This window comes from Coenobita brevimanus, chromosome 24 (genome assembly GCF_032717465.1).
Source record: "Coenobita brevimanus isolate Jiangsu-jjx chromosome 24, ASM3271746v2, whole genome shotgun sequence".
Taxonomy (NCBI): Eukaryota; Metazoa; Arthropoda; class Malacostraca; order Decapoda; family Coenobitidae; genus Coenobita; species Coenobita brevimanus.
The window spans coordinates 54,220,523-54,292,611 of NC_136977.1; the positions used below are offsets into that span (position 1 = coordinate 54,220,523).

The following is a 72,089-nucleotide window of genomic DNA, read 5'->3' on the forward strand; positions in this document are numbered from 1 at the left end:
TGTGATGAGTAAAGATGGAAGTTTAGAGGGTGAAGTGCTCGAAATGGTACAACAAGGAAGAAAGGTTGCTGGTTCCTTGAAAGCAGTGATAAGAAACAGAGAAGTGAGCATGGAAGTAAAAGTTACTACATAACAGTATTGTGATACCAACTCTAATGTATGGAAGTGAAGCTTGGACCTTGTTGGAGGGACAAAAGTCAAGAGTGAGAGCAGTGGAAATGAGTCATTTGAGAGGAGCATGTAGAGTCACATGGAGAGACAGACTAACAAATGAGAATGTGAAGGAGCATTGTGGTGTGGATGTGGATGTGATCAGAAACGTTATGAGAAACACACTGAGGTGGTTTGGCCATGTGGAGAGGATAGAGAGTGAGAGACTGACAAGAAGAGTGTATGTGAGTGAGGTGGAGGGGGGGAGAGGGAGAGGGAGGCCAAGGATGAGATGGAGGGATGGAGTGGAGAGGTATATGAGAGAGGGGAGTGAGAGCTGGGAGCAGGGCAGTGAAACGGCAGGGGACAGGGCAACATGGAGGCGATTTGTTTGTGGCCACCCTTTACAGGATTAAGGCATCTGGCAATAGACAGATAGATAAAGATATATAGTATCCGGTCCTGTTACCTTTGTCAGTACCTGGCCTGGTACCTGTTCCTGAAGCAAGTTGGCGATCAAGAAATGCAGTTTTTTCAAGGAGGTGGCGAAGCTGTATTCCCCACTTTGTGGCTGCACAAGGCCTACCTCAATACCTGTACCTGCTATCCCCATCACTGAGGACACAGATTCTGACAACGAGTAAGGTAAGATGTAAGGTTTGAATACTAGGTTACTTCCAGTTTGGGTTAGGCTGGGTTGGGTTGGGTTGGGTTGGGTTATGTTTGGTTAGGTTAGGTTTTAGGTTGGGTTAGGAAAGGTTTCAGCTTTGCATTTTACCCAAGAAACTATTTTTTTCTGATGGTTTTTGGTACAATTCATTCGATCATCAGCTTCATTTCATCTGGAAATAACCATTTTCTGTGTTTCTCCCCTCCCTAAAACCCCTGATTCCCCAAGGATCCCCCATTATTACAGGGGTACATGGGGGGCTTACCTCAAAATCTGGTCATTTCCAATGAATAAGGATAAGGATTAATCCCCGAGCTAGACCTCATCAGATCATATAGCCCTGCTAGGGTTACAGGAGAGCGCTACCCCTCCCAGCACAGCAGCCACCGGGCGGGGCGCGAACTCGCAACCTCACGATTACGAGCCCAACACCCTACCACCGAGCTACCGCGCTCCCCATTTCCAATGGAAATGATGCTCCAAATCGAATGAATCACATCAAAAACTATCAGAGAAGCCTAAGTTTCGTGGGAAAAAGCAGTATGGGCAGACAACCGATATTTACCCCCATATTCTACTTTAAATTTATCAGTTATTTGTATGTCTCAATTTTATCTTTGATCATACCCTTCAGAATTTTGTAGATGTCTATCAGGGTTATTGGTGTCAAGTCCTTAAATTGTGGTTGTGTTGTTTTCTGCATCAATTTTGATGTTTTCCAGCTATCAGGTATATACATTTTTTTCTTATTTGTTCATTGTAGCATTCCGTGAGTCCTTCAGTGAATGCCTGGTAATATTTGCCAGAGATGATCTTTCGCCAAGATTGCTATGAATTACATACTTACCCACGATAGGAGTCGCTGGTTAAAAAGCCTCTCATTCCGTACGTTATATCTTATGTGCGTCTATGTAATAGAAACATAATTGCCCAGTATGTCGGAATATCTGGTGGTGTTTTAAATTACACGGTAAAAAAGTTACGGCAAGATAAGGATGAGGTCCCAGGAAGTTATAACTTAGTGCTGCTTCCTGAATGGTTACTTTTTTAACATATGCCTTACGGTCCTTACCCATAGCTCAAGTGTATGATGACAACGACGGACGGTGTTTAACAAAGCCGAGATTCTGATACACACTTCCCTTACAAAACACCCACAATGAACACACAAGACAATACACAGCCTTCTGGCTATAGTGGCTATTACTACGCAGAGTCGCAGAGGTCGCAGACTTGCAATGTTCTACCTGCCAAATAAAACTAGGACACTTTTCACTGTTGTAACAGTATGTATGTATACATGAACATAGACATTTACGAAGTGATATTTGTATAATGGAGGCAACATTATTACAACGCACTTTTCTCGTATGTCATTAATTGTGGAACTACATCGAATGAGTATATAAAAGTATAAGCATTATATTAGCTAGTAAAAAATAAAAATTGTATTATGAAAATGTAATGATAAATATTTGATAACAGTTTCTTGATAATGTAATGTAGTTAGAGATATTTAATATTGCGCACGACAAACGTCTTTTATTAGCAGCCATATTGCCATGCGACCGAGGTGAACGAGGCCTTTCCTGAGCATCAACAGAAGCGATGCCGCCGAAGAGTGAGTCTTCTGCGATTTGTTGTCTTTTTGTTTTTAGTTTTATTGATTTGTATGTGTTATTTATTGATGTTTGATTACGTAGAACAGTAAGGGCTGCTATTGGTGTGTTTTGAGAATGTTGGGCATAAAATGGAAGTTATACTATTCAGTGAACTCGGCACGTGTGTGAGTGGATTATCATGAGACCTGTCGGCAGAATTCAGTGGTTTAAAAATTGCTTTCGTAGATCTGGTTGCAGGCCTTTATGTGCACTTTCACATGCGTTAGAAATTAATTCACTAACTGCCAGAGTAAGCCTAAATTGCGGTAGCACCCAACATATAGTGCTGGCAGGCAGTTATGTCTGTAGTATTAAGTTTTGTGGTATTATATCCGAATAATACATAGTGAAAGTGCAGGAGCTCCCATGCATAAAATATGCTGTTGTGTTTCAGTAATTCTTTACCAAACTATTGCAGCCGTTCCATATTTTCTATTGAAATGAGTCACAGGTTTCTGTTAACTTTTCTGGATTGCCATAGGTACTTGACATTTGGTTTTAATTTCATTTCAACCCCCTAACAACGGAAATCATTATTTTTCTGTTTGCCAATAGATAGTTCTCTCAGTGTCAAGAACTTTTGAGTACTATCACTTACCACTGCAGTTCAGTAATAATGACAATAGATTTTATTTTTTCTGAAATTGTGGTCGGAAGCTGGTCTTGCCGCGGCCAGATCTGGTGAGTTATGAGTGTGTGTGTACGTTGGTTTCCACCGTGCTCTGCAGGCCTTGAGCGGCGGCCAGTAAGCAACCAGATGTGACGGACGGTCATTTTGAATGAATCATGGACTGCGGCCAGTGAGCGACCTTTCGATTTCTTTTGGTATAGGCCAATGATTTCAAACCTAATTTCCCTTAATAGGAATGGGAGGCCCTTCATATGAATTTGAATTTAGCTATGGCGACTGGGTCTGCACCAGTGGGTAACTATGCCCACATATCTAAGCTCAGGCACCACTCTAGATCTTGTCTTCACATCCGAGAATGATAAAGTTGGAGAAATTGAGGTAGCAAGTCCCCTGCCCAGCTGTGGACACTGTCCGGTGCTAATACAATATTATTTTCAGGCTGCTGTGGTGACAGATAGCTATTTGCACACCAAGCGCTCCTGGCATAAAGCCAAATACAACAAAATAAATAATCATCTGCGTGAAATAGACTGGCATTTTGAATTCCAAAGCATGTCAATTGATGCCATGTATGACAGATTGCAGTCCATCCTTAGCCCACTAATTGACGAGTATGTGCCGAATATGCCTAGCACACCTTCCTCACCTCCCAAGGCCTTAAAAAACCATTGCAGGAAACCCTGGGAAGCATACAAACACTTCAGGAATGTTTATGGAAGACTATCTCCTGAGGCTTCCCGAGCTCTGTCACACTACGACTCTCTCAACGACAGCTTTCGTAACTACTTTACACACATGCAGATCAATCACGAAATGTCACTGATTAGAAAACTAAAGGTCTCCTCAAAACCATTTCACCAGTACATCAGAAATAAGAAAGTAGGTGCACCCTCAGTAGGCACTACAAGATTGGACAATGGAGTGTTAACATCTGACTACTCAGATGGCAGAAACTTTTGCTACACATTTTTGTACAGTTTACTCAACTCATGCTTCTCACGCTCCCTTCCCTCACCAAACTTTTGAGGGTATCCTCGACACGGTGACCCTATCCTTGCAAGAAGTGAGAAATAGGCTCGCGGCACTGGACCCAAACACCAGTATGGGACCTGATGGCCTCCACCCCAGTCTTCTGAAATATTGCCCAGCCTTAGCCTTACCCTTGTTTTTGATATTTCAAAAGTCTGTCACCATTGGTAAATTGCCACATGATTGGAAAAAATCCATTATCATCCCTATATTCAAGAAAGGCTCTCGACACAAACCTCTTAACTATAGGCCTATTAGCCTAACCTCTCTCTGCTGCAAAACCCTGGAAAGATTTATTACAGAGGCATTATACAACTACCTTGACACTAATGGAGTGCTGTCAAATGAGCAGTATGGATTCAGACAGGGTAGAACTGTAGATGACCAACTGTTACTCGTGTATAATGATGTTACGGCATGGGTGGATGCTAGGTATGTTGTGAATGTTGTTTTGTTTGACTTTAGCAAAGCCTTTGACATTATCAACCATTCGATACTCACTGACAAGCTGAGGCTACTTGGGGGGAGTGGTTCCTTGCTAACTTGGATCTCTGACTTCCCTTCCGGCCGCACCATGCAAGTGTCTGTGTCCGGCTGCGCCAGTTCCTCAAGGAATGTTGTCAGTGGTGTTCCCCAGGGATCTGTTCTAGGCCCCTTGCTCTTTCTGGTATACTGTATATAAACTTTCTACCCTCATACATACGCTCCAAATGTAAATTCTTTGCTGACAACATGAAGATATACCTCAAGTTGTGCCAAAACACTTGTTCCACATTAGCTGCAGATATAAGTACATGCCAGAAGGACATTAATATGGTCTATAATGTCGCTGAGTCCCGGGGTTTACATTTCAATCTTGACAAGTGTACTGTTCTGCAATGTCAGAGAGGCCCAGTAGACTGGAATTCTATTGGCGCACTTCAGTACTATCACATGAACAACACCAGCCTCTCCGTAGAAACTACACACAAAAACTTGGGTATCTTGGTTGACAGTTCACTGAAATTTCATTCGCACATAAGAAATACTGTAAAAAATGGCAGCAGGCCTGTTAAATAATTTACTTAAGTCCACCCTCTGTCGAGACTGAGATTTTATGTTGACTTTATTCAAATCCCACATCAGACCCATCATGGAGTTTGGCTCCACTGTATGGAACACAGGCTGCCACGGAGATCAGATGCTCCTGGAGTCTACAGCACAGATGGACTAAGCAAATCAATGGCCTGTCCGAACTCAGTTATGCTGACCGTCTGAAAAACCTGGGCCTGTATTCTGTAAAAGGGAGACTGATCAGAGCTGACCTCATTAAATGCTGGAAAATCTTCCATCACCAGTCCCCAATTGCACCGCCTGAGCTTTTTTCTCTTCCTTCATTAACTCACACCAGGGGCCATAGATTCAAGGTGGCCAAGCCCCGCACTTCAGCCAAGTGTAGACGCAGGTTTTTCAGCATCAGATGTATAGACCTCTGGAACTCTCTTTCAGATGATGCTGTTAGTGCTGACTCAGTTGCATCATTTAAAAAGTCCCTCCACTCACAACTAGGTCACATCCTGTTCGACTATATTGAATAACTACGACTCTTAATTCGAAGCCCTTCAAGTAGTGCAACTACCGTGCATATGGCACAAAACTCAGCCTCTAATCAATACAGTAGTCTATTCTGACGATGATGTATATAGGAAACGGGGCTGGCGTGCCAGCAGGTATGGGCTGCCCTACTTCTTGAAAAGCAGATTCCTACCAAGCCATACTGTTAATTGTAGTAGGGTAGCCAACCAGGTGAGTAATCCAGTGCAGATGTCCGAGTTGTGACATGGGTTTTACGAATTCATTGCAAAATGAGGTTCATTCAGTTAGCCTAATACAGCACAGCCTTATACAAGGGTTTGATTTGATTGGTTAAGTTAGGTTAGATTAATGAGAAAAAAAAGACAAAGTTTCTCCAGTTAATACAGGTTAGGTTAATGAAAAAAACATACCGTAGTTAATCAAATAGTTCTTTTCTTAATCTATTTTAGTGATTTGTGTATGATTTTTATTGCCGAGAATATTGCAAAATGCCTGTTTTTTTTGGAGGGGGAGGGGGAAACTAAAATGGGTACCGGTAATTTCTGGTAAAATCAGTTATCAAAATCCTACAGAAAACACTGAAATCTTTATCTTTATTTGGTTTATCAGGCTCCATTCCACCAACATGTGGCACTCTGCAGAGCTGCCAAAGAGTGCTGCCAATATTTTACAAAAATAGTGTAACCTGTATTGATACTATTATTGCTCTATAAACTTAATAAAAGACTAGGTAATAAAACTTAATAGTAAAACTTAATATTAAAGAAACACTAGGTAATAATAACACAATTAATGGTAAAAACAGTAAAAACATGGTTATGCTTACTTCTATCTATCTGTCTATTGCCAGACACCATAATCCCATAAGGGGTGGCCACTTGACTTTGAGTTATTTGTTTTACGGGGAGGGGCACTAACCCTCCACCAACCCACTTGTTGGCACGTAGGGAGCGCGTATGGTTTGGTTATATGGTTACCACCGAGCGTTGTAAATGGTTTCTTGGCTTACAGGAAACCATTTGGCTTGTCACTCAATGTAAAGCCACCTGTAAAGGAAAGAAAAGCGATAAGAAGTGACAGGAAAGGTGGGAGAAATAGGAAGAGAGGAGGGCAGGCACAGAAGAAATGATAAAGGGTAAGGAAGAAGTAGGCAGCACTACATCAAGTGAGTGGATGATGGTCACCACCACCTACCACGTTATGCTTACTTAAAAGTAATAAAAACTAGTACAGTACCCTCGCGTCCAGCACGGTAATATTGTCATGCATGGGTCACGTGTTGGACCAAAAACGTGTTGGACTAACAATAGAGCTTATGGGGAAAAATGAATTATGTCAGCAACCCTCGGAAAAGTCACCCTAAATACCTACCATATACCAATACATATATTGGTACTATTGTAATTATAATAAATGGTACTGTGCTATGAATGATAACTAACCTTTTAGGATAGTGTTGGTGGGCTTGCTGGGAATGGAAGGTGGTATCCAAGGCTGTAGTTAGTCCTACTGGGTCCCCGGAGGATGGCTGCTGGCGTCACTAGCGGGTAATGGCTGTTGCTCCTCCTCAACCTCCCTCATAAATCCTTCGAAATCAAACCTCCCTTATAAATCCTTCAGTCACACTCAGAATCACTATCTTCGTCCACAGCCATGGAAGGTCCTGCTTCTGCCTGTCCTAGCCTTGTAATCTTCGGCAAAGTGCATGCTTCTCACACTGTTGCCAGAGCCCCGTCTCGTGACTGTGGAAAGTGATCGCTGTCGCTGACTCGGTAGAGATTAAGGAGAAGCAACTTTGTTTATAAACTGGTACGCACGCCGATGAGAAGGGTTTCAAAACGATTGATATTTATTCTAAAATATTGATATGTATTCAGTGTCAGGCTAAATGTTCAATGCTGTAGTACGATACATTCTCTGTCGAGTCGCCTGGGTTTTGGTCACACTGTTTTCCCCATCGTATGCTCGGCAGGAATCCATCCAGATGAATTCCAAATGCCCGTGGTATCGTCGGCAATTTTACCACGTTACCGTTCCGATTTTACATCGTATCCTCGGCAAACCTGGTATGAAGTGCCGTGTGATAGCCTTCGGCTGCCAGGATCTTGTCTTAAGTTTTTTATTATGATCACGTTGGCTTCATTCATGTTGTAGGCCTTGGCAATGTCAACTTTCCTCTCCCCTTTCTTCTTCCTCTCGATGCTTTCTAGCTTGGTGGCCTGAGAGAGGTGCTGATGCTTCTTGGGGTTCTCAGAAGGCTTCCTAGGCATCGTGAGCAGGATAAAATGCAGTAACAGCGGCAGAAAATGCAGTAAGAAAAAAGCACCTTCCAATGCAATTATGCGACTGAGTGGCTCTGTGGCGGGAATAATGTAAACAAAACATCACGTGACACCAGAAGCTTTTTTAATTGGGCGGTATCACGATCATGTTACGATAGCGGGTGGGGAAGGATACTTGATCAGAAGTTTTTCATTGGCTATCATCATCATGGGAATGTCCAGTATGGCCGTGTTGGACTGGGGGTGATCGTTCTAGAGTGAACTCTGCGGATTTGGCCCACTTTTCGGAGCTCTGTGCGTGTTATGCTAACACACTCGTGTTGCAGTAATTAAATCGTATTAAATAATACTAATTAATTGCTCACCGTGCTGGACTCGAATCGTGCTGGACGCGAGGGTACTGTACCATAATTCCGATTCAGTAGTGCCCACTTTCAATAGTACGATACATTTGACATAAGACTTAATAATCACCGTGACACTTTATAGTAAATAACATGGTCATACTGACTTACTCATAATAACACAATAATGTCTCCTATCAGTTTAATACTATTCACTTTACAAAATTTCATAATACATAATAATCTCTATTACACATGTCCTCCATATCATAGCAGTTACTAAACAAGAATGTTTGAACAGATCCACATTATTACTGCTCTTAACAGCACTTGGTAGTCTGTTATATAGTCTTGGGGGCACAATTTTTAAGGGCTCTAAAACCAATGTCTGTGTTACACCTTGAGTCTAAGAGTCTATAGCTATCAGAAGCATGTCTTACTACAATATCTATCTGTAATTCAAATGGTTGTAATAATTTCCTTAAGTATTCTGGTTTCCCGGTCGTCATTGCCACATACATCATAGCACAAATTTTATGTGATTCTAGCCTTAACTGGCAACCAGTGTAGTTCAGTGAGAACTGGTGTAATCCTCTCATATGCTGGCAAACTCATTATTAGTCTAGCTGGTTTGTTCATAATAATTTGCATTTTCTTCAGTTGATATTTAGGTAAATTGTAGTACAGAGAATTACAGTATAGTAATCCAGTCTATTAACCCCTAAAACGCGGGTGTTTACAGTCGATCCCCCCCGAGTGGCGGGGTTGTATCGCGGTCTGAGTACCTGTTGGAAAATATTCGCCAAAAATCAGAGATTAACCCTAGAACATTATACTTGGTATGGCAGATAGTACTTACATTCAGCTTTCTCCAGAGACAGGTGTTGAGCCTTCGTGGACTACCCAAGGACTTGTGGAGACTTGCAAAGTTGGGTAACCAAATCTTCACTTTCACACCTCCAGCAACCCGGTTTCCCCTCTACCACAGCCTCATTCTGTCACAGTAAACTTTATACTACAACGTAAAGGTAGTTAGGAATCTGTATTTGTACAATAAGCACTGAAAATAAGGCTAAAATCAACGGAGCGTACGGCCGACATGCACTGTGGCGGCATTCTTCCCGTCACTCAACAAACATTTCCATTTTCACAGCTAAAAACATGTATACTACATTATTTTCAATCATATTACTTCCCAAAAGATCACCACGGAGCGCTTTTTATTCTGCCTTACGTCCGCCACTTTATTCTTGTTCCTGTCGGCCGCTTGCACTGACTGGGAAGAGCTAGAACTCGCCGTAATCTCACTTTGAAAGCCTGCAGTAAACTGACGCTAAACAGAGGCAAACCGTGAGACAAAAAGCTAGTGTTACAACTGGGGAAACAAGCCTTTCCTAGTAGCATAAACTGCTTGTGAGAGGAGATCGCAGATTTACAGTTCTGAGCGCTCAGAGCGCTGCCATGTATCACAGCCAGGCTGGCCGGGCCGTGGTGGGGGGGGGACGGGGGGAAAACGCGATATTTGGCAACAACTGAGGTCAGTAGTACAAAGGTAAAGTATGCTAGTTGTAGCTAGAGGGTGGAGGTACTGATAGACAATACCAGCTGGAGCCTGCTTGCCCGCGGTTATTCAAAATTTACTAAAATCGCAAACGCGACAACCCGCTGTTCTGCCCTTATGGCCGAGCGTCGCAAACGCGACGATCCGCGTTTTAGGGGTTAATGACATCGTTATGTATAAGCATCTTAACAGAATGTATATCCAAATTTTTCCTTATAAAGGCAATATTTCATAAGTTAAGTCTTACCACTTTTACAGTTCCATTTATTTGTTCATTGAAATTCATATGTTTATCAATAATCACACCTAAGTCCTTGACCTTCTCAGATATACTGACAATATTTCCAGTAATACTAAAACCCTGCAAACTGTTCAACCCTCTCAAGACACCCCTTTTTCCAACAATCAAACATTCTGTTTAATCTCATTCAGTTTTAGTTTTTTACTATCCAACCATTTTTTTTATATCTCCCATAATCCTAGTCAACAGAGTTTCAGTGTCCAATACATTATTAATAGACATAAAACTGAGTATCATCAGCAAAAAGGTTAAAGGGCACCCCATGTTCCCTCAGCAAGAATGAAAGTTCAATAGTATAAATACAGAACAATACAGGTCCCAGTACACTGCTTAGGGGAACACCTTTTCTAAGAGTTCTATGTTCAGAAAAAGTTTCCCACCTGTACACAGTAACTTCTGTTATCTAAATTGCTTTCCAAGTAACTGAGTGCCCTTTGTGTCACTCCTATAGCCCTCAAATCTTCCAACACTAGCTCATGTACTACTGTGTCAAAAGCAGCACTTGAATCTAATAATATTAACCCTTTGAGATTTTCGGCCCTCTGCTAATTGTGTCTGTGCCAGATTCAGCCTGGCACATAGAGTGCACCGTTGTGCAGTGATAGTTGTACTTAATCGGTCACTGTACACTTAACTTTTTATGATAGACTAATGAATTGGGTACCGTTTTAAAGCTGAGTAGTATCTCTTTATCGTAGTATGGTTGAAAATGGTAAATACAGTAGCTAAAAGGCCAGTAAGATGAGTAGAAGTTAGCTGAAAAGGAAAAATCGCACACCCTTCCGTAGAAAAATATTTGTAATAAAAAGGTATTAGAGTTACATGGAACTTGATTGCACCATGTCTATCTATCTATCTATTGCCAGACACCATAATCCCATAAGGGGTGGCCACTTGACTTTGAGTTATTGGTTTTATGGTGAGGGACGCTAACCCTCCACCAACACACTTGTTGACACATAGGGAGCACGTATGGGTTGGGTATTTGGTTCAATCTACAGTAAATTAACTTTCCAGTGATATATAGGTTATGGCAATTTACGTTAGTTTTCACAGAGAAAAGCGAAAGCTCGTGCTGTTATACAGGCAAATATCCATGCTGGTAATACTGATATTATTCATGGTAAAAGCAAATTTATTATGCATATCTGTCTGATGTACTTGTTAGTGTAAAACTAAATAGTTAGAAAAGGATAACCAGGATAGTGTATGTAGAACATGCTCAGATAGGATATGGAAAACGTGCAAAAAACAAATGTTGTTTCATATGACTTAAATTCATGTCATCAGAGGGAGGTGAGAAGACAGGAAGAAATCAGTAGGATAGAAGTTGTGGAAGCAATGAAGAAAGTTAAATCGGGGAAAGCCCCAGGAATTGATGGAGTGTGTGGTGAAATGCTGAAGTATGGGGGAGAGATAGTAATAGAATGGATGTGGAAAATGTGCAGATTGGCCTGGGAGGAAGGTAGAGTCCCGGAGGATTGGAAGTCAGGTATAATTATTCCCTTGTACAAAGGAAAAGGTGAAAAAGAAATGTGTGGTAATCGTAGGGGCATCTGTCTTCTAAGTATAATAGGAAAAGTGTATGGTAGGATACTTATTGACAGAGTTAGAGAAAGAACAGAGGAATTAGTTGTAGAAGAACTGGGAGGCTTTAGGAAGGGAAAAGGTTGTGTAGATCAGATATTCATTCTTAGATCTTTAGTCGAAAAGTTTCTAGAGAAGGGAAAGAAGTTGTATGCAGCTTTCATGGATTTGGAGAAAGCATATGACAGGGTGGATAGACAAGGATTGTGGAAAGTATTAAGAATATATGGAGTAGATGGGAAGTTGTTGAATGCTCTGAAGAGTATGTATGATGGTGCTAAGGCTGCGGTGCGTGTAGATGGTGAACTGAGTGAATTTTTGTCTTTGAAGGTTGGGTTGAAACAGGGATGTGTCATGTCTCCATGGTTGTTCAGTGTGTACATGGATGGGGTAATAAAAGAGGTACAAGTAGGGTAGTGGATGTTGGAGTGGCCCTGGTGAGAGAGGGTAGTGTATGGAAACTCCCTGTACTGTTGTTTGCAGATGATACTGTGTTTTTGAGTGAAGACGAAAGAGAGCTGCAAGGCTTAGTGGATGAGTTTGGGAGAGTGTGTAAGAAACGGAATCTAAAGGTGAATGTAGGGAAGAGTAAAGTGATGGTCTTTGAGAGAGGTGAAGTCAGTGAATGTACAGCGAGGTTGGATGGTGAGGAATTGGAAAATGTGAGTACAGTAATCCCTCCAATATCCGACGTAATAGAGCCATACGCAGGTCCGGATATTGGGCCCCAGATTATGGACTTGTACTTATGGACCCTAACTCAGAGAAACACCTATACAACTCCCTCTGGACATGCATAGCACCTATTTAAGACCCAAATCACACCAATAAGGCACATAATAGACTGAAATAAATGCAAAAGAAGCATAAAATGAGGTTTTTGAGGTAGGTTCATACAATATTCAACATTCTGGGTACTTACAAGTCCCTTGCTCATGGACTGGTAGGTATGGACCCTAACCTAGCCTAACTCAGAAAAACACCTTCCTACTGCACATGCATAGCACCTAAGACAGAGCATATTCACACCTATAAGGGACATAAAAGAGTGAAATGAGGTGTTTGAGGTAAGTATAGTATGGAAAATACAGTAGAGTACTGTATGAAACATTCTGCCTACTTACAGCAAGTCCATGGCCATCTCGATGAATAACCACCTCCTCTCAGACTCTGACAGTAAGAAGGATTTCCTGAAGCACTTGCAGTACACTGTTCATGAAGTCTTGCACTGAACTTAGTCATTCACACTCAGAAGTCTGTTCTCTTCACAGTGCGCACTCTTGTCTAACTTATGCTCCATTGTAACTTACTAAGTGTTGCACTCTGCACTTTAACTTTTTCCACTCTTCTAACCATTTTCTAAAGCAAAAACACACAAGTCTATTTATGTTAAATTTAGTTCAAAAATTGTCTTTTCACTCACAACTCTAAATCCTTAACACAACGCACTGTTTTTTTTCAATGCACAACACTGTAAATTTCCGTGTGGTCTAGTGGAGAAGTTCTTGACGTCTATTCACTGTCAGAGTCCGAGAGTATCACTAGCAGGTGACTTAGGGGTGCGTCGCTGGGTCATGGTGATGGCGTACCCACTGCAGACGACTCTGAAGATAGACTCAAACTCACGTCGAGCGGTGACTCCACCGTGGCTGATGTGCTGGGCTGTGGCTCGGAGCATAAGGGCCTGTCTTGGGGAGGCAACGGAGTGGAGCCAGGGCTGGGCACAGCGGGGGTCACGGGCCTGAAAAAACTGTCAATCGTTGATTGATCAACGATTCTGACTATTGATGATGCGCTGCCTGAAAGCACGCACTTCCTCCACAAGTCCCAAGGGCCCCATCTCCCTGTCACAGTCCAGGTGTTCCAGGTAGTCGAGAATGAACTCTAGATGTTCCCGGAGTGCGCTCAGCTTGGGGATGGCTGGAGTTGTGTCATGCTGAGAGGAGTCTGCATCATCGTCGCCGTCCTCGTCGGAATCTTCAAGCTGGGTACTGACACCTGCAACTGAAGATGCGATGTCGATATTAGACAAGGTCTGATACCCAGGATTGCCCTCGTTGTCATCCAACCACTCACGCACATCGTCCACATCAACATCGTTGCCATGCGTATGTAGATGTATATGGAAGTCATCCACGTCAAAAGCTAGGAAATCGTACTCCACATCCGTTACGAGAAGCAGACGAGACCAACCATTTTCTAGAGTCTTGACAGGGACTTCCTTTCGTGCACTGGCCCAGTTGTAGATTGCAGACTTGATGTAGCAGCGAAGGTTTTCCAAAGTCCGCTGGCCTCGCGTGTCCCGTCCCTCCCTGCGCTCGTCCTTGTCCTCGAGAGCAACCATCACCTCGTCCAGGAACTTCCTTCGGTATAGACGCTTTGTTGCCACGATCACTCCTTGGTCCATTGGTTGGATGAGAGCTGTCGTATTAGGTGGCAGAAACATGCACCTAATCTGGCCATTCTCAGCCACCAAGTCCTTGTCGCACGGGTGGGCAGGTGCATTATCGAGGAGGAGGAGGGCCTTTACCTGGTCGTGCGAGATTCCCAGTGTCTCCGTCTGGTAATGTATGACCTCCTTGACGAAGTGACAGTGGAACCAGTCTTTGAAGATCTGGGCTGTACACCATGCCTTCAAAGAATGGTACCAGATGACAGGAAGGACATCCATCACCCCACGAAGACACCGAGGCTGCTTTGCACGGCCAACAAAACAGGCTTCAGCCGGTGCATGCCATTAGCATTGGCACAACACAAAGCAGATATCCGTTCCTCTGAGAGCCTGCGGCCAGGTACACGCTTTTCCGTCTCCTCGGCTAGAGTGTTCGTTGGCAAAGAGCGATAGAATAAACCAGTTTTGTCAGCATTGTAGACTTGACCGAGAGCAAGGCCCTTCCTGTCGATCGAGCCCTTCACCTTGTGCCGAAACTCGTCAACTCCATCCTCGTTAGTGTCCAAAGCTTTGCCATGAGTTTTACGGTTGGTAAGGCCATGCCGTAACTTGAATGCGAAGAGCCAACCCTCGGATGCCTTGAAGTGTAGGGCGTCGTAAAGTCTGGCAAACTTCTCAGCAGCAGCCTTCAGCTCCGTATCATGTACCATCACACCAGCAGCACGTTGCTGTCGATACCAAATCAACGTGGAGCGGTCGACTTCAGCAAACTTGGGAGTAAACATCACCTTCCTCTCCACGTTGCATTTGTTTCTCGATGAGAAATCAGCCGTGTACTGCATGAGTTTGTCTCGGGATCTCTTAATATCAATCAAAGTAGATCGGGCCAGGTAGAACTCGCGGAGGATGCGGGAAGAAGACCACTCCGCATCTACTTTCTTCAATATCTCCCGGTTCTTCTCCAGAGTCAACACCACTCTCTTCCTTTTCTCAGGCGGCGGGCCCATCGTCACACACACGAAGGAGGGGAATGAGAGCAGCAGGAGTGCCTGCAGCAGGTAAGGCACCACCACAAAAGCGAGCACGTGGGCAGCCATGACGATGAGCGTGCACTTACGACGAGAGACAGGCGGAAAGTTGGGAGGATGCAGGGGCGCTCTAGAGGACGTCGGAGGAATGACGCGCCACAACAAAGCTGTCCCGCGCCCCGCACGCCGAGTTCAAATTACGGGTGGGATTTTTTTTTGGGGGGGGGATATTGGATCCTGGGACGATTATGTCCAGTTAGTGGGGATGTTCGGATATTGGGCATTCGGATATTAGAGGGATTACTGTACGTTTAAGTACTTGGGTAGTGTGATGAGTAAGGATGGAGGTTTAGAGGGTGAAGTGCTTGAAAGGGTACAGCAGGGAAGAAGGGTTGCTGGTTCCTTGAAAGCTGTGATAAGAAGCAGGGAAGTGCGTTTGGAAGTGAAAAATTTACTACATGACAGTATTGTGATACCAACTCTAACGTATGGAAGTGAAGCTTGGACTTTGTTGGAAGGACACAAGTCAAGAGTGAGAGCAGTGGAAATGAGTTATTTAAGGGGAGCCCATGGAGTCACATGGAGAGACAGGCTGACAAATGAGGATATAAAGGAGCGTTGTGGTGTCGATGTGGATGTGATAGGAAGCATTAGGAGGAATACACTGAGGTGGTTTGGCCATGTGGAGAGGATGGAGGGTGAAAGACTGACAAAGAGAGTGTATGTGAGTGAGGTGGAGGGCGGAAGAGGGAGGGGGAGGCTGAGGATGAGATGGAGGGATGGGGTGGAGAGGTATATGAGAGAAAGGGGTGTGAGTTGGGAGTGCAATGGCGGGGGACAGGGCGACGTGGAGGCGATTTGTTTGTGGCCACCCCGAACGGGATTGAGGCGTCTGGTAATAGATAGATAGATAGATAGAATCTCAACGGTTGGATTTACAATGACTCGAAATCGCGTCTTCGGAATCTCAAAGGGTTAAGACACCACATTTTCCCTCATTCATCCATCCTAGTAAATCATTAGTGACACTGCACAGTAATGTTTCTGTTGAGTACAATTGCCCATAAGCAGACTGATTATCTGGTAATACATTGATATTCACCAGATATTCCATCGGTTGATCAAGTATAACATTCTCAATAATTTTGGACAAATATGACAGATTTGGAACTGGTCTATAGGAGCTCAAACTCTGATGATCTTTATTGCCCTTTAAAGTGGGTTTGACAATTGCCAACTTTTCACTTTGTGGAAACACACATTCAGTAATACTTAAATTCACAATTTTCATCATCAACTGCGCAAGACTAGGGAAGCCTTCCTCATTAGCTATATCCGACATTGAGATTGGATCAGTAGAACAATATGTCAGTTTAACTTTTCATCAGGGTCTCTAATTTCACAAAACTAACTTCCTTCAAGCAACACCAACCAATGTACGGGATGTCTGGCAGGTGCACTTGGTGGACCATAGGTCCTAAACCTTGGAAACTGTTGACAATATTTAAGGTTTTCTCATCAAAATACATCATAAATTTATTTGCTAAGTCTGCATCAGAGAAACTGTCAGGAAGCTTCTTCTTTCCTATATGCCCTATCTAGTCGGTGATAAGAATACAGTCCCTTCACATCTGACCCAGCTGCAGCAATGTTCTGTCTAAAATACATACATTTTCTTCTTATTAGTTTATTCACCTCATTCCTTGCATTAATGTACTCTCTCCCGGATTCCTCTGTTCGCAAAGTACGCCACAGTTTTTCTTTACCGTACGCCTTCTAATTCTAATAGCATTTGCAACCTCAGAGTTAAACCACGGAGTGTTGTTGTTCTCAGTAACCTCTTTCTCTAACACTGGACACATGTAATATTCACTTTGTAGTGCACCTTTATATAATGAGATCATACAACTCAGACATTAACCTTTTTGTATTACAATACCATCTGTATGTGTACAAAGATTATGAATATCCTCTGACATTCTATCAAGTATTCTATGAAGCAACACTCTAGGGCAGTGGTTCCCAAACTTTTTCTGGTCGTTACCCACTTTTCATACATGATCCTTGTCCATGGCCCCCCTTCGCCAACCATAACCCATGACTACAGTGACTGTCTACACTACAGTCCTACACTCATCATGTCCATATAAAAATCACTCTAGCAAATCCTGTAATTTTATTGATTCCATTTTTTATTTTCTCTTTTGTTAAGTATTAATAAAGATATGTGTATTTTGTTTTAGCTGAATCATATATATATATATATATATACTGTATATATATATATATATAATTATTGAAATGGTACTAAAGGAATAATAAAATGCACATTAAAAAAATCCATACTTAGAGTAATTAAAAATTGTATTATTGCGAAAAGCTGATTCAGCAATAAAAAACAATTCACTGGATTGAAAAAGTGTATTAATCCCACGCAGTTTGATCTGATCTTTGAATTTTACAAATCTGATAACTTTATAATTCTGAAATGATATGCTATCATAGTGAGTCATAATTATCTGCCACAACCATGGCCTTCAGTTGCGACACACCCACCTCCTCCCAGACCATTTGCTTCTGAACATTCATGCCAGGTTCATTTTTCCTTCATTTGAATCCCCATTCCACTCAGTGTAAGTTCTCTCCACTGACTACCTACTCACTAAACTCCTTCGGTTCAGGTTATGGCCCCCTACATTCTGATATATGGCCCTCATTTTGGGAACCACTGCTCTAGGGTCAAAGTTTCTTTTACTTCTGAAAGTTATAGTATTCTTGATCTTTTTACCCTTACAAACATCAATACTGTAAGTAACCAGTTTGTGATGAGAAATAGAAAAGTCAGGTTCCACTGCAAGATGTTGAATTTTTCCTAACTCACTATCACAAGAGACTAAATCCAGCATATGGCCAGAACAAGAAGTTGCATGACTGACTTTGTTTGTGAATTGCTAAGTCCATCATATCAATAAATTCTTTGCCATAATGATCATCATTATCAGTCCATAAATTAAAATCTCCACAAATAAAGATCCACCTATTTAAGTGATTTATTCGCTCTAAATATGTTTTAAATTCATCAATAAAAGATATTAGATTTGTCTCCGGAGGTCTATAAACAACTATAAATGTTAGCTTTTGATTACTGTTTATCATAAAACTTACCATTATTGGTTCAAATGTGTTAAATTTTGGAGAGACCAGCAACTGTATGTGAGAATATTTCTTTGATATAAATTTCCCTACTCCTCCTCCTCCTCCTCTTCTGCTAACCCTAGGAATATGCATGAAAATGTGAGTAGTAGGGGCATTTCATGGATTTTTGTACGATCAAATTCATTCATCCACGATTCTGCCACAGCAAAGATGTCGAAAGCCTTCTCAGTAATTAGCTCCCTTATTTCAATAGTTTTATTACCAACAGACACTATATTTATAAATCCACATTGAATATGATTGGTGTTTCTGGTATCCATGGTCAGTCATATCTCTAATTTTATTAAGTTTCAGCTCTAGTGACTTACAACCTCTACTATTCGCTACATGATTTGTTTCAGTTCATGAGTGCCTGACACAGGTAATACATTTAACACAGTCAGTGGTACAGTCTTTGGTTTGATGATCCCCAGCACAGTTAGCACAACTAGCAGCAGCAGCATTCCGTTTAAATTTACAATCTTTTTCAGTATGCCCATATCTTTGACAGTGGTAGCAGTTAAAAACGTATCTGTCTATCTCTGACCGTATACCTGGCCCATTTCAAGCAAACAACATCCCCATGATTATGTATTATCTTTTTTATTTCTGGTGAGCATTTCGGTATGTAGTGCACCATGTCTCCAACTGCTGGTTTATTAAATACTAGCTTAATATTGTCATCTACATCTTCAGCATTCTGTAAGTACCCATTCTTTGCAGTCAAATAATCAATGATGCCATCCTTATTCTCCTCCTTGGAGACATTGCATATCATGATTTTTGGAGAGAACTTCTTTGTGAATTTCATTTCCATGTTTTCCGTGCCACTACTGATCCTCCATGCTGCAGTTTCCCTCTCAGACTCACTAGCAAAGTTCATAATAACATTTCCACCATTAGTGAACTTTGTATCAACCACAGGTATATCCTTCAGTACTCCAGGAAGCTCCTCTTTGTTAGTCACACTACATTCCTTATCAGTAGATTTAGTAACAAGTAGATTTTTCTTCTTAGTAACTGCTGCATAAGTGATGCCACCACTGCCATTACCCTCATTCTTTGTGCCAGCATGCAGATTTACCGTGGTGTTAATAATCTCATCCTTCATATCAGCCAGTAGAGTTTTCCTTCTCATTATTTCTCTCACAGCAGTAGGTACTTCACCATCGTCAGCATTAGCATAACCGTCATCAAGTGCACTATAGTAGGACTCGCGTAAATTTGCGCCTGTGGTGTGGCCCGCACCTGTGTACAATGGTGCCACGTTTCCCCACCTTGCGATGTGAAACGGAAGCTATTTATGTACAAGGCATCACAAATACGATAAATTCAGATGAATAAAACTTACACTTGTGTATTTTGATGGATGAATCACCATTAATCTTATTATGCATAAAATATTTATACAGGAACACAGAAACATGGCATACATATTGTACAGTGTTGCTAAAAGAAATTGTAGTCACTTTTAATGGGTTTTAGTGTGGTTTTAGGGTGGGTAATAATATCACAGTTATGTTTATAAGATAATGAGCTTGAAAAAAGAAGAAATATGCCAATATTCAAAGTAAAAAATAATTCATATAATTCTTGTGAGTGGCAACACTGACACACCCAGTCTGGCCTAAGGTAAAGTACTACCCCTCCATAGACCCAAGCATAGCTTGTACAGGTGTTGCTAGGGAAAAATGCTCACATTTACTGGCTTTTACCGTAATTGTAAGGGGGTGAGGAATAATCACATTTATAATCATAAGCTAATATGTAGGACAAAATAGTAGACATATGCCAATACCGAAGTAAAAAAAAAAAAACATTATTCACTCGCGAGCGGCAACACTTCCACACCCAGTCGGTGGCCTTGACCTCAAGGGTGGTGTGGAAATGATGTCAAATTTACAATATATACAATATTATGTAAAAGAAAATATCCAAAATGTCTCTTGCAATAAAAGAGAGAGAGAGGCAGGCAGGAGAGGGGCAAGGATGAATGCATTGTTGATTGTTACTTGTAGAGAAGTATATTTTAGACTTGTGGTCGAGCGGCTTTTATATCTTGTAGTAGTTTCCCCACCAGATGTCATGTAGTGACGGGAGAGGTAAAGAATAGTATGGGACTATTTTTATTTGTCTTGGAAATATTAAACAGGTATAATAGTCCTGGGTAGCTACCTCCCTGTCTCGCTATCTCTCTCTCTCTCTCTGTTCTAAGGCTAATCTCCGTCTCGACCTCTCTCCAGGGTCGCTTGTCTCCTTCTAAACTCACTTTCCTAAAATCTGGTGTAGTAGGTGTGTGTGTGTCACGTATGTTCCTCATGGCAACAGAACTTTCTCACGAGAGGACTGCTGACAGCTAACTGCATCATCTCCTTACTGGCCGCTGTCGTCAGCTTTCCTCCGTGTAAGCGTTTAGCGCTGCTCGCTTCTCGCAAACACAACACCTTCTCATCATTTGACTTCCTGCTTCTATCTGTCTCTCTATCTATCTCTCTATCTATCTATTTATCTATCTATCTATTATGTAGTCCTATATTTGCTCGGCCGCGCGAAAATGGCGTACCATCGACATTTAATAGTTATAATATATTAATACATACTACATACACATTATAATGAACTTATAAGCTAATTAAGTGAAATACATTATATTGTAAAGTAACATAATTGTATGAATATTGTATACATATATTATTCATAGTAAATAGTGATTATTCAGTAATATTACGCATATAATTGTGCAATGGTAATACTGCAAGGTTATACATTACATATTTGAGTTATCACTTTAGTAATGTCTAATATTTCACCTAACTTGTATGATGATACTGGTAATACAGAATTGTGCTATAATTGTATGACTTATAATATTGTACTAACATTGTGGTACTACATAATTGTAACATTTTATGAATTGTTACCAAATATTGTGTTAATGCATAATTGTGTTGGCCTTATAATTGTAGTTACATAAAAGTTGCATCTTGTTAATGCAACTGTTTTGTCGTTACATAATTGTTACATATCGTTTGTAGGTACATAATTGTTGTTAAAGTTACATAAAAGTTACATCTTGTTAATGCAACTGTTACATAATTGGCAAAGTGTAACATAATGCAATCGTTTGTCGTTACATATCGGTTGTAGGTACATAATTGTAGTTAGTGTAACATAATGCAATCGTTTGTCGTTACATAATTGTTACATATCGTTTGTAGTTACATAATTGTAGTTAGTGTAACATAATGCAATCGTTTGTCGTTACATAATTGTTACATATCGTTTGTAGTTACATAATTGTAGTTAGTGTAACATAATGCAATCGTTTGTCGTTACATAATTGTTACATATCGGTTGTAGGTACATAATTGTAGTTAGTGTAACATAATGCAATCGTTTGTCGTTACATAATTGTTACATATCGTTTGTAGTTACATAATTGTAGTTAGTGTAACATAATGCAATCGTTTGTCGTTACATAATTGTTACATATCGTTTGTAGTTACATAATTGTAGTTAGTGTAACATAATGCAATCGTTTGTCGTTACATAATTGTTACATATCGTTTGTAAGTACATAATTATAATATGGAGTAACATAATTGTAATAACTGCAGTCCTAACATATGCTGCGGTCGATGATAGTGATGATGTTTCGTGCCACTTGTATGTGGAGACAACAATTTGCTTTTTTGTTTGTAGTTTATGTGGTATTTTGGCATATATAGTAACATTTACACTTATTTTCATTTGTTTGTTATGTGATCTTACTTTATTTCTCTTTTTTCCTTCTTACTTTTCTTTCTTTCTTTCTTTCCTTTCCTTTTTTTTTTTTTTTTTTTTTTTTTTTTTTTTTGTATTTATTTTCCATAGTTTTTTTATATTTGCTTGTTTACGCTTTTTTACATTTTGTTCATGGTTGAATAATTACAGAATAATTTCCTTGAGATACTTTTTTAAAGTTTAGTTTATATTGCACAGATACTACTGAAAATGATATTATATAGTCCCATATTTTGTTATTTTATATAAAAAATATATACACTATATACAGTATTAACTATACACACTGACTTGTTGTTCACCTGTACCTATCGTGGGTAATATGTGTGTCAGCACTGTGTGGAAATCATTGTCTTCACGATTGTGTTGAAGATGTTCACTCTTGCTAACGGCATTTGTGTTGGCCATTTTTTTTTTTTTTTTCTCTAGTTTACCTTGTAACTTAATTTGTCTGTTTCCACTAGGTAGCTTTAATTAATAAATGTTTAATACAGTTCTTTTAATTGCTCACTGAGTAACTGTGATTGGATATTTTCTTTATTACTTTGTAGATGTAATAATGTATAGTTGTATGTATGAAACACGTATTTTATGTAGGTATAAATGGTAACATTCGTTGGTAGTAAATAAATGTTATAATAAATGAATGAATATATACAGTGTAGAATATTTATTGTTGGTGATTATTTAGTATTTGAGTTATGCAGATAACTGAAGTAAGTATGTGTATTTAAACTGTAACTATACAGCACGTTTTTATGTTTGTGCAGAAGCTTATTGTCTATCACTGTGTATTGTATAAATGAAGTAACTATGTAACTCACTAATTTTTACCGTGGAGGAAAATGGTGTGAGTGGTGTTGCACGTGGTGATAGCGTTGTCCTTCGCGGGTTGATTGGCGTGTTGTCGTCTCAGCACATGGTGACGTCGGCTTCCCACACTGGTAGCTGTGGTGAGTGAATGAGTAGCGATGAGTAACTTGAGTGAAGACGAGTGAGTAAGATGAGTTGTGAATATGGACTTGGTGTTTGCTTCGTCGTCCTGACCTCTTCACACCTGCGTAAGCATTGGGTTGGGTGGATGTAGCAGAGAGAGGAGGGTGAGGTCTGGTGGTTATGAGTTGTGAGTCGTCTCTCACTCTTCGTTTGTTTGTTTGTTTGTTTGTTTGTTTTCTTTCGTTCTTGATGTATTCTTGGTCCTTTTTTCTTGTGATTTACTCGTTGTGGGATGAAGACTGCCGCTTCTTGTAGGTGCGTGTAGAAGATTATACAGACGACGTAGAGTTGTTAATTGTAGTTGATTGTAGATGGCTGTAGTTGATTGTAAATGTCATAAAGACTTTGTAGAACTGAAGCTAATCTTGTAGTCTCGGTTGCTTTTGTAGAAATTTGCTTTTAATTCGGAGACGATGTCCGCAGATTTGCTGGTTTGTCGTTAAGCTACTTGCAAGGCGTCGAGTGATCTCTTGACCTCTGCATCAGCGTAATGATCTGGGAGACGGAGGGGGCAGGAGCTGATATTGTTGGTTGTTGTCAATCTTGATATTTTGTAGTAATTTAATGTTGATTCGTAGACGAGGTTCGTATACGTTCGCTGCTACCAAATGTCATAAAGACTTTGTAGTTACTTGTAGAGAAGTATATTTTAGACTTGTGGTCGAGCGGCTTTTATATCTTGTAGTAGTTTCCCCACCAGATGTCATGTAGTGACGGGAGAGGTAAAGAATAGTATGGGACTATTTTTATTTGTCTTGGAAATATTAAACAGGTATAATAGTATAAGTCCTGGGTAGCTACCTCCCTGTCTCGCTATCTCTCTCTCTCTCGCTATCTCTCTCTCTCTCTCTGTTCTAAGGCTAATCTCCGTCTCGACCTCTCTCCAGGGTCGCTTGTCTCCTTCTAAACTCACTTTCCTAAAATCTGGTGTAGTAGGTGTGTGTGTGTCACGTATGTTCCTCATGGCAACAGAACTTTCTCACGAGAGGACTGCTGACAGCTAACTGCATCATCTCCTTACTGGCCGCTGTCGTCAGCTTTCCTCCGTGTAAGCGTTTAGCGCTGCTCGCTTCTCGCAAACACAACACCTTCTCATCATTTGACTTCCTGCTTCTATCTGTCTCTCTATCTATCTCTCTATCTATCTGTTTATCTATCTATCTATTATGTAGTCCTATAGGGGGGGTGGAGGCATTGTCAGGCTGAGAGGGAGATGGAGGAAGGGGAAAGAGAATGAATGAATGAAAATCAATCATGGTACTGCAACAACAAGTCATCTGTCGCCGTATACAAAAAATGATAAAATCACTAAATATAACAAAACCAAATTAACAAATGAAAGCACAATTATAAATAACTTATAAAAGAATCAAAAGTACTCAGGGTGGCTCACATCTCCCGCCAGGAGAGAGAGAGAGAGAGAGAGAGAGAGAACGGTATAGAAAACGTGGCAACACTGTACACAGGTGCGGGCCACACCACAGGCGCAAATTTACGCGAGTACTACTATAGTTTGTAGATTAACCATAGTAGTAATTACCTCATCCTTTACATCATCAGGTTTCTGATACAAGTTTTCAGTACTTACTACTAACTTAGTCATACTTTCACCAATATCTATAGGAGTCAGTCCACCATGTTCCACTTTTTCCCTCAACACTCTGTTTTCACTTTTTAACATTTCATTTTCTTTTTCCAGTTTCATAACCATCTTGCTTAGGTTCCTATGCTCACGATAGCATTCAGTCACAGCTTTTGTGCATAATTTACACATCCAGTTTACCTTCCTTAGGTCAGCATTCTTAACATCTTGGAGATACACACACTTTTTGTGACACCATTTCTCACATAGGTCACATGCCAACCATTTAGAGGAGACTTCGTGCCCCATACCACAGTGCTGACATAGAGTTGGATCAGCCATACTTGCAGCTACTAATCTCGTCATACATAATGTAAGGAAAATGTAGAGCTCAGCCTTGTGTACCTTTGGCAACACGCAACCACCATGAATGTAAACAAGCAGGGTAGCTCCACTCTTACCCTGAGTTTAACCCTGTAGCCATTCAGGTGTGATATTGTCAGCTTAACAGGTACACTAGATCTTCATTAACATCTGCATCCACACTGACAAGGTCTAGGCAATGTTTATTGCTTAAAATTGTCCACAACAGTGGGACAGCATCAGAGGAGCTCTACCCTTCTTCTTCTCTGGGAACGCTCTCTGTAGGTTTCTGAAAAAATAAAATTAAAGAGAAGTTGAAGGCTTAAACAATAATTTTACCTCTTCATAAACTTACCTTTGAAAGCTGTAAATGAGGACTTAGAATGCATAAATATTCTGCCAACATTTGCCAGTAGCTGGCCATAATTAACATTCTTATAATGCACACTTAAATAAGGTAGGATTATGTTTGGTTAAATGGTACTTATTTACCAAATGGACGCGGTGATTCCATCTGCATTATAACAAGCTCACGGTCTCAGTGTAAGTAATCTTGGTACATAAGCAACAGTTAAACCGTTCCACTATGAGTACAAGAAGTCATAGGAAAAGGCAAAATATACGTTAGCTTACCATTTAGCTTAACAAGGCCACCCCAAAGCTAGTCTCGATGAGGTGGTCGGTTCAGGATCGGGGCAGTAAGCCTGTGCTGGCTCATATACAGCCCCCCCTACTTGCCTAAATAGTGAGTCAGTTTTGGCCTTAAAACTGTTCACTGTATTGGCCATTACTGCTTCGCTTGTCAGATTATTCCACTCGTCCACCACTGTACTTGAAAAGCAAAATTTCCTCACATTAAGTTGTGGTCTTTGTTTGAAAATCTTGATTGGGTTCCTTCTTGTTATTCCACGGTCCATAATGAAGAAGTCTTCTTTCTTTAATCCTTCTAAACCTTTTATTATCTTAAAAACTTCAATTAGGTCACTTCGTAGTCTCCTCATCTCCAGTGATATCAGTCCAGTCTTCTTCAGTCTAGTCTCATAGGGATCCTCCTTTATGCAGTCTGTCATTCTTGTCATTCTTCTTTGCACCTTTTCTCTATTATCTACTTCATTCTGGTTGTAAGGTCTCCAAGCCTGCTTACAGTACTCTAAATGCGGCCTTACCAGAGACTTATATAAGCGTATGATATTGGTTATATTCCTGTCGTCTGTTGTTCTCTTGATATTTCCCATAATTTGGTTAGCCTTGGCCACTATCTTGGCTACCTGGGTACTCTGACTCAGTGGTCTATGAATTGTCACTCCTAGGTTTTGCTCATAATCTTCACTTGCAATTTCCTGTCCTCTTAATATATGATTTGTATTCCCATATAACCAAATTTTGGCACCTGGTGATTTAGTGGGTAATTATTGAACTCCAATCGGATTGGGCCGGTAAAGGTTTATATCCAAGGGATGGTTGGGGTTGATTGCTCATATAATGCCACTCAGGGATGAGTGAGGCTGGTCACTCTCATCTTAAATGTCAGGACCAATTAAATTTTGGTGTCATCAGCAAATTGAAGCACCTGATTAGTAATATCCATGTCAGTGTCATTGATGTACAGTATATAACAATTAAAAGTGTACCTAATACCAATCCTTGTGGAACACCACTTTTCACTTCGCTCCATTCCGATTTCTGTCCTCTAATTACCACTCGTTGCTTCCTTAAGTTTAGCCAAGATCTAATCCATCTACTATCTTTCACTCCCATTCCATGAGCCTTAATTTTTTAAAGAAGTCTTTGTTGCAGAACTTTATCAAATGCTTTTGCATCCACATCCACTGGAAAACCAGCATCAACATATGATGCAACTTGTTCTTAAAATGTAAGCAGATTTGTTAAACATGACTTTCCTGGCAAGAATCCATGCTGGGACTTCTTTATTAGCTAATTCACTTGGAGATGTTTCAATGTTGCATCTGTAATTATTGATTCCATTAATTTACTGACTTATGTTAAGCTCACTGGTCTGTAATTAGATACCATCTTCCTTGATCCTTTTTTAAAAATTGGTGTTACATTTGCTTCTCTCCAGTCCTCAGGCAGGAGAGAAGCAATATAACACTATTTTGGGGTAATTTAGGAAGTGGCCAGACAGTGTTTACCGATGATCTACTGGCCACATTGTCAACTTTGGCAGCGTTGTTTACCAGCCATTGCTCCACCTGGACGCATTAGTGTATTCCGTGTCAAAGTACAATGGGAAACTTAATGATTTAATCAAGCCAAACCATATCCCAACCTAACTTCACTTGTGTTTGACAGCTAGCTTTCAAATTTAAAAAAGCACTTTAGAACATCAGTAGAGAGGATAACTCCTAGTCACACTAGATGTTAGCAGAGCTTTTGATGCCATCCCCTGCTATAACCTCACAAACAAAATATTCAACACAAACATGCACAGTATCACAAAAAGATGTCTGGCAAACTACTTAGCAGGCAGATGTGCACATGTAACATTTGTCGGTCAGTCATCAAACATCAGAAACTTCACAAACAGCATCCCTCAAGGATCTGTTTTGACCCCTTCACTCCTTAACCCATATACACATGACGTAACACCTAAATTTACACACCAAAATGCAAACACAGCTGCACACATCTTCCAACCTTACCTCAACACCCTACACGAATGGTTCATCACAGACTCAATATAGCCTCAGCCAAATCTACGTTGACTCTTCTCACAGACTGAACAGTAGAACATAATCACATTCCACACACCACCATAAACAACACCCCCCTACCACACACACACACACACACACACACACACACACACACAGTTTATCTATCTTGCTATCTATCTATACAGAGAGAGAGAGAGAGAGAAAGTATGGTGCTCTTGTCTAAGACCAGGTGCTCAAATTATATATATACAGTATACAAATATCTATATCTACATCTATCTATCTATATACATTATGCAAGGAAGAAGGAACCATAGGCCATGAGCCCGCAATAACAGTTCCCTCCAAGACTAAAACAAAATACAATAGAGAGCCAAATTCAAGATCCATTCATTTCGAGATGCCTGGACACACTGCGTTTGAAAGACTGGAGATCATAGGCAGCAGGAAATACAGACAGAGGGAGACAGTTCCAGAGTTGACCTGTTGCATAAATGAAGGACTGGGAGTAATGGTTAACTCTTGCTTTAGAGAGTTGGACAGAAAAAGGATGAGAGTTTGCTGCTAGATGGGTGCTATGCGCCCATCATAAAGGTGGAGGAATGCATGCAGACAGTTCAGAGGAGCAGTGACCATTAATGTAGCAATAGAAAAGAGATAGAGATGCAACATTGCGGTGAAGAGACAGAGGTTGAAGGGAGTCAGTAAGAGGAGGAGAGTTGATGAGACGAAAAGCCTTTGACTCCACCCTATTGAGAAGAGCTGTATATGAGTAGCCTCCCCACACATGAGAGTTGTACTCCACACAGGGGCGTGTAAAACCCCTGTATAGAGTCAACAATTGTACAGGGGTAAAGAAAGAACGGAGTCGGCTTAGCACACCTAATCTCTTAGAAGCAGATTTTACAAGAGATGTAATATGATCTTTCCAAGATAAGTCCCAAGTAAATGAAACCCCAAGCATGTTCAAAGATGATGCAGGATTAAGCTGAATATTATTAAACATTAGTGGGTACACCTGTGGAAGATTTTGCCGGGTTGATAGGTGTAAGAACCGAGTCTTAGATGCATTAAAAACAACCAGATTATTTTTACCCCAGTCAGAGATGCGAGCCAAGTTAGGCATTAGGTGTGCCATAGCCTCATTCCTTGTTTGTTGAAGTAACTGGTGAGATGGGCGGGAACCGAATGGAAAGGTGAAGGGTGGAGTCATCAGCGTATGAGTGGATAGGGTTAGATGTACAGCTTAGAATGTCATTGATGAATAAAAGGAATTGAGTTGGTGATACGACAGAGCCCTGAGGAACACCACTGTTGATAGATCTAGGAGAAGAACGGTGGCCGTCTACAACAGCGGCTATAGAACGACCAGAAAGGAAGCTATAGATGAAGGCACAGATAGAACGATAGAAACCGTAGGAGGGCAGTTTGGAAATTAAAGATTTATGCCAGACTCGATCAAAAGCCTTTGAGATGTCAAGTGCAATGGCAAAGCATTCGCCAAAGTCCCAAAAGGAGGATGACCAGGAGTCTGAAAGGTAGGTGAGAAGATCGCCAGTGGAACGTCCCTGACGGAAACCGTACTGACGATCAGAAAGAAGTTTGTGATAGGAAAGATGCCTTAAAATTTTTCTATTAAGAATTGACTCAAAAACTTTTGAAATACAGGATGTTAAAGCAATTGGACAATAGTTGGAGGGTTGGGAATGGTCACCCTTCTTTGGGACTGGCTGAATGAGAGCAAACTTCCAGCAAGAAGGAAAGGTACAAGTTGACAGACAAAGGCGAAAGAGTTTGCCTAGACAGGGTGTAAGCACAGAAGCACAGTTCTTGAGAACAACAGGAGGGACTCCATCAGGCCCATATGCCTTGTTAGTATTGAGGCCAGTGATGGCAGAAAATACATCAGCTGTAGAAATTTTAATGTCAGCTATGAGGAAGTCAGAGGGGGGAAATGATGGAGGAACAGCACCGGAATCGTCTAAGGTGGAATTGGAGGAGAAAGTCTGTGCGAAGAGATGTGCTTTATCAGTAGAAGAAAGCTATAGAACCATCAGAGTAGAAAAGAGGAGGGAAGGATGATGAGGTAAAGTTTTTAGAAAGGTTTTTGGCAAGGTGCCAGAAGGTCTGGGAAAAATTTGAGTTGGAGAGTTGAGGGCATTTAGTACGGATGAAATTATTTTCAGCAGAGCGAAGAACAGACTTAGCACGATTCCTGGCAGAAACGTAAAGATGATGTGATTCAGGGGTGGATTGGCTCCGGTACCTTTTGTAGGCCCTCTCCTTGTTGCAGACAGCATTAGAACAAGCGTGATTAAACCAAGGCTTTCTTGCGTTAGATGAAGGAGATATATATATATATATATATATATACACACACACACACACACACACACACACACACAGTATATATATACAGTAATCCCTCCACTATCCGATGTAATAGAGCCCAAGGCATGTCCGGAAAGTGGTCCTGTCCGGATAGTGGGCCATAGCCTCCTGGACTTTTACTTATGGACCCTAACTCAGAAAAACACCTCTACAACTCCCTCTGGACATGCATAGCATCTATTTAAGACTCAAATCACAACAGTAAGGGACATAAAAGACTGAAATAAATGCAAAAGAACCACAAAATGAGGTTTTAGAGGTGAGTTTATACAATATAATTCTGGGTACTTACAACAAGTCCCAGGCTCCTGGACTGGTACTAAGGGACCCTAACCCAGCCTAATTTTGAAAGCCACCTAAATAACTCCCTACCGGACATGCATAGCACATATTTAAACCTATTTTAGACACTATTCACACCAATAATGGACATAAAGCTTGAAATAAATGAAAAGGAACCAAAGAATGATGAATTAGAAGTGACTGTACCTCATCAAGGTTAATTACAGCACGTTTGTGGCTGCCTTTAGTAAGGTTTTGGCAGTGGTGAAAATGCTCTTGAAGCACATATGGTAATCCAGTGTTGTGCTGCACATACAGTAATTCTTTGCACTGTGAGTTATAACTGTTTAACACTGCACATTGTTAATTGCACCAGGCCACTTCCAACTGCCATTTGCACTCCACAGTTAATCCTTTGCACTCTATATTCTAATTTCTTAACACTGCACAACATTGTAAATTCCCATGTGGTCTAGTGGCGAGGTATTGCAGTTTATTCACTGTTTATTCACAAAAAAATTAGCACGTGTGGCTCCCTTTACAACTTGCTACCACTCGCGATCGAAGTTAGGGAATAACTTTCGATGTTGGTGTGTGAGGGGGAAACAGAGTTGCCAGATTGCAACGGCCACATTACCAAACTCCTCAGTTTTCATTACCAAATTTAACTTTTCATTTCCAAATTCGTAATGCTAGCATTTATTCTTCACTAATTATATATACAAGTGGAAATACATGTAATCACTCTTTGTATAATTAACAGCATGTTGGTTATTTTCACGCTATGTATGTTGGCAGATTAATCAGAGAGAGCAAACAATCCACCATCTCCGTCCTGTGTATCCTCATACTTGTGAAAAATCCGTTTGGTAATGCATTACTCTGATTCATTACCAAATGAATTTTTCATGACCAAATTGGCCCACATTTGGTAATGAAAAATACCAAATGGCAACCCTGACAGGGGAGGGGGGAGGAAGGAGGAGGTGAGGGTCAGTGGTGTAACAGCTGTTCAGCACTGCGCGGCAATTTCAAATTACGTGTGGGGAAAAATTCGGATTTTGGGGGGATTTTTTTCTTTTTTTGGCCATTTTTGAGTTCCGAAGGTCCAGGCCCACAATGTCCGGTAAGTGGGGATGTCCAGAAAGTGGGCGTCTGGATAGTACGGGGATTACTGTATGTGGAAAATCTGCACGGAAACTGTTCATGGAGTTGGAATAATAGAGCCGGAGTATAGTCTGATTGTTGTGTGGTATATTGAATTAAGTGATCAACATGTGTGAAGCTTAGTGAACTACAGCAAGCCTATTAATATAGACTGAGAGGAGACATTGTTCGAACGTATGAGGCAATCTTAAATTCATTCATTCATTCATTGCCAGATGCCATGTATCCCAGACGGGGTGGCCAAGGGCTTAGAGTTAATTGTTTTTACAGGGAGGGGCACTAATCCTCCACCAACCCCACTTGACACGTAGGGATGCCAACAGCATCTGGTGTTCCCAGGTGGTCACCCATCCAAGTACTAACCAGAATCTTAAATGCTCGATTAATCCCCTAATAAGGGAGATCTTGCCTAAATTGAATTAAATTGCCTCTCAGAATAATGAATTTATTATCATATGACATAGTTGTAAATAGGAAAGGGTTAAAAGGAGGATTAACATGCGCAAGTCAGTATTTCTTTCGTGACAGAATTAGTTTTTTTTTTTTTTTTTTTTTTTTTTTTTTTTTAGTAGTAGTAGTTTCCTTCTTTTCCAACAAAATTTCCTTGTCAGTTTTTATTATTATTATTATTATTTTCCAGTACACTGTTTCCTTCCTTTCCAACAAAATTTCCTTGTCAGTTCCTAAACTGTGCATGTCCCACCTCAGTTTTTCCTGTAAATATCAACTAAAATTAAGTTTTCCTGGCAGAGGGACTTTTTTTTTTTTTTTTTTTTTTCCCCCATGGTCACAAGTGAGCTGCCAAGCATGGGTCATCTAGCATGGTCATGCAACAGTTAGGAAATGTAAACGAATATAAGTCCCACACATCCCCTTGCCGTTGATTATATTTCCGGTGGTCCAAGCTCAGGCTCTAATTTGCGCAAGCAGTGACATCTGGTGAAGCTTATTGTAATTTTTGGATGCAGTAGGCTGAGATTGATTGATTCACTGAGAATGTAGATGTAATATGAAGATTATTCGTTTAATTTTAGAGTATGTTGATCGTTCACTTGAGACTATTGTGCCAGTGTCTTACTTGTAGCCTTATGTTAAATGATGAAGTGAAACATCATGTCACCTGATCCACGTTTCAATATACTGTATTTATATTTTTTCCATCAATACCAACTATTAGATCCTATATTTTACATTTATCATAGAAATAAACCACCATCACCTTTATAACTCATATAACTTGAAAACTAACATACTTGCTAAATAAACTGGTATGTAAATAAATGATAGGGAATCGTCCTGAGGGTGAATTATCTTGTTATTGTCGTGACGGTGAATTGACAGCGAGTTGTCCTGAAACCCAACACAGCACCCCATATTATTGAGTACATTATAGAAGACTGCATTGCACACAATCGCCTGCATCAACAACACATCATCACTCCTTGAGAGCTCTGTGGGAAAGCCCAGTCTCAGCTGTGGCACTTGGGGCCGTTTGGCCAGACTGCCTAAGGAACAACAACTATTACTACTGCAATAGGCTGGTTGGCCCATGCAAGGCAGCTCCTAGAAGAGTAACTGAACTACTAGAATGAGATAAGGATAGCGAAGAAGATCGCCAGCCGAAACTGGCAGGAAAAAAGTAAGAAAACACCACGTAATATAGAAAAACTGGTGTGGACATTTTATAGGAAAGTGTGAAAGGAGAAAAAAATCATATTGTAACCTTAAGAAAAAAAAAAAAGAATTAGTACTGGTCATAAGATTTTTTTTTTTTTTCCCCTATATCCACCCCTTTTTTTGTCACATGGTTATCAAACCTGTCCTTGAAACTCAGTAGAAGGGGCAGCAACTGCATTACTAGGTAGCTTATTCCATTTGTTTACTACTCTATTGCCAAACCAGTTTCTACCTAATTCCATACTAAAATAAAATTTTTCTAGTTTGAAACCATTAGTTCTATCCTGTATGCTTACTTTAAGTACCTTGCTAATATCTTGTCCGAGGCTTCTTGGAAGGAATTTGAGTGTAAAGTGGAGGGACTGTAAGAAAATGTTCTGGAGAGAAGTGAAAAGAGTAAGACAGGGTGGAAGTGAAGTTAGGAGGGGAGTGAAAGATAAAAATGGTAGATTACTAGTGGAGAAGGGAGAAAAAGTGTACAGATGCAGAGAACACTTTAAGGAATTGTTGAACGTAGAGGATGGAAGTAATGCGAGTATAAGTGGCTGGGGAATGGCTGGGAGAAGGAGGGAGGTGAGAAGACAGGAAGAAATCAGTAGGATAGAAGTTGTGGAAGCAATGAAGAAAGTTAAATCGGGGAAAGCCCGGGAATTGATGGAGTGTGTGGTGAAATGCTGAAGCATTGGGGAGAGATAGTAGTAGAATGGATGTGGAAGATGTGCAGATTGGCCTGGGAGAATGGTAGAGTCCCGGAGGATTGGAAGTCAGGTATAATTATTCCCTTGTACAAAGGAAAAGGGGAAAAAGAAGTGTGTGGTAATCATAGTGGCATTTGTCTTCTTAGTATAATAGGAAAAGTGTATGGTAGGATACTTATTGACAGAGTTAGAGAAAGAACAGAGAAATTAGTTGGAGAAGAACTGGGAGGCTTTAGGAAGGGAAGAGGTTGTGTAGATCAGATATTCATTCTTAGATCTTTAGTGGAAAAGTTTCTAGAGAAGGGAAAGAAGTTGTATGCGGCTTTCATGGATTTGGAGAAAGCATATGACAGTGTGGATTGTGGAAAGTGTTAAGAATATATGGAGTAGATGGGAAGTTGTTGAATGCTGTGAAGAGTATGTACGATGGTGCGAAGGCTGCAGTGCGTGTGGATGGTGAACTAAGTGAATTTTTCTCTTTGAAAGTTGGGTTGAAACAGGGATGTGTCATGTCTCCATGGTTGTTCAATCTGTACATGGATGGGGTAATAAAAGAGGTACAAGGTAGGGTAGTGGATGTTGGAGTGGCCCTGGTGAGAGAGGATAGTGTTTGGAAACTCCCTGTACTGTTGTTTGCAGATGATACTGTGTTGTTGAGTGAAGACGAAGGGGAGCTGCAAGGCTTGGTGGATGAGTTTGAGAGAGTGTGTAAGAAACGGAACCTAAAGGTGAATGTAGGGAAGAGTAAAGTGATGGTCTTTGAGAGAGGTGAAGTTAGTGAATGTACAGCGAGGTTAGATGGTGAGGAATTGGAAAATGTGAGTATGTTTAAGTATTTGGGTAGTGTGATGAGTAGGGATGGAGGTTTGGTGGGTGAAGTGCTTGAAAGGGTACAGCAGGGAAGAAAGGTTGCTGGTTCCTTGAAAGCAGTGATAAGAAACAGGGAAGTGAGCATGAAAGTGATAAAGTTACTACATGACAGTATTGTGATACCAACTCTAACGTATGGAAGTGAAGCTTGGACATTGTTGGAAGGACACAAGTCAAGAGTGAGAGCAGTGGAAATGAGTTATTTAAGAGGAGCCTGTGGAGTCACGTGGAGAAACAGGCTGACGAATGAGGATATAAAGGAGCGTTGTGGTGTGGATGTGATAGGAAGCATTATGAGGAACACACTGAGGTGGTTTGGCCATGTGGAGAGGATGAAGGGTGAAAGACTGACGAAGAGAGTGTATGTGAGTGAGGTGGAGGGCGGAAGAGGGAGGGGGAGGCCGAGGATGAGATGGAGGGATGGGGTGGAGAGGTATATGAGAGAGGGGGGTGTGAGTTGGGAGCAGGGCAGTGAAATGGTGGGGGACAGGGCGACTTGGAGGCGATTTGTTTGTGGCCACCCCAAACGGGATTGAGGCGTCTGGCAATAGATAGATAGGTAGACTAATATCTCCCTTATTTAGTCCTTTCATCTACTCAGTTAAGTCTCCCATACTCTGTCTTTCTAGTGAGTGCAGATTTAGTCTTTCTTCTCTGTACATTTTCTACTGAATTTATATCCATTTTATGATAAGGACACCGAAATTGCACGGAGAGTGAGTTCATAGAATGTAGGAAGTTTAAGGGGTGGAATGGGGGAAGTGGTTGAGGCATCCAGTTGGAGGTGGGTGGATGTGAGATGTTCACAGGAAATCTGGTACAGGGGTGGACCATCCAGAAAGATTGCTGGGAAGGATTGCTATTACTAGCTGTTTGGGCCAGGGGGGGGGGGATGGATATGGGGGTGTAGGTGTGTATGTTGTGGAGAAATTGGTGGAATATGTGCCTCTTCATCGCTAGCTTCCTTTCTGGTCGTTCTATAGCCGCTGTTATAGACGGCCATCGTTCTTCTCCTAGATCTATCAACAGTGGTGTTCCTCAGGGCTCTGTCCTATCACCAGCTCTCTTCCTTTTATTCATCAATGATCTTCTAAGCTGTACATCTAACCCTATGCACTCATACGCTGATGACTCCACCCTTCACCTTTCCATTCGGTTCCTGCAACGCCCATCTCAACAGTTACTTCAACAAACAAGGGATGAGGCTATGGCACACCTGATGTCTGACTTGGCTCGTATCTCTGACTGGGGTAAAAATAATATGGTTGTCTTTAATGCATCTAAGACTCAGTTCTTACACCTTTCAACCCGACAAAATCTTCCACAGGTATACCCACTAATGTTTAATAATATTCAGCTTAATCCTACATCATCCTTGAACATGCTTGGGGTTTCATTTACTCGGGACTTATCTTGGAAAGATCATATTACATCTCTTGTAAAATCTGCTTCCAAGAGATTGGGTGTGCTAAGCCGACTCCGCTCTTTCTTTACCCCTGCGCAATTGTTGACTCTATACAGGGGTTTTATCCGCCCCTGTGTGGAGTACAACTCTCATGTGTGGGGAGGCTCCCCTCATACAGCTCTTCTCAATAGGGTGGAGTCAAAGGCTTTTTGTCTCATTAACTCTCCTCCTCTTACTGACTCCCTTCAACCTCTGTCTCTTCGCCGCACTGTTGCATCTTTATCTCTTTTCTATCGCTGCTTTAATGGTCACTGCTCCTCTGAACTGTCTGCTTGCATTCCTCCACCTCTACGACGGGCGCGTAGCACCCGTCTGGCAGCAGACTTTCATCCTTTTTCTGTCTAACTCTCTAATGCAAGAATTAACTGTTACTCCCAGTCTTTCATTTATGCAACAGGTCAACTCTGGAGCTGTCTCCCTCTGTCTGTATTTCCTGCTGCCTATGATCTCCAGTCTTTCAAACGCAGTGTGTCCAGGCATCTCAAAATGATCGGATCTTGAATTTGGCTCTATATTGTATTTTGTTTTTCTCTTGGAGGGAACTGTTACTGCGGGCTCATGGCCTTTGGTTCCTTCTTCCTCGCATTTATTAAAAAAAAAAAAAAAAAAAAAAAAAAAAAAAAAATAGGATATTAGTTGTGAAGTTTTGTTTGGTGGAATGATGTTTGCAATATATTGGCATATGCTCCACAGGCAGGCAGGCTTAGATGAGGTAGAGAAGGATGGATTTTGGGATGACTTAATATGTGCAGTAGGAGATATGGATGATGATGAGATAGTGGTTTTGGGAGGGGACTTAAATGATCATATAGGTTAAGCAGCTCAAGGATATGAAGGAGTACATGGGGGATGTGCATGTGATACAAGAAATGATTGACGTGAAAGGATACTCAAGTTTGGAGAGGCAATGAATGTGATTATGTGCAACACACATTTTAGAAAAAGAGAGAATAGGTTGATTACCTAGTAGTCTGGGAGAAATAGCAGTCAGAAAGATTATTTCCTGGTCACGAGGGCTGATAGGAGGTTAGTGAGGGATTAAAGTTATAGGAAGCGAAGAGTGTGTGCAGCAACTCAATTTATTGATATGTGACACAGTACTTCATTAAATCAGGCTTTACTGATCAACCAGAAGACCCGCCGACATGTCGTAAAAATCTATCTATCTATCTTTCTATAGCCCGACGCCCCAATCCCGCAAAGGGTGGCCGCAGACCAAACGCCTCCAAGTCACTCTGTCACCCACCATTTGACTCCCCTCCCCCCAACTCACCCCCCCCCTCCCTCATATACCTCTCAACTCCATCCCTCCACCTCATCCTCGGTCTACCCCTCCCTCTCCTTCCCTCCACCTCACCTACATACACCCTCTTAGTCAGTCTTTCATTCTCCATTCTCCACATGTCCAAACCACCTCAGTGTATTTCTCCTAATCTTTTCAACCACATCCACATCTACCCCACAACGTTCCTTCACTTCTTCATTCGTCAACCTGTCCCTCCACGTTACTCCACATGCTCCTCTCAGGTAACTCATTTCCACTGCTCTCACTCTTGACTTGTTCCCCTCTTGCAATGTCCACGCCTCGCTTCCATACGTCGGGGTAGGGATCACAATACCATCATGCAGTGACTCCTTAACTTCCATACTCACCTCCCTATTTCTCATCACTGCTTTCAGTGTACCAACAACCTTTCTTCCCTGCTGTACCCTTTCACGTACTTCATCCCCCAAAGTTCCATCCTTACTCATCACACTACCCAAGTACTTGAATGCACTCACATTCTCCATATCCTCACCATCCAACCTCACTGCACACTCTGTGACTTCATTCCTCTCAAACACCATAACTTTACTTTTGTTTACATTAACTTTCAGCTTCCTCCTCCTACACACTGTCCCAAATTCATTCACCAAACCTTGCAAATACCCCAGCTAATACCAATACACCAGTCCTGTATGAGACAGCCCTAGCATGTATTCAATATGGACGGCGGGTGTTAGCGCCAAAGTGGTGACATGTAGAGGTGTATGGTGTGTAGGAGGACTGCTGGGCCTTGATAGCAGGCTGTGAAGCCTATACCCAGAGTCAGACACCCATTAAAAAAAAAAAAAAAAAAAAAAAAAAACTGATGAAAAAGAGGACTTAGGGACCTAGGAGGAAAATATGGAAGCTGGAAAACCAAGCAGTAAGGGTTGCTTTCTATAGTGAGATAAGGAGAGTGGTGGCTGAACAGGAAGCCGTTGACAGAGACGTTAATGAACAGTGCAGAGCTGTCAAGAACAACCTCTTTACATTAATGAACAGTACAGAGCTGTCAAGAACAACCTCTTTACATTAATGAACAGTACAGAGCTGTCAAGAACAGTCTCTTTAGAGTTACTGATGCAATATGCAGTTGGGCAGGAGGCCCACAAAGACATAAAGTAACTTGGTGGTGGGATGAGGGTGTAGAAGCTTCAGTTAAGGAGAAAAGAAGTCTTTTCCGGGAATGGAAGAAGAGTGGTAACAAAGAGGAATATTTGGCTGCCAAGCTAGGGCTAGAAGAGAGGTATGTAGGGTGAAGTCTTAGTCACACAGGCATTTACTTGATAACCTGAATTATGTGGAAAGGCAGAATATGATATTTAAGGTGGCAAATCAGGTGAAGAGGTGAGCAGTGTGTAAAGAATGATGAAGGAAGGGTAGTGGGGATGTTAAAGACGCATGGAGAAGCTATTACATCCAGTAGTTGAATGTGTAGTTTGACTGGGACAGGGAAGGTTTGAAGCCAGCAGATACAGTGTTTGGCCCTTGGCCTTTGATTGACACTACTACTGTGATAGAGGCAATAGGCAGGATGGAGGTGGGGAAGGCAGCATGTGTGTCTGGGTTGACTGCTGAAATGTTGAAGGCCTCCGGAGATACAGGAGTGAGGTTAGTCACTGACCTGATAAATATGATTACTGTATAGCCTATATGAGTGTCCCAGATGATTGGCTGAAGAATGTAATTGTAAATGTGTACAAGGGGAAGGGTGTTATCCTGAAAATATCAGGTAATGAAGGCTAGAAGGTATGATTAGAGAAAGAGTGAATATTGATGAGATGCAGTATGGGTTTATGCCAGGCAGGGGGACCACTGAAAAGGGAACTGTACTTTGTTTTTTGTTGATTTGGAGAAGGCCTTTGACAGAGTACCTAGAGAGGTGGTGAAGTGGGCAATGAGAAAGCTTGGGATCAAGGAGTGGCTGGTTAGGGTGGTTGTGGCCATATATGTGCACCAGGTATGAGTGAATGGAGATTTGAGTGATGAGTTTCCTGTGAATGTTGGTGTGCATCATGGGTCAGTTGTGAGTCCCTTGTTTATCAAAGTACTTGAAGTCCTCTTACATGGCTTCAGAAATGGACTCCAGTGGGAGGTGTTGTATGCTGATGATTTGGTGTTGATTGAAGAGAATGAAAGGGAGGTGGAGGAAAGATTTAGGAAGTGGAGAGATGGTATGGGGCACAAGGGCTTAAGGGTAAATGCAGATTCAGTAAAGAAGTGATGATATCTAGGGTTGGTGGCAGTATTGTCAAAGAAGAGGGAGAGTGGCCATGTGCAATTTGCCACTAGAGCATGGGAAGTACAGTAATTCCATTTTGTGCAGTGTTTGTGATAAGTGGGTGCATAAGAGATGTAATGGTATTAGGTGGCTGTACTGTCAAAGAAGAGGGAGAGTGGCCATGTGCAATTTGCCACAAGGGCGTGGGAAGTAATTCCATCTTGTGCAGTGTTTGTGATAAGTGGGTGCATAAGAGATGTAGTGGTATTAGAGGTAGACTGCAAGATAATGCTGATTTTATGGCAGTGTGTCAGAGAGAGCAGGTGGGGATTATCAGGCATAAAAAAAATTGAACTTACTGGTGAGTACCTTGAGTGTGTGGAAGAGTTTTGTTACTTGGGAGACATGTTATGTGCTGGAGTTAGCTCTGTGGCTAGGGTGAGGAGTGGTTTGAAGTCAGGAAGCTGTTGCCTCTCCTGACATTGAGAGGTCTCTTCCTATGTGCTAAGGGATTTTTGTGTGCAGCATATTAGGAGTATAATGCTGTATGGTAGTGAGACCTGGGCAGTAAAGGAAGAGGATATTCATCATCTCAAATGTACAGAAATGGCAGTGATTATGTGGATGTGCAGTGTGTCCATGAGTACAAGGCCTGCGGGGGCTAGGTTTACGATGGATCAGTTGAGAGGTAGTATGGGACTGGAGTGTATTGGTGTTGTGATGAGGAGAGGTAGATTGAGATGGTTTGTGCATGTGAAGTGGATGGGGGATGATAATTGGGTGCAGAAAGTGAACAGTGTTAATGTTGAGGGTAGGGTAGTGAGAGATAGACCAAAAAAGACCTGGGACAGGGTCATCGAATGTGACATCAGGGTTAAGGGACTAAATAAGGAAGCTGCCCAAGATCAAGCAGCATGGACAACCAGCATGAGGTGACCAAGGCTGACTCAGGCAAGCATGTTGGAGCCATGAAAAATGAAACAAAATGAAGTCAGAATGTGGCATTACTAATGCTAGATATAATTGCAATATTACTTTTGACAACCTATTGCTCACATTTCTCAAAGTAGATCCTAGGACCCTATTTGCTTTATTTCTTGCATTAATACCCTGTTGCCCTGGTTTGAGGTCTTTACTAACATAACTTCTAAATCTCTCTCGCATTCTGATTTACAAATTTCTTTGTTATCTAAGTTGTATTTAGTACAGTATCTCCAATGGTCTTCCCTACTTTAAGTACGGTACTTTACATTTTTCAACATTAGATTCCATTTACTCATTTTTAGCCATTTGGACAGTAATTTGAGGTCCTTTTGTAAGTTAAGACAATCATCAGTTGAGTTAATGATAACCCCAGTTTTTCTATCATTGGTAAATTTGCTAATACTGCTAGTGATTCCTAAGTCTAGATCAGTTATAGACCGGTATATAATAATAATAATAAGGGACCCAGTACTGAATCCTTTGGTACACTGGTAGTTAGGCTACTAATCTCCAGTCCGACTTAGTACCATTTAGTACGGTAATACTCCTTGCTTTCGTCCCCTCAGCCAGGATTCTCTACATTTTAAGATATCGCCATCTATAATGTGTGCTTGGACCTTTTGAACTAACGTTTCATGTGAGACCCTAACATAAGCTTTACTGAAGTCCAGAAAAATAATATCGTAAACTTTATCGCCGTCTACTGTTTCATAGACCTCTGAGAAGAATGACAAGGTTGTGAGGCAGGATCTCCCTTGCCTGAGTCCGTGCTGACCATCATTTATAGAACTAAATTTTTCTGCGTGTAACGGTACCCAATTGGCGCATGGACAGACTCCTTGGCAGACCAACCAATCATGATACTGTACGTTGTGGTAGTGGCCCACCCAACAAGTCAGACTTACTGTTGCCCTGTCAGTCTCTCGCGTCGACGCCACATAGTGAGGACGTATGTGTTCGTTGTCCATTTGTGACCCATGCGCTGGGTGCGCGTATGTGTGTGCTACCTCCTAGTGCTGTGACTTAGCCTGTTGTACTCCCCCATACTGGAGTAATCTCTGTGGGAGCCATTCGCCATAGACCACATTGCATTAAGTCCACTGTACTGCATATTGTACTACTCTACCCACCATTGATGCCAGCACTAGGTGAGTACCAGTATGATTATGATTATATTACATACTGTATTACTGTACTGTATGTCAGTACTGTATCAGTACTCTATTGTATTGTATGCTTAGTTTTAATCCTTGACTCATGGACAGTAATGTAGGAAAAAAATTTAAGGTAGAGGGTCGAGACAGGAAGCTTTGGCTAACGACACGTTATACAGTTCAGCACCAAATGGATAGCCGATTTGGACATCCTTCGCAATATCCAATCTGAATTATGCCAGGTAATTGAGCGATTACGAAGCTTTTGATTTGACTGGTAGTAATCAAGAATAAACTGAAGTGATAATATAGTATTTAAGGATAATCCTAACTAAAAGAACGGTAAATTTTAGATGTCTTATTCATAAGAACAGAAGGTGGTGGGTTAGCAGTGGTTAATTGTGAGAATTTCATATTCGCAGACAAAATATCTGTACATTGATAACATTGCTGGCTCACAAAGTTAGGAGAACTATGAGAGAAAACGGTGGTCTGCTTCACGGTCTAGAGCAGCAGAATCATCATAAACAAAGCTGATCCAGGTGATCCAGTCCCTTCATTTTTTTAGGGGTTATTCAGGTATTAAGCAAAAAAGGTGAGAGTAAACTTGTGGACCGTGAATCAGTCAACATTCATTGCTTGAGTTGTTTATTTGTGTTTCCTTATTATAGTAGTTTGGCAGGCCAGTTAACCACTTTGTACTGGAATAGAGAGGCATTCATGCTTGACACCACCACGGACGCTTGCATCTTTCTTATAAGCCATGGGTATGGTTGAATGTAAATAAAATTATATAAGAATTGGATAAAATACAGGGATGACCACCAAGACATGCAGTGTAAGCAATCCAAGTGATCATGTGCTATACTTAACACAATCTCTGGCTGCCTGGCAGACTAGTCTAATGGGTGCTGGAATTTCAAGTGTCCTCTTGTAATTATGTCTGGATTAAAAGTGGTGCCATACCAGCTGATGCCACAAATTTGCTGTTGCACCTGTACTCTATTTCATTATTACCAAACTTGTCCCTGATAATTGACAAGCCTTGTGGATTGTAGCCATAGTTTAGCAGCTGCCACATTTTGAAGTTTGTTTTGTTTTGATACCATAGGAGGATGAGGATGTGCTGTGGGGTCTCAGGAAAAGGAGCAGCTTGAGCTGTCAGTTTTAATTCACAGGTTAATGTTAGATCAGGCAGTACTCTTGTATATTATAATAGGTCAGTCATGCAGATGATGAATTAATAATTTTGCATTTTGCAGAAGAGAAGAAGCCAACATCTGAAGCCAGTGCAGGCAAAGCTGCAGCTGGAGCTGCTGGTGGCAAGGCTGCAGCTGGAGCTGCTGGTGGCAAGGCTGCAGCTGGGGCCACTGGTGGTAAGCAGTCCACAGGTGCTTCAGGTGGTAAAACATCTGGAGCCTCTGGTGGGAAACAGCCCTCTGGTGGGAAGCAGCCGTCTAGTGGAAAGCAGCCCACTGGTGGGAAGCAGCCCTCTGGTGGGAAGCAGCCTGCAGGTGCCTCAGGTGGTAAGCCAGCAGCCAGCAAGCCTGCAGCTGACAACAAAAAAGGAGGTAAAGCCCCTGCTGGTGGAAAATCAGGTGCTGGAGCAAAGCCTGCCACTGGAGTCAAGAGGCCAGCTGGAGGAGATGCTAAGAAACCCGCAAAGAAACCTGCAAGTGGACCTGCTCCAAAGAAGGGTGATTCAAAAAAACCCGGAGAAAAGGGGCCTGCCACCGGTAAAGGTGGCAAAGCTGGCAAAACAGGAACAAAGAAACCTGCAAAGCCTGCTGCTAAGGGTACTGGCAAGAAGCCAGCACCAAAAAGTGCATCAGGGAAAAGAACCAGCACAAAAGGTGCTGCAGGTGCTCGCTCAAAGGTTGGAGTGAAGAAATTGACTGTTGCTGCATCAAAAGATCGAAAGGCAGCAAAAGGAAAAAAGCGCCCAGTTAAGCGTACAGCAGTGAAAAAGGCTCAGCGGGTTGCTCTTAAGGTAATTTTTAATATTCAGTTAATTCAGCCTGTGAGTCACATGAAGAGAGAGGCTGACAAATGAGAATGTAAAGGAGCATTGTGGTGTGCGTGTGGATGTGATATGAAGCGTTAGGAGAAACACGTTGAGGTGGTTTGGCCGTATGGAGAGGATGGAGAGTGAGAGACTGATGAGGAGAGTGTATGTAAGTGAGGTGGAGAGGGAGGGGGAGGCCAAGGATGAGATGGAGTGATGGAGTGGAGACGTATATGAGAGGGGGGGGGGTGAGTTGGGAGCAGGGCAGTGAAATGGCAGGGGACAGGGCAACATGGAGGTGATTTGTTTGTGGCCACCCCATACGGGATTAAAGCATCTGGCAATAGATAGATAGGTAGATAATTCAGCATTTAGTAATGTATTTCTTCTTGAATATTGTTGGTTTGATTTTAGTTTATTTTCATACTTGATTCATATGTCTAGTGCATTTATAACTCCATTTAATTGTATGATTTTTAAAAATCTCTGGACAGCTTGTAAAGGGACCTTATGGCACCAGGGTAAAGAAGGTGAGGACTACAGTACGCTTCCGCCGTCCCAAGACTCTGCAACTGCCTCGTAACCCAAAATACCCACGTCGCTCTGTTCCCCGTAAGACCAGGTAAGAGAAATCACCGTACTGTGCTAGTGATCCTAAGTATAAGGTATTGGTAGAGTGGACTGCATGTAGGTGTGTACTAATTGATGGGAGACTGATATGGCATAAGTTAGGAAGAGAAATGAGACTGAGACCAGTAGGAATATGTGTGACTGGCTTAGGATAATGGAACCCAAGGAAGTTTTTTTCATTTTTTTATGTGAGGATGGAAGTGGGTGTGCTGAGACTATAAAGTCACAGAGAAACTCTGGATGAATCAGGAGTTTATTTCTGTGAATTTGAGGTGGAAGGAGGCATTGTAGACAAGAAAGAAAACAGTTAGGGTATAAATGTGTTGTTTGTTACAGGAAAGGTATGTGGAAGAATTGTCATAGAAAAATTAAGGAATAAGTCAGGTTGCTGGTGAGTGCAAGGGCTTATGGTGTTCAGTAAGTAGTGTGGGTGGGAAGTGTTGAATGCCATTACCAGTTTTTATGATGGGAGTAAAGGCTCTGGAAGCTTAGATGGGCATTTAAATAAGTGGTTAAGATCTGTGTAGAATGAAATGACAGTGTGATGCCTTTATATATGTACATATGTATGTGTGTATGTACAGTATGAGTGTACATACAAAAGCAATAGAGAAAATAAATAAATGAGGAAAAATTCATCTTCCATCCCTTTATCAGTGACTAGCAACAAGGGTTTGTTTACCAAAGCAGACCCAGATGTGCAACTGACAGGAGCATTGCATAGCTCTCTCTCTCTCTCTCTTTTTCTGTGTGTGTGTGTATTTACCTATTTGTAGTATACAGGAATTGAACAATGCTCGTGTTGTCCTGTCTCCAAATCCACATTTATCAAGTCTACCTTTACACACATGAATGTTTTTCTCATGCACCACCTCTTCGTCTAAGTCGTTCCAAATATTTATATATTTACCTAGTATACCTAATTGTGATATACACGGAATGTGCTATGCTCATGGGTTTCCATCGCTGTTTCTCAGTAAGTCAAATTTAGCTTTAAACTCGTTTAAGTTTTTAGACTGGACGATCTCTTTGTCCAGGCTATTCCATAAGTCTATACTTCTGTAAGGAAAGCTATATTTCTTGATATCCTTCAAGCAGCTTGACTTTTTCAATTTCATTCCGTGTCCTCTTGTTGCTCTCTCATCCCATACAAACAGATCTTCTTTGTCAATTTTATCTGCTCCCACCATGGTCCTGAACACTGCAATCATGTCTCCCTTCTTTCTCCTTTCCTCTAAGGAAGGCAAATCCAGCTTTTCCAGCCTCTCTCTGTATGACAGGTCTGTCAGACTGGGGACCATCTTGGTTGCTGTTCTTTGTATTCTCTCAGTCTTGTTTATATCTTTCTTTTTGTGTGGGGACCACACTACCGCTGCATATTCTAACCTGGGGCGAATCATGGCCACTATCAATTTTTCATCATCTCATCCATATAATGAAATGTTACTCTTATGTTAGTCAAGAGTTTATAAGTCTCTCCAACTATCTTGTTAATGTGCTTTTCTGGTTACAAACTATCTTGGACCAGCACTCCCAAATCTTTCTCTTCTCTCATTTTTGTGATTAATTCATTACCCAACAAATAATTCAGTGATGGCCTCCTGGTACTTTTACCTATTTCCAATATTTTACATTTCTATACATTAAATTTCATTTCCCACTTCCGGCTCTAATCGTGTATCCTATCCAAATCCTCCTGCAGCATTTTACAATCCTCCTCAACCTCTACCTTCCTCAAGATCTTTACATCATCAGCAGACAGACTTGCATAACTGTTCAGTCCATCTACCATATAATTTACGTAAATCAGGAACATTACTGGCGCCAACACTGAGCCTTGAGGGACTCCACTTGTTACTTCCCTCCATCCATATATCCTATCCTTTATTACTGTCCTCATTTGTCTGTCTCTCAAAAAGTCTCTCATCCATTCCAGAAGTTTCCCCTTCAGTCCTCCTATATATTCTAGTTTCCACATTAATCTCTTATGAGGTACCTTGTCAAAGGGCTTCTCTAAGTCTAAGTACACACAATCCACCCAACCATCTCTCTCCTGTACCACGTCAATTGCTCTAGAGTAAAAGCTCAGCAAGTTAGAAACACATGACCTTCCACTTCTGAATCCAAACTGACATTCAACCAAAATATTCATCTCTTTTAGATATTTTATTCAGCTGTCTTTCAGGATTCTCTCGCACAATTTTGCGACCATGCTGGTTAGAGACACTGGTCTGTAATTCAGGGGTTCTTCCCTGTTTCCTCCCTTATAAATTGGTACCACATTTGCCATCTTCCATTCATGTGGCACTTTCCCCTCTTCCAGAGAACACACGATTAAACTGTGAATTTTATCCGCCAGTTGTTCTCTGCATTCCTTCAGTACCCAATTAGAAATTCCATCAGGTCCTGGGGCTTTCCTTACATCTTGAGTTTCCAGTAATTTATACACTTCCTGTACCTCCACTTTTATATATTTTATGACCGGTACAACGGCCATGCCACGTTGAGTACACCGCTTCCCGTCCGATCAGCGAAGTTAAGCAACGTTGGGTCTGGTTAGTACTTGGATGGGTGACTGCCTGGGAACACCAGATGCTGTTGGCATCCCTACGTGTCAAGTGGGGTTGGTGGAGGATTAGTGCCCCTCCCTGCAAAACAATTAACTCTAAGCCCTTGACCACCCCGTTTGGGATACATGGCATCTGGCAATGGATGGATGGATGGGACATTTCTAATCACTCCCTCCCCTTTCCATAAACTCGTTTTCATTAGTGGAAACCGATTGGAAACATTTGTTTATTATTTCAGCTTGCGTTGCTGCATCTTTATAGACCTCTTCTTTTACTTTCAGTTTGGTGATTCCTTCCTTTTGTTTCAGTTTGCCATTAACAAATCTATAAAACAGTTTGGGTTCTTCCTTGCATTTGTCTATTATACCTTTTTCAAAATTCCTTTCTTCTTCTCTACGTATTCTTGTGTATTCATTTCTAATTCTTTTATATTCTTCCTTTGTTCTGTTGTTACCTCTCTTTCTCCAATTGTTCCATGCCTTATCTCTCTCTTTTTTTGCTATCATACACCTTCTATTAAACCACTCCTTTTTCCTGTTTTCTTTCCCTCTTACTCTTGGTACAAATTTTTCCACTCCCAAATTATAGAGGTCTAGAAAGATATCCCACTTCCTCTGTATCTCTCTTGTTTCTCTGAATTTTCTCCAATCTGCATTTTCAAAAAAGTTTCTCAATTTTGTAAAATTTGCTTTCCCAAAGTTGTATCTTCCCTGTCTATGAAGCACGTCTCTTGGCTCGACTTTCCCTATTTTCATCTGGAACTCAATGACCACATGATCACTTTTTCCTAAAGAACAGAGATATTTCAATGATTCTGTTACATCGGGTTCTTTGGTAAACAGTAAATCTAACCTTGCTGGTGTGTCCTCACCTCGAAACCATGTCTCTTCTTTGACCCATTGCATCATCACATTATTCATTATTATATTTAATAACATAGTGCCCCACGAATCCTTGCTGCCTCCCGAGTACCATTCCTCCCAGTTCACCTCTTTACAGTTAAAGTCACCCACCAATATTATATTACTGCTAATCTCAGTAATTTTTTGTAAATAGCAAGCCATATCTGACAACATCTCCTGGTATTCGTCATCCTTCCATGCTCTCGTCTTAGAGGGAACATACACTACCACCATATCTCTCTTAACATTCTCTCCAGTTTCTAATTTCATATATATCACTTCAGCCCTGCCTTCTCCCATTTCCACGGTATCTACATTTATGTTATTCTTCACTGCTATCATCACTTCTCCTCCCGTTTTTTTCTTTTCTGTCTTTTCTCCACAGTTTGTATTTACCATCTCCCAAATGAACATCAATATCTTCTCGTAATTTGGTCTCTGCAAAGCACATGATATAAGGTTCATGTTCTCTTAAGAAATCGTTAATTTCGAGCCTTGCTGATATTAAACCATCAACATTAGTATACTGTATATCACCTTCAAATTATTTTTGATGTTTTTTATACCCTCTTCTCTCCTACTCTCCGTCAGTACCACTTCCTCAACTTCTGATCTTCCACAGCCATCCCCCTTAGTTTCCTTCACTTCTATTTCCTTACATACCATTTCCTTACTTTCATATCCATTACTCTCCAAAAAAAAGTATTACATTCTTCCTCTGTCCTCTTATCATTTTTTTCCTTTACTTCTTCCTTCAATGATTTTAAAACTTCTCTTTCATCTTCATTCAAATCTTTTCTTAATATAATATTTTCCATCCCTGCCTCTTTGCTTAATTTCCAAGCCACTTTAAGTATATCATCTACTACACTTTCTGCTGACAACTTGACTCTCATTGGTCTTGTTTCCCCTTTCTTATAAGGCCCTATTCTCCTTACTTCTTCAATTTCTTTTACCCACTTGTCTCCTTCGGGATCAATCTTGCCGAATATTCCTCTTACCAGGTTCGTGTCTTTCTCGAGTCTCACGGATCTAACCTTCTCTTCCTCCTCCCTGTTTCCAAATGTTACCACGCATCTGTTCCTTTCTACAGTTTCTCTCACTATTTTCTCTTTTCAGTATTTTCACTACATTTTCTTCCAGTTTTTTCTTGTTCATTTCTCTTTCTTCCTGGATGATTTCTCTTAAGCTGACCACTTCTTTCTGTTCTTCTTCAACGTGTGCCCACTTTGCCTTATGTTCTTCCAATACGCTGCTCACCTTCTCTGTTTTATTAGTACAGTACTCTCTTCTAGTTTTCTCCTCAATTCAGTATTTTCACGCTTCAAATTTTTTATCTCTTCATTTGCCGTCTCATTAGACTGGATCAGACTCTGTATAGTAATCTCCATATTCTCAGACACATCTTTTAACACTAGATTCTCCACTTTCTTTTCAAGTTCACTAATCCTCATAATCACTGTTTTAACCAGATCCATGACATTATTATTTCTATCAAATCCTGGAAATTCGAGTCCTCCCTCAGTGTTTACATTTTTGGCCATGATTGAGGTTGGTTACAACTTACAGTACCAATACAGCTGTTACCGAAAATACTACAAACATTCATGTATACTCTTGCCAATAAATCTTTACATTTTTGGTAGTCTATATTAACTTACAGTATTTTAAATTGAAAACAAGACCATTGGAGACAGGACAAACATAATTCCTGAAGACTACTTAAGGTTTGCAGCGGTGGCTGAGCCTCGGCCTGGGAGCAGTCAAGACATGTCCGTTCGCTATGGCTGCTTGCTCGTGTGTGTGTGTGTGTGTGCAAGTGGGATGAAATTTTTGCTTAAGCATGGTCCCAGATATGATTCCACTGCAGTTTTTTCCTGAACAAGAGTGATGGTTATGATGTAAGGGAATCATGCCATGCTGAACCCCCACTTTTTTTTTTAAAATACATTAGTTGAACTATGTGATACTTTTCTTTCTTTTGGTAATAGTAATACTCAGTTAAAATAGAATTACATTTGATCACATTCTTGGGTACATAGTATCAGCACTGCTGCACAAGAAATAAAAGGCACTGTGATCTCCAGTTATCACGCATAATTGGTGCCACGCCTAGGACTTTACACAAAGTTGCATGATAACAGAAGCACTCAGTGTTTGTGATTTATCCTAACGGGTACTGGGCACCCCAAATGCTAAGCCAAATTTACCTTTTTACAACAATTTAGACCCACTAAATACATACATTTATGGTAAGTATCAGAAACACACACAAGCATGATTTGGTTTATAGGAAATGGTGAAAAGGGCACTGAGGAAAAAACACATACAGTATAGAGACCTTAGTTGGACTTGAGGTAAGGGGTTCTGAGACAAAAGAATGGTCTGCACTTCCTGGAATTAACTTCTTTAGTAGGACATCATCTTTGAATTCCCCAAGGCCATCAGAAACCACAGATTTTGCATCATTACTGTTGGCAGAAACCAGCTCAGGTGTGTAATAATGAATTTTTTTTTTCCCCAAAAGTGTGGGATAACAGCAAGCCTTGAAAACTTAAACTACTCTAAGTGTGTGATAGCCTGTCCAAGGGATCACTGTAATATCAGCTGTGCACTCTAAGTTTGCTTTTACTATTCATTTTTATCATCTGTCTGTCTATATACCAAGGCTGCTTCCCCCAAAGAAAGGGGGTAGCTAAGACAGGACAACGCACTCCCAGTTTGCTCATCCATACACATATTTATTCGTATCTTAGCCTCAAGGGGAGAAAGGACAGATCCTCACCGCACCACATTACACGAGGGTCAACTGTGCAGTGCAATCAGCGACATCCGCAGCAGGGCCCGACAACAGAGATAGTTTACCTCTACCACATCATAATGGACTCATCCCCTTACTTACACCTGACTTGATCAGCTGATCAGACCAACTGCGGGAGAATATCCCCTGAGGGCTGTGTCGCCAGTTATTCATTCACAATTTTTCTCTTATCATTCCTATCATACACAGCCACTCTTCCTTGCTCTACAAACATCCCTCTCGCATCTAACACTCTCTTCACGCTGTCCATCCATCCTGTTTGTGGTCTTCCTTCCAGCCTTACACCTTTCACATCCGATCCAGTTATCTTTTTCACCAATCGCTCTTCATCCATTCTCCATATGCCCAAACCATATCAAGACTCTCTGCTCAACTCAGTCAGCCATCTCCCTCATAACTCCAGTTCACACTTCATCATTTCTCACTTGATCCATATGCATCACATACACATACTCATCAGACACCTCATCACCATTACATTTCGTCTCATAAATCAGGTACTAAATGAGGAGATGGACCAGGCCCAGCCTACCATTGCAGTTAATATGGTGTTTAAAGTTAGCAGTGCATGATGGACATTTATGGTAGCATCCACCTTTTATATTGTTTTTCCAGCAGACAAAGTGATCAAAGAATGATGGCTCCCATTCACCCTCCACCTCACTGATGCTCTAGCAAAGCTATGATGATCGGCTTGGGCAAATGCAACTATGTGTGTATGGTGGTGGGGGAGGGTGGAGTTGAGTAAATAAAGTAGTAATTAATGAACTGTCACTCCAGGTTGGATGCTTTTAACATCGTCAAGTACCCTCTTACAACTGAGTCTGCTATGAAGAAGATTGAGGATAACAATACCCTTGTCTTCATTGTGGACCGCCTTGCCAACAAATACCATATTAAGAGTGCAGTCAAGAAGGTAAGACACTTAAATATTCACAGTGTTGTGTCAAGAAAAAACTGATAATTGATTATGGTGGTCATTAATGTCCAATCAAAAGTTGCATGTACAGTAGTCATGTTTGACCAAGATACACCCATAAACATTTGTAATACTGTACTTGTTATTGAAAGAAGACTAATCATGCTTGTTTGCATTCACAGTATCATTAGGCCATTTCACCATGTCAAATATATTTTAAAAGTGATAAGTCATAATACAATGAAATCTATGTTAACACATTTGCCTGCCATTTCCAGTTAGTTGGCATTACTGATAAAAGTATAGTTATTTGAGCTGTTGTAATGGGAATGATAATTTACAATAGCGGAACAATGTTTTTACCAGTTTATGTAAAAATTGAAAGTCCACTCACTCAGTGTAGTGCTACTCTCGGGTGTCTGCCCTGTCCTTTCCTCCATCCTTCTTTCCTTTCATCTTCTTCTGTCTTTCTTTCCTTCATTCTTTCCTCGTCCTTCTCCCTATGGGTGACTTTACACTCCCTCTTCTGTCTTTCATTCCTTCATTCTTTCCTCTTCCTTCTGCATATGGGTGACTCTACACTGAGTGACAAGCCAAATGGTTTCCTGTACACCAGGAAACCATTTACTACACTGGGTGGTAACCATTTAACCAAATTTTGGCGCCTGGTGGTTTAGTGGGTAATTATTGTGCTCCAGTCGGATTAAGCCGGTGAAGGTTTATATCCAAGTGGTGGTTGGGGTAATTTATTGCTCACGTAATGCCACTCAGGGATGAGTGAGGTTGGTCACTCTCATCTTAAATGTCAGGACCAACTGCCTAGCCCCGGGCTACTACACTCCTCATGGGGCAATGTAGGAATGGATGATAGATGGATGGATGGATGAAAGTATTCACAAGAGGACAAAATGAATATAAAAGCCAGTTAAATACAGTATAATGAATGTGGTCCAGTTAAATACAGTACAATGAATGTGGTTCATAACCACATACCTCTGTCTTGCCAGCATAATTATCAGCCAGCTTGAGAGCTATTTGATCATGCTCTGATCACCCTTAGTTTTGATGTCCCGAAATCCCCTTCATATAAAAAGGTCATCAGGTTCAGAAATTACAACAATGTTGACCGCCAGTTGATGTGTTTTGAAATTGATCAGTGTTTAAACTCCATCGATTCTTCAAGTCTTTCTTCTGGTGAATTGGTTGATATTTACAACAACGAGCTCAGGTCAATTTTTGACCATTATTGTCCTGAGGCAGTAAAAACAATTACTGTACGTGATTATTCTCCGTGGTATGGTCCATCCATTAATTCTTTCCATAGACAACGTAGAAGGGCAGAACGTGAGTGGTGCTTGCAGCGGACCGAAGTAACTCGTTTGCGTTATGTTTTTGCGAGAAGAGCAGTCGTTTACACCGTAAAAGCCCAAAAGGCTAGGTTTTATCAAAATAAAGTTGATTCATGTGGTGGTGATCAAGAAAAACTGTCTGCAGTTGTGAACAATTTGGTTAGTCGGAGGAATGTAATTGTTAAACCAACTTCTGTATCTGATGCCCAATTGGCTTCTGATTTTGCTTCATTTTTTACAAGTAAGATATTTCGCATAAGAAGTGATTTAGACAGCAGTTCTCCTAGTGAAGCGTACTCAGTTGACTTCCAGCCACGGTGCACTGGGGATCATTTGCTTTCAACATTTCATCTGTTGGATGTAAACAAAGTCAAATGTTACATCAGAGAACTTAATAAAACATTTTGCTCACTCGATCCATGTAACATGTCACAACTGCCTGATGTGTATGAGCATGCTGCAGACTTTATCTGCAACATAATAAATAGATGCTTCTTAGAAAGTAATTTTGTGCAGTCTGAGAAACGTGCTTTGCTTAGGCCCCTAATTAAGAAACCTGGCCTTGATGTCGAGAGCATGACAAATTATTGTCCCGTCTCTAACCTGTCTTTTTTATCCAAGATTATTGAGCGGGCCATACTCGATCAACTCTTACCACTACTGGAACACAACAGAGTTGTTCCTGTTGTTCAGTCAGCATACAGAAAATACCATTCAACTGAAACTGCACTAACAAGGATTCAGAGTGACTTGGTGGCAAACACTTGTAGTGGGATGTCCTCTCTCCTAGTTCTGTTGGATCTGTCTGCAGCTTTTGATACAGTAGATCATAAACTATTGTTGGATGATCTGTATTTTTATGGCATTCGTGATAGTGCCCTTTTGCTCCTTAAGTCGTATCTGTTGGACAGATCTCAGAGAGTGGTTGTTGATTACGCTAGCTCTGATTCTGCTCCTCTTCTATTTGGGGTCCCTCAAGGATCAGTTTTGGGTCCAATTCTATTTACTATCTACACAAGTAGTTTATTGTCCCTACTTGATGCTCATGATGTGCCCTATCATTTTTATGCTGATGACACCCAGCTCTATGTTAAGATGTCAGATATCAACGATACAAATACAAAGTTTGAATCTCTAATGTCTGATATTAAGATTTGGATGGCTAAGAGGAAACTTAAGCTGAATGATGGTAAAACTGAGATCATCATCATCAGAGGAAACAGAAGGGGTGATGACACTGACAATGCCCTGGCTTTGAACATTGGTGTGTCACAGCTGCATCCAGTCAGTTCTGTTCGAAATCTGGGTGTTTATTTTAATTCTAAGTTAAATTACAAAGAACATTAATCAGGTTGTAAGAGGGTGTAACTTGCATATCGGAAATCTGTACTCTGTGAGAAAATTCCTGAACAGACGGTGCCTCTTACCATTGGTCCATGCAGTGGTCTTGTCTCGTGTTGATTATTGTAATTCACTGTGGGTTGGTCTTCCAAATAATATACTAACAAAAGTTCAGTCTGTGTTGAACAGGGCGGCACGGCTTATCTTTGGTCTCCCCCCGAGAACCTCAACTACCCCGTTTCTGATTCATTGGTTACCAGTAAAGGCTAGAATTGAATTTAAACTGTGTCTTATTACATTCAAGGTTCTTAAGTTTGGTGAACCGAAGTATCTTGCTGAATTGTTAAAACTCCCATCGACATGCCCAGGTGTGATGTTACGCAGTGAAGATGATTCCTTGCGTCTTGATGAGCCAGGACCCATTCACCAGTCATCTTTCTCTGATCGTTCTTTTGCATATAGAGCCCCTAGATTATATAACAGATTGCCATTGTCCATAAGACAACTCTCTACTGTTGAATCCTTTAAGAGACAGCTGAAAGCCTTTCTTTTTTCAAAATTCTGTGACCTGGAGAGAGGTACTATGACAGATGATTATAGGGTTTAATTATTGCCACTTTCATGTATATATGATGTAGCTTGTATTATGTACAAGAAATGTCACAATTTTTGTAATTGTAAAAATAATGTATGTGTGTCGAGCGCTAGTGAATTCCCAAAGGGAAGAACTGGTGCTTTTGAGAAACAAAAGGCCAGATTATTATTATTATTATAATTATTATGTTCATTCAAGGTCTTTTCACATGAAATTCAGCTCAGTCACAAGTTAAAATCTACTTTAGATCAGACTGGTATATCCTGGCCCAGTTTTGACACTGTAGATCCCTCAAGGTGCTTCACACCCATTGTGGCCCAGTTATGACAGGTTCATCAAGGTGCTTCACACCCATGCTTACCCAGTTATGACAGGTTCATCAAGGTACCTTACTTCACACATATTCTGGCCCAGTTAGGACTTTATAGGTTCATCTTGTTGCTTCGCACCCATTCTCGCCCAGTTATGACAGGTTCATCAAGATGCTTCACACCCATTCTGGCCCAGTTAGGATATTGTCAGTTCATCTGGGTGCTTCATACTCATTCAGGCCCAGTTATGACATTTTAGGTTGATCTAGGTCAGTCGTTCTTAACCTCCAGGTCGCCAGGCCATATTGAGTGGGTCATCTAGGATCTGCTGTGATTTTCTGAACATTCCTTTGTAGTCCACCAGTGACTGCTCCAAGGATCTGCAGTGCCCCCAGTGTACTGTGGTTCAAATTACAATTTACTGGAGAGTTGTTGTTCGCCTTAGTCACCTTGACAGATAAACTAATTATGTATTTTAACCAATAGAATAACTTCATTTGTATCATTGGTTGTTTACCCCTGACGGAATGGATTCACCTTTTGATATTAGGATATCTAATTGTGACCGAAATCAGTATATTGTTATATGTGATGACTTCTAAGCCAAGCTAAGACGTAAAGAAACCACAGGTTTATGTCTTAATATTTGGGACAAGATGTGTGTGCTTGAGCTTAAACAGTATACAGTACTGTCAAGTCTCATTATATGTTTGTTGCAATAATACACTACAACAGTAAACTAAAAGTTAGACTCTTTGGAATAATGGAGGGGGGGGGGGTTAGAACAATAATTGGGATTGTTCCCTACAGGAATCTTGTGCGGACTTGGTGATGCATGTAAGCCAACGGTTAAGGCAGCGTCACACTGGGACAAAAGTGGCTAACATGCGAGCCAAGTACTTAAACGTACTCACATTTTCCATTTTTTCACCATCCAATCTCACTGTGCATTCATTGACTTCACCTTTCTCAGGGACCATCACTTTGCTCTTCCCTACATTCACCTTTAGATTCCGTTTCTTACACACACTCCCAAACTCATCCACCAAAGTGAATGTAGGGAAGAGTAAAGTGATGGTTTTTGATAGAGGGGAAGTCAGTGAATGTACAGTGAGGTTGGATGGTGAGGAAATGGAAAATGTGAGTACGTTTAAGTACTTGGGGAGTGTGATGAGTAAGGATGGAAGTTTAGGGGGTGAAGTGCTTGAAAGGGTACAACAAGGAAGAAAGGTTGCTGGTTCCTTGAAAGCAGTGATAAGAAACAGGGAAGTGAGCATGGAAGTGAAAAAGTTACTACATGACAGTATTGTGATACCAACTCTAACTTATGGAAGTGAAGCTTGGACGTTGTTGGAAGGACACAAGTCAAGAGTGAGAGCAGTGGAAGTGAGTCATTTACGAGGAGCCAGTGGAGTCACATGGAGAGACAGGCTGACAAATGAGGATATAAAGGAGCATTGTGGTGTGGATGTGGATGTGATAGGAAGTGTTAGGAGGGACACACTGAGGTGGTTTGGCCATGTGGAGAGGATGGAGGGTGAGAGACTAATGAGGAGAGTGTATCTCACGTGAGTGAGGTGGAGGGGAGGAGAGGGAGGGGGAGGCTGAGGATGAGATGGAGGGATGGCGTGGAGAGGTATATGAGAGAGGGGGGTGTGAGTTGGGAGCAGGGCAGTGAAATGGCTGGGGACAGGGTGACGTGGAGGCGATTTGTTTGTGGCCACCCCGTACATGATTAAGGCATCTGGCAGTAGATGGATAGATGCACAGAAAGTATATCTCGGCAAAATATGCATGATGCTGGATAAGCGATTTTTCACAAAGAAAAACATTGAGTTCCCAGAACCTGACTCCCCTATTTTACATGGAAATATATGTCTCATTTTAGCACAAAATCCAACACAACCTATGTCACGCTATATGGAGACCCACTTTATTGTACTTGAGTGGCATCGGTCGTTGCTCAAGTTGAGTGACTCCACCCACAGCTGCGTTAAAGCCATTCTTGACAGCATTTATGAGTGGGAATCAGTTTCATTTAAGTGCTGATAAAAAGTGCACGTAACAATACAGTAATGTATTAACTGAGAGCAGACTGTAAGTGGTTATGATGAAGTGAAGGATGGAAGAGGAAGATAAAGGATGGAAATTGGTGTGTGAAGTATGTACAGAGAAGTTTAGGACAGGTTTTGCTACACATCCGTAATGAGTGAGGCAGGGAATGTGTAGATAGTATTACTTGTGAAGATATTTGAACAGTGTGTGAAGGATTGTATCCCATTTCACTGGGCATTCCCCCCCACCACCACCACCACCACCACCACCACCACCACCAGATTCTACTTAATCCCATCATTTTACTTGGGTAAAAGGATTGGAATGATACATAACTAATGTATTGACTTAATGCTATTACTCAGTTTGTGAGGGCTATTCATCCTAGAAGGTCTTTAATGCAGACCTTGACATAGTTAACAGTGGCCAGTTTATAATCAGAGGCTGTGATCAGTTTTACCTATAACTTCTGTAATCCACACCCAACACAGACTTATGGGAGAAAGAAAATGGTTTTAGTCATTGTTGAAATTTAAATTGGCGCCTGGTGGTTTAGTGAGTAATTACGGCACTCCAGTTGGATTGAGCTGGTGAAGGTTTCTATCCAAAGGGTGGTTGGGGTATATTGCTCACATAATGCCACTCAGGGATGAGTGAGGCTGGTCACTCTCATCTTAAATGTCAGGACCAACTTGCTAGCCCCGGGCTCCTATGCTCCTCATGGAGCGATGTAGGATTGAATGATGATGCTGATGAAATTTAAATTAACATCTTTAAAAGCTTACTTAAATTTTCTCTCTTCGTAGCTGTATGAAATCGATGCTGCCAGGGTCAACACTCTCCACAGACCTGATGGACTGAAGAAGGCATATGTTAAGTTGGCTCCAGACTATGATGCCCTTGATGTCGCCAACAAGATTGGAATAATCTAAACACTGTTGCAGTGGAAAGGTTTATTAAATAAAAAAAAAGATATATAAATTTCTGACTTTTACAGTTTCTTATTGGTGTCCTAACTATTCATCACATGGGAAAAAAAAATAAAAGTAACTCCACTACATAAAGAAAACAATTGGAACAGAGTTGTTTTACAAGGCTCATTCGGGGGATTTATTTATTAATATGTATGGCTGGTGGTGGTACAGTCAAAGCAGAGGGAGTGTAGCCCATGTGCAGTTTGCCACTTGGGTGTGGGAAATAAGCAATTTTGTCAGTGTTTGTGATAAGTTAGTGTATAAGATACGTAGTGGTATTTGAAATCGATTGTGAAATAAATTTTTGTGGGTGCAGTGTACTGGGAAGAGCATATAAAGATTTAGAGGTATGAAAGGATTCATCTTATTGGAGAGTCTCTGGAGCGTGTGGAGTTTCCTTATTTGAGGGCATGCTAGTGCTGAATGTGGGTAGGATAAGGAGTAATTGGAGGAAGTTTAGGGGGCTGTTGCCTCTCGTAAAACTGTGAGTGCTCTCCCTGCATGCTAAGGGCTCTTTGTATGCAGCATGTGTTAGGAGTGTAATACTGTATGGTAAGAACCGTAAGCAGTAAAGTAAGAGGATATCCGTAGGCTCAAACGTGCGTATATGACTGATTAAATGGATGTGTGAGGCGGTTCGTGGAGTGAGGAGGAGATGCAAGGGTGTGCAAGGGACAGCATGGTGGAATGATGAGGTGAAACGAGCTGTGGAACAAAAGAAGCAGGCATATAGTGAATGGTTAGCGAGTAGAGGTAGGGGAGAAGATGAGAGAGAGAAGAGAGAGGTATATGTGGGCAGGAGAAGGGAGGTTAAGAGACTGGTGAAGGAGAGTAAAAAGAAAGTGGATGAAGAGTTTGGGAGGAATCTGAGTGTGAAATGGAGGGAGAGTAAGAAATTGTTTTGGAAGGAGGTAAAGAAAGTAAGGCAGTGTGAAAGGGGAAATAGTAGGGGAGTGAAAGATAGGAATGATAGATTGTTGGTGGAGAAGAGAGAGAAACTGAGGAGATGGAAGGAGCACTTTGAGGATTTGTTGAGTGTAGAGAGTGAGAGCAGTGCGAGTATAAGTGGTTGGGGAATGGCTGGAAGAAGAAGAGATGAGAGGAGGGAGGAAGAGATCAGTAGGGCGGAAGTAGTGGAAGCGATGAAGAATATTAAGTTGGGAAAGGCCCCAGGAATTGATGGAGTGTGTGGTGAAATGCTTAGGTATGGGGGTGAGATTGTTGTGGAGTGGATATGGAAGTTGTGTAGATTGGCTTGGGAAGAGGGAAGGGTTCCAGAGGACTGGAAATCAGGTATAATTGTTCCTCTGTACAAAGGAAAAGGGGAGAGTGAAGTATGTGGTAACCATAGGGGTATTTGCCTTCTTAGTGTGACTGGTAAAATATATGGTAGAATACTCATTGATAGGGTTAGGCATATGACAGGAGCTAGTTGGAGAAGAACAAGGGGGATTTAGGAAGGGAAAAGGGTGTGTGGATCAGATATTTGTTCTAAGATGTTTAGTGGAGAAGTATCTAGAGAAGGGAAGGAGTGAATGCTGCCTTCATGGACTTGGAGAAAGCTTATGTCAGAATAGATGGGCAAGTTATGTGGAAGGTATTAAGAATATATGGAGTGGAGGGGAAATTGTTGAGTGCTGTGAACAGTATGTACGAGGGAGCTAGGGCTACGGTGCGAGTGGATGGTGAGCTGAGTGAGTTCTTTGATCTCAATGTGGGACTGAAACAGGGTTGTGTGATGTCTCCATGGCTGTTTAATATATACATGGATGGGGTTATAAAGGAGGTGCAGGGTAGGGCAGTGGATGTGGGGGTGGCTCTAATGAATGAGGGTGAGATTTGGAAGATTCCGGTGTTGCTGTTTGCTGATGATACAGTACTGTTGAGTGAAGATGAATGGGAGTTGCAAGGTTTGGTGAATGAATTTGGGACAGTGTGTAGGAGGAGGAATCTGAAAGTTAATGTAAACAAAAGTAGTTATGGTGTTTGAGAGGAATGAAGTCACAGAGTGTGCAGTGAGGTTGGATGGTGAGGATATGGAGAATGTGAGTGCATTCCAGTACTTGGGTAGTGTGATGAGTAAGGATGGAACTTTAGGGGATGAAGTGCGTGAAAGGGTACAGCAGGGAAGGAAGGTTGTTGGTACACTGAAAGCAGTGATGAGAAATAGGGAGGTGAGTATGGAAGTTAAGAAGTCACTGCATGATAGTATTGTGATCCCTATCCTGACGTATGGAAGCGAGGCATGGACCTTGCAAGAGGGGAACAAGTCAAGAGTGAGAGCAGTGGAAATGAGTTACTTGCGCATGTGGAGTGACGTGGAGGGACAGGTTGACGAATGAAGAAGTGAAGGAACGCTGTGGGGTGGATGTGGTTAAGATTAGGAGAAATACACTGCGGTGGTTTGGACATGTGAAGAGAATGGAGAATGAAAGACTAAGAGGGTGTATGTAGGTGAGGTGGAGGGAGGGAGAGGGAGAGGTAGACCGAGGATGAGGTGGAGGGATGGAGTTGAGAGGTATATGAGGGAGGGGGGGGTGAGTTGGGGGGAGGGTAGTCAAATGGTGGGTGACAGCGACTTCGAGGCGTTTTGTCTGCGGCCACCCTTTGCGGGATTAGGGCGTCGGGCTATCGATAGATAGATAGATAGTATTATATCCATGAATGCAAGGCCCGGGGGGGGGCTAGGATGCAATTGAAGAGTTGAGAGGAAGGATGTGACATGAATGTGTTGTGTTGTGATGAGAGGTGGTAGGTTGAGATGGTGTGGGCATGATGAGAGAATGAAAAGTGACGTTTCAGTGTGGAAGGTGAGAAGTGTGAACATTGAGCGTAGGGTTGCAAGAAGGAGACGAAACAGGACCTGGGACAACGTCAAAGTGGGACTTCAGGGATAAGGGATTGAATAGGGAGGCAGCCAGAAATTGGGCAGCGTGGAAAGCTGCCATTATGCTGTCATCAAGGCCGATATGTAGGCATGTTGGAGCTTTTACAAACTATGTGAATAAAAATATCCTCAGGGTTAAGGAACTAAAATAGAAACTACGGGAGGAGAACTGCTACTAGGTGACCAAGGCTCATGCATCCAAATGTGTTAAAGAGTCAGACTAACTATTATAACTCTTCCACCAAATGAATCCATCCACCATTCATTTTATTCTTCCAAACCTGGCAAGGGTTAAAGGCACTCTACATCCAGTTTACATCAGTGTTCTAATTTTGGTATTTTACTACTGACTGCAAGTGATTGAATTCAGAAGAGGAAGAAACAAGTGCCGTCAGATTTAATTCCATACGGGTATTTAAAAGAGGAAATCTATCTAGTGCCAGGTGCCATAATCCCGTAAGGGATTGCCACAAACAAATTGCCTCCATGTTGCCCCCCCCCCCATCCATTTCACTGCACTTCCCCCAGCTCACATCCCCCTCTCTCATATACTGTACCTCTCCATCCCTCCATCTCATCTTGGGGTCTCTCCCTCCCCCCCTCAACCTCACTGACATACACTCTCATTGTTAGTATCTCATTCCCCATCCTCTCCACATGGCCAAACCATCTCAGTGTATTCTAATGCTGTCTATCACATCCACATGCACACTCACACCACAGCGCTCCTTCGCTTCCTCATTTGTCAGTCTTTCTGTGTGAAATATCCACTTGGTGGAACTAGCTTGACACCACCAACCCAGGAGGAGGACATAGGAAGGTAGCCCTCACCCCACGAGGAGACAATGGGGAGGTATTTCCGTGCTCCGAGTGGAAATGAAGTTATATCCCCCATGACCCGACGCCCGTCTTCCACACGGTCGGACCACCAGGCAGTATTCAGTTTGAGTGCACTACACTCCGACGGAGAGAGCACTAGCCAGAATCGGGGTGGGACTTGCAACAGCCAAGTCGCAAGCAGGCCCTCGGATGCAGGGTCCACTGCATCTGCCTCTAGAAGAGGAGGGGACTCCACTGGAGCCTCACGTCCTGCTTTACCCCAGGGGAGCAGCAGCACAGTAGAGTCCTCCGGATCTACCGTAGGAGGAGTGACCACCGGTTCTCCTCCTCCTGCCACCCACCTCCGGGAGCCAGCATGTTGGCACGTCCTCCAGGCAACCTTTGCTGGAACTCTGCAGGAGGGCGGCGGGCCTAGGGGTAGTATCCACCGGATCTACCACCGGAGAGCGGACTACCGGCCATCCCCCAGCTGCACCATTCCCCGATGGCAGGAGAGCAGCGTCCATTGGACCTGCGGCACCTGCTAGGAGACCCTATGGGCCTCCCCCGCCGGTCGTCCCTGGGACGAGCAGTCGCCTGAAAGAGTGTCCACCGGATCTCCTTCGGCAGCTACCCTGGTCAGGAGCCTAGGCAGTGTCCAGTGGATCTACCTGGCTGAAGGGGCGTCCTCCGGACCTCTCTCTCGTGCCCCGGTATGGATCTCCGGCAGGGACCATCAGGCCCACCAAGTTGGGGAGCAGACCACCGGTCGCTCCCCCTCCGTGACTTCGGAGGTTCCTTGTGAAGGTGACGCCTTGTGCTCAGCCCACCTCTCCTGTGGGAGAACAAGGTGGGGCAGGTGGCCCGACGCCCTAATCCCGCAAATGGTGGCCGCAGACAAAACGCCTCCAAGTCGCTGTCACCCACCATTTGACTACCCTCCCCTCAACTCACTCCCCCTTCCCTCATATACCTCTCAACTCCATCCCTCCACCTCATCCTCGGTCTACCCCTCCCTCTCCCTCCCTCCACCTCACCTACATACACCCTCTTAGTCAGTCTTTCATTCTCCATTCTCTTCACATGTCCAAACCACGTCAATATATTTCTCCTAATCTTCTCAACCACATCCACCCCACAACGTTCCTTCACTTCTTCATTCGTCAACCTGTCCCTCCACGTCACTCCACATGCTCCTTTCAAGTAACTCATTTCCACTGCTCTCACTCTTGACTTGTTCCCCTCTTGCAAAGTCCACGCCTCGCTTCCATACGTCAGGGTAGGGATCACAATACTATCATGCAGTGACTTCTTAACTTCCATACTCACCTCCCTATTTCTCATCACTGCTTTCAGTGTACCAACAACCTTCCTTCCCTGCTGTAGCCTACCCTTTCACGCACTTCATCCCCCAAAGTTCCATCTTTACTCATCACACTACCCAAGTACTGGAATGCACTCACATTCTCCATATCCTCACCATCCAACCTCACTGCACACTTTGTGACTTCATTCCTCTCAAACACCATAACTTTACTTTTGTTTACATTAACTTTCAGATTCCTCCTCCTACACACTGTCCCAAATTCATTCACCAAATCTTGCAACTCCCATTCATCTTCACTCAACAATACTGTATCATCAGCAAACAGCAACACCGGAATCTTCCAAATCTCACCCTCATTCATTAGAGCCACCCCCACATCCACTGCCCTACCTTGCACCTCCTTTACAACCCCATCCATGTATATATTAAACAGCCATGGAGACATCACACAACGCTGTTTTAGTCCCACACTGAGTTCTGTTATGCTGGGTGTTTTTAGTCCGACTTCTTGTTCTAAGAACACCAGCGATTGAGCGGGGTCCTCTTTCCGGACCGGAAGTAAAGCACCCACAAAGGAACAGGACATAAAAACCAGGCAGTACACCTTAACACATCTATTGTCTTAATTCCTACACCGTTACAATATAAAACAGAGAGGTATTGGATATACAGTAGACAGGGACACAGAGTTAGCCTTTAACACCAAGGTTTACAGTTACACTTAAGACACAGTATTCTTCATTTAGCCTACCCTTAGGTAATTAATTATAATATCGTGATACCCATATTTCGTCTTTAGGCAGAATTGGTATTATATAAATTGAGTCCGCTGCACTAGGGGTGGACAGGGCCAAGAGTTAGTGGGGTGAATATTACTATAACTAGATAGGGTGCGGCTCGCGACACTTGATGGAATCAGTCGCGACGACACTTATTCATAGACTTTTGATTCTCCCACGCACCCTAGTCTTGGTCCACGATTTCTATAAGTTCTTTTGTCTGGAACTCAGGCTATTTCCTATTCTGCCGGGTATCGGGCTTTAGTAGGTTATTGGTAACTTTGTCACTGGTATTGTTCTGGCCCTCACTTTGTCACTGTTCACTGTTATCTTCCCGTCTCGACTGTTCACGACACAAGGGGCGTTAATGTCACTATTTACCCGTGTTTCCTGGGTATAACTCACTACGGCGTCCGGGCTTGAGGGGGAGGTCCTATGGGGAGCCTTCCTGCAGAGGGCAATATACTGCCCGCAGGGGAGTCACTGCCCGGGTCCTGGTTGTTGGTGGAGTGCAGGGAGGCCCTCCTGTCTGGGGGCCTCAACCTGGGAGGAGGCCCTCGTACTGTAGCCTCGTTGGTGGGGTGCAGGGAGGTCCTCCGGTCTGGGGGCCTCGACCTGAGGGATGGCCCTCGGGACTGGGGCCAAATAGCTGTAGGAGGTGGGCATGTTGCCTCTGGCTCCGTGGAGAGAGAGAGCCTGGGTTGCCCGGACCTGGGGGCTGCTGGTCGGGCCTGGGGGTCCTGGGACTGCGGTCGCCTGTAGGGGGAAGCGCCGACAGGGCTGAGCTGCGGCACCGTCTGCGTCGGGTGTCCGGCAGGGATAGGGATCTCCCAGGGGTAGGTGGTATGACCTGGATCGGGCCACGCCACCACTCAGGCAGCACCTCCGGGGCAACACTCTCGGAAGGGTACAAAGGGCGTCCCATGCAGCCGAGAGAGAGAGGGTCGGCCGTGCAAGGGACTTCCTGCGTCGGGAGGGCCTTTGGAGTCACGAATGAAGGGCGTACAGTGGCCGTGAGCGTGGTTTTGTGACGCAGCTGAAGGGCGTACAGTGGCCGCTCCTTCCCCCGCACGTACAGTGGCCGTGCTGGCAGTGCTGCTCCCGAAGGAGGAAAAGGCAGGAGAAGGGTACACGGAGTCCGCGTCCTCTCCAGTACGTACTAAGGCCGTAGCCGAGGGTCTACTTACGCTGGTACGTACTTTGGCCGTAGCCTTGGGCCTGCCTGCCCTTCGGGAGGTAACTGAAGGGCGTACAGAGGCCGCTCCTTCCCCGTCACGTACAGTGGCCGTGAACGTGGTGTCACCTGGGACTGAATCTAGTTCAGTCCCACCCCGATTCTGGTGACGGATTCATTCCTAATATTTTTTGCCTATCGACTATTGAGGCCGGAGCTCCTGGTCATTAAGGCAAAATTATATATATGTATATACATTGACACATGTATGCATATATATACGAACATGTATATATATATATATATATATATATATATATATATACACACATCCATGCATATGAACATACACACTTTCATGCACCCGTATATATATATATATATTAATTAAAATGCGTGACTTACAAAGCAGTGCCCCCGAAATGGAAACAGAAGAATACCATAGTGCCCCCGACAACGGGGCAAGCAAAATACAGCCCAGTATGCCCGGGAACGTGCCGACACCCCCACACGGACCCCACGGGGTAGCCGCCACAAGTCGGAACAACCCCCGGCAACAACGGCATATGTCAGCCTGGGCCGTGCGCCCCTATGTCACGCAGCCACCACGCCGTTGCCGTCGTAGGAGAAGGACACTACCTTCACGGAGTGGGATTGTTGAACCAGCTAGGGGTGGAGTTGTTCTAGACACTCCAGACGGCGCCCCTCCTCGTGAGACGGCCTATTGTCGCTCTGAAAGTGTCCTGGTAGAGACGGCCTATTGTCGCTCCCGCCCTTGTGAGACGGCCTATTGTAGCTCTGAAAGTGTCCCGGTAGAGACGGCCTATTGTCGCTCCCCTCCTTGTGAGACGGCCTATTGTCGTTCCGAAAGTGTCCCGGTAGAGACGGCCTATTGTCGCTCCCCTCCTCGTGAGACGGCCTACTGTCGCTCCGAAGGTACCCTGGTAGAGACGGCCTATTGTCGCTCTGAAGGTGCCCTGGTAGAGACGGCCTATTGTCACTCCCGCCCTCGTGAGACGGCCCACTGTTGCTCCGAAGGTGCACGGAAGGAGGCAAGGAGCGAGACGTCACCCCGGCAGGAGACAAGAGCCCAGGCCTCCCATACCAGAGTGGCCCAGACAGGCCTCACAGCCAGTGGCGTCACCAGGGGTCAGATTTTGGGGGGGCTGTAGCCCTGGTGTAGGTAGAAGGGGGGAGGCGAGCGAAAAGAGCCTATGCAGCTGGGGGGTACGGGGGGGGCGCCATAAGCCCCCCCGGAAATTTTTTTGGAAATTGAGCAGTTTTAGGGGAATTTTTTAGGCCTATAGATGAGAGAGAGAGAGAGAGAGAGAGAGAGAGAGTTTTAGCCTACTTTTCCACTCTGTACGTTTAGGACAATATATTTGCAACAATGAGAAATAGCCTAGGCCTACCTAATTTAAAAATAAATCAATAAAAAAGATCCTGGCCTAAGCTTCATAAAATGACTACTGAAATAGTTTGATATACGGCTACTTACACATGTCTGAATGGGTTCAGCTTTGGGGTTATCTGGGGTTGCGTCTGTCACCTCATTCCCAATAACAGCCATTTTTTCTTGGCACTTGTTATGCTGGTGTTTTTAAGGCGACTTCTCGTCGTAAAAACACTAGCTACTGAAGCGGCGTCCTCTTTCTAGACCGGACGTAAAGCACCAACAAAGGAACAGGACATAAAAACCAGGCAATATACCTTAACACATCTATTACCTTAATTCTAACCGTAACAATACACGTAGAGTGATATTTGAGATACAGGGACACAGAGTTAACACTTAGCACCACAAAGTAAAGTTATACTGAATACACACTACAATGTTCATACAGGGAGATCGTGAATTATCTACAATATTGCTTATACGTCACTTGGAGGCAGGATATAAATAGAATTGTTCACATAAGGAATAAACAAGGTTGGGAGTCTGTATGGGGAATATTACTATAAATGAGGTAGGGCGCGGATAGCGACACTCGACGTGGTCACCTTGTCACGGAGACACACTTACGCTTTTGACGGGCCCGCGCGCCCTTCCCTCAGGTTTTCACAGAAAACCCTCTGACTCTCTTACGTGTGGGGGGGGGGGACTGGGATAATTACACAAAGTTCACTTTCTGCCCTGTCAACACTGAGTTCTGGTAGGCCACTATTGACTACTCTGTTTCTTACGGAGTCACTGTGTACTGTTCTTTTTCCCCAGTTGTTCTTGACACAAAGAGGGGGGGGGGTGAATCACTGTTTTCCTGTTCCCTGGGTAATATTCACTCTAGGTCGCACTCGTAGGTGGGGTGCAGGGAGGCTCTCCCCTCTGGGGGCCTTGACCTGGGAGGCGGCCCTCGTACTAGGGCCGCGCCGGTGGGGTGCAGGGAGGCCCTCTGGTCTGGGGGCCTCGACCTTATAGGTGGCCCTCGGGACTGGGACCAAACAGCCGGAGTAATCGGGCCTGCCGTTTCTGGCTTCGGGGAGTGAGGGAGCCTGGATCGCCTTTGTCAGGAGTTGGAGAGTCTGGCCTGGGCGTCCTGGGACTGCGGGCACCAAGGGGGAGAGGCACCGTCAGGACTGGGCTGCGGCAGCGTCTCCTACGGGGCTCGGACAGGAACAAGGAACTCCCGGGTGTAGGCGGTAAGCCCGATATCGGGCCTTGCCACCACTCTAGCGTCCCCTCTGGGGCTATATTCCCGGGTGGTGACGAAAGGCTCCCCGAAGGGAAAGAGGCTGGAGAAGGACTCATGTTACTCGTGTCCTCTCGAGTACATCTGGAGGCCGGAGCCTGGGGTCGCCTTCCCCTGTCACGTACTCTGGCTGTAGCCGTGGACTTGCCCGGTGTACGGGGAACACCTGTAGGGCGGACGGGGCCGTCCTTTCGCCGCGGCTTGGGACCGCCGGCATGGTGTTGCTCCAGCAGTAGGAGACAAGCCGGAGTGGGGGACACAGAGGCCACACTCTCTCCAATACGGATTGAGTCTACCTTCAGGGGCTTCTCTACCCTGGTACGTGCCCCGGCCGGAGCCGAGTGCCTACCTGTACGGAGAACAACTGCAGGACGTACGGGGCCGTCCTCTCGCCGTGGCTCAGGACTGACGACGGGGTGTTGCTCCCGTAATAGGGAAGTGCTACACGTACGGTAGCAGGGGCTCTTTACCCTGGTCCGTACTCTGGCCGTAGCCGGAAGCTGATCTATCCGATCAGGAACAACTGATGGGCGTACAGAGCCGTCCTTTCGCCGCGGCTTGGGACCGACGACGTTTAGTTGCTCCTGAAGGAGAGAACAGCAAGAGAGTGATGCGCTGGGGCAACTCTCTCTCTGGTGTGTTAAGGCCGGAGCCTGGGGTCGCCTTCCCCTTCACATACTTTATAAGGCCGTAGCCTTGGGCCTCTTGCCCTTGGGCCTCTTGCCCTTGGGCGTCCTGCCCTACAGGGTGTAACAAAGCCGTCAATACGGTGTTACCTGGGACTGAATCTGGTTCAGTCCCACCCCTATTCTGGCGACCATTGCTCCGCCCGCAATGTAGTCTACTTTCCCTGATCACCTGGGGTTGGGACAATTGCGGGAAACAAGGGCCCAGGGTCGTGATGTACTGGAGACCCTCTTGAACGGGGTCACTAATCCCACCGTTGTGTCCTCCTGGGGTGGTGGTGCGGTGGCGGCCCGGTGGTGGAGTGGGGGGTGGTGAGGTGGGAGATCCGGTGACGGGCACGGCGGGCATTTTACCACCCTCCGCGTTGTAAAAGTCACGACCCCGTGACTGGAGGTGGTAGGTGGTAGAGGTGGATGTCTGGTGGGCCGGGGTGAGGTGTTGGGTGAGGCTGACCCTGTGGGTGGTGAAGGTGTTGGGCTCCTGATAGGGGTTGAGAGTGAGCCGGAGGGAGGACGGATGGTTGGTCCGGCGTAGGAGCTGGAGCAGGTGGTGGGTGCTCCGGATTCTGATAGTAGGGCGATCGTGGTGGCGCCATAGCACCCTCTCAATTTTTGTCTCTGGTTGTGGTGGTACGGTGGTGGTGGTTGGCGTATATATATATATATATATATATATATATATATATATGTAATGATAGGTGTAAATAGGCTCGACTTCTCGTTCCTAAAACACCTAACGTGGAGCGGGGTCCTCTTTCGAGACCGGAGCTTAGTGCAATAGAGGCAGGACACAAAAACTTCAGGCAATAACCTTTACACCTACATTACCACAGTCAGACACAGGACAAAATCAGCAGATATTACAACATAATATATAGCAAGAAATAAAACCTTATCTAGGATATGTGTATCTCGCAGGATACTTGCTTATCTGATATTAATGCCAACACAACTAAGCCTAGTGTGTCCAGGGTACAGTGAATATAGGCGCGCGCGTGAGTCGCAGGGAGTGAGTCTCACAAGGGGGGGGAGGAGGGGGGGAGTGACTTGTGACGGCTAGGACGGAGTTATGGTAATACTGGAGAGAGGCAAGTATTAACAATGGGAATTACACGTTTTCCAATAGCAAAGGGACTTTGGTAATTGATTCTATTCCTGGTTTACACTTACATTAGGTACTGGGACGAGGGAGTGTCATACAGGATTTACGGGTAGCGTGAGTGGGGGAATATCATTAACACTTTCTCGAATTATTTCTTTAGAGCTTACAGCAGTGGGGGTGTATTACTACGGAGGAATTTCCAGGCGGCACAGTCTTACTAATTGTATATAGGGGACGTCACTCATAAATCTATTTCATCAGATCTTGGTTCACACACTCGTCCTTTATTCTTTCACTGTGATCTTACTTGCCCCGATATCCACTATATTAAGTCACTGCACGATACAACACTAGGCAAAGTTACACTTAACCTAAATCACTTGCACTGTTTCTGGGCATCATCACATGTATTCATCGTGGGGGTGCAAGGGCAGGAACACGCCGTCGGCAATCCTGCCGGGCTAGAGGCACCGTCAAGGGGAGGAGTGCCGAGAGGGCACGGGACGACTCGTAGGGGCGTCCTCTCGCGTCCTGGGCTACCCGTGGCCTCCGGGCTGGGCTCAGGGGTGTGGCCCTCGGGACTGGGGCCGAATAGCTCCAGAAACCTCTGGTGTAAGTCTCGGCCGGAGGTGGGAGCCTTACATCGTCGTGGGGGCGTATGGAGATCGCTCCCGGGCGTCCTGGGGAGGATCGGGAGAGACTGCGGACTGCGGTCTCCAGCGTCTAGGGGCGCCGACAGGGGAGGACTGCGGCACCGGCTTACACTGGGGCCCATCAGGTGCGTCTGTTTTAGAGCTAGGCATAGGAAGCGGAGGCCAGGGGAGGCTGTGAGGCCTGACTGGGCTGCTCTGGTACGGGAGGCCTGGGCTCTCGTCTCATGCCGGGGTGACTTCTCGCTCCTTGCCTCCTTTCGTCCGAGGGGCCCGGCAATTGGTCGTGGCTGCCCAGGGGCAGGGCTCTCAGGTGTCGGGGCCCGGCAATTGGCCGTGGCCTGAGTGGGGGAGTCAGCGCACCTCTGTGCACCTTCGGAGCGGCAGTGGGCCGTCTGACGAAGGCGGGAGCAGCAGTGGGCCGTCTCCTGCTTCAGGAGGGCGGAGCGGCAATTGGCCATCTCAGGGGCAGCACTTTCGGAGCGGCAGTGGGCCGTCTGGCAAAGGCGGGAGCGGCAGTGGGCCGTCTGGCAAAGGCGGGAGTGGCAGTGGGCCATCTCCTTCTGCAGGAGGGAGGAGCGGCAGTAGGCCGTCTCAGGGGCACCGCCTTCGGAGTGGCATTGGGCTGTCTGACAAAGGTGGGAGGGGTAGTAGGCCATCTCCTTCTGCCGGAGGGAGGAGCGGCAGTAGGCTGTCTCAAAGGCACTGCCTTTGGAGCGGCAGTTGGCCGTCTGACGAAGGCGGGAGTGGCAGTAGGCCATCTCCTTCGGCCAGAGAGGGGAGCGGCAGTAGGCCGTCTCCTTCTGCAGGAGAGAGGAGCGGCAGTAGGCCGTCTCTACAGGGGCACCTTTGGAGCGGCAGTAGGCCGTCTGGTGAGGGCGGGAGCAGCAGTAGGCCATCTCTTTCTGCAGGAGGGAGGAGCGGCAGTAGGGCATCTCCTTCGGCCGGAGAGGGGAGCGGCAGTAGGCCGTCTCCTTCTGCAGGAGAGAGGAGCGGCAGTAGGCTGTCTCTACAGGGGCACCTTTGGAGCAGCAGTAGGCCGTCTGGTGAGGGCGGGAGTAGCAGTAGGCCATCTCCTTCTGCAGGAGGGAGGAGCGGCAGTAGGCCGTCTCCTGAGGGGTGCTGTCTGGAGTGCTTAGAACAACTCCACCCCTAGCTGATTCAACAATCCCACTCGCTAAAGGTAGTGTCTTTCTCCTACGATGGCGACGGCTGCATGACATAGGGGCGCACGGCCCGGGCTGACATATGCCGTTGTTGCTGTGGATTGCTCCGACTGGTGGCGGCTACCCTGTGGGATCTGTGTGGGGGTGTCGGTACGTTCCCGGGCACACTGGGCTGTATATCACTTGCCTCTTTGTCGGGGGCACTACAGTATTCTTCTTCTGTTTCCATCTCGGGGGCACTAAATTGTAAGTCACGCATTTTACATTCCTTTCTCGTATCCTTTAATTAATGCAAGAAAGCACTGGTGTAATCACGC

The 72,089-nt window shown here is 43.3% G+C and overlaps 1 protein-coding gene and 1 non-coding gene across 2 annotated transcripts; both read left to right on the plus strand.

Annotated features, from left to right (window-relative positions):
• Nucleotides 1-2,369: 2,369 nt before the first annotated feature.
• RpL23A (ribosomal protein L23A) lies at nt 2,370-58,503 on the plus strand. The gene is made up of 5 exons (XM_080267641.1): nt 2,370-2,441; nt 43,286-44,013; nt 44,523-44,650; nt 51,732-51,867; nt 58,328-58,503. The coding sequence occupies exons 1-5, from the start codon at nt 2,429-2,431 to the stop codon at nt 58,451-58,453; spliced, it is 1,131 nt and encodes a 376-aa protein (XP_080123767.1). The 5' UTR covers nt 2,370-2,428; the 3' UTR covers nt 58,454-58,503.
• LOC145393645 (5S ribosomal RNA) lies at nt 47,144-47,262 on the plus strand. Its single transcript, XR_013896241.1, has one exon. It is a non-coding gene; the product is annotated as a 5S ribosomal RNA (ribosomal RNA).
• Nucleotides 58,504-72,089: the final 13,586 nt, after the last annotated feature.

What these genes read in the sequence shown, in the direction of transcription:
- RpL23A (XM_080267641.1), top strand. An exon ending in CTCAGCGGGTTGCTCTTAAG is followed by an intron (nt 44,014 to 44,522) that starts GTAATTTTTAAT and finishes ATCTCTGGACAG; the next exon opens with CTTGTAAAGGGACCTTATGG. An exon ending in TTAAGAGTGCAGTCAAGAAG is followed by an intron (nt 51,868 to 58,327) that starts GTAAGACACTTA and finishes CTCTCTTCGTAG; the next exon opens with CTGTATGAAATCGATGCTGC.